At 44.0% G+C, this 58,414-nt stretch overlaps 2 protein-coding genes across 2 annotated transcripts; both read left to right on the forward strand.

The window, feature by feature from the left end:
• The first annotated feature begins 466 nt into the window (after nucleotides 1-466).
• On the forward strand, nucleotides 467-24,136 carry gar1 (GAR1 homolog, ribonucleoprotein). Its single transcript, XM_085962209.1, has 7 exons — nucleotides 467-774; nucleotides 13,858-14,079; nucleotides 18,440-18,594; nucleotides 19,916-19,975; nucleotides 20,687-20,828; nucleotides 21,902-21,973; nucleotides 23,665-24,136. The coding sequence occupies exons 2-7, from the start codon at nucleotides 13,872-13,874 to the stop codon at nucleotides 23,679-23,681; spliced, it is 654 nt and encodes a 217-aa protein (XP_085818335.1). The 5' UTR covers nucleotides 467-774; nucleotides 13,858-13,871; the 3' UTR covers nucleotides 23,682-24,136.
• Nucleotides 24,137-28,513: 4,377 nt separating this feature from the next.
• Nucleotides 28,514-54,599, forward strand: rrh (retinal pigment epithelium-derived rhodopsin homolog). Its single transcript, XM_085962210.1, has 7 exons — nucleotides 28,514-31,352; nucleotides 31,757-31,947; nucleotides 38,006-38,105; nucleotides 39,963-40,116; nucleotides 42,984-43,152; nucleotides 51,489-51,667; nucleotides 51,755-54,599. Exons 1-7 carry the CDS (start codon nucleotides 31,211-31,213, stop codon nucleotides 51,858-51,860), a joined length of 1,041 nt encoding a protein of 346 aa, XP_085818336.1. The 5' UTR covers nucleotides 28,514-31,210; the 3' UTR covers nucleotides 51,861-54,599.
• Nucleotides 54,600-58,414: the final 3,815 nt, after the last annotated feature.

Here is a 58,414-nt window from a genome sequence, read left to right on the forward strand (position 1 = left end):
AGCTACAGACTAAATCTGTACCATTGTATATACTGTGTGCATGCCCCTTTAAGAGCGCGGGCAAACGCGATGGCGTCATGCCGCTAATCACGTGATCACCCAAACGTGTCATGACGCCATCCTCGGGACCGCCCAGGCAGTCCTCGTGGAGCCTCCGACCTGTTAAGACCTGTATTCATAGTTCTCTTGCATCAATCTGTTTAAACTCGTTAGTTTGACATTAAAAACCTTTTTGATTGATTGCCTGCGTCGAACTCAATCTCTAGATAGGAATTTGACCATTCCTACATTATAACACTTCTGTGAAACGTCTTGGGACGTTTTACTCCGTTAAAGGCGCTATATAAATACAAGTTGTTGTTGATGTAGTGCACAGATTCTGTCGCTAGACGGTGCACAACTGCCATGTTGCTCTGGGTAGTTGCAATGCGCTCCCTGTAGAGGGCGCGCCGGCTGATCGAGCTCAGATGCATTGGTGATACGGCAGGTCGGGGGGGGAGGAAGCGACCAAAAACTGTCGTAAAAGCGTGGTAAAATATATTAATGGTAAACCTGGAAGCAAAGTTGAGATGAATCGGAATTTGAAACTGAATCGGCGACTTTGAGCTGTGCAGTGTAAACTAATTTTATATAAAGTCATAGGTTTTCTTAAACGCCTCGATAAATAAATTAGGCTTTGCCTTTTACTATATTCCCCTTGCAACGGGGCTGAGCACACGTGGCCGGAGGGGAGCGCGTGCTCCGGGGGACGTTCCACTGCCGGGCCCGGGTTCGGTAAGTCAAAGGCGCCGCGCGCTGCCCAGCAACAAAAGGAGCGACATTGGGCTGGGTACAGGTGAATGCACACACCAAGCCCGCACTCAGCATAGCCCTGGGCTGTGTTCACACCGAGCCGGCACCCAGTATGGCCCTGGGCTGTGTTCACACCGAGCCCGCACTAAGCATGGCCCTGGGCTGGGCACACACCGAGCCGGCACCCAGCACTGCAGAGCGGCCCTGGGCTGTGTTCACACCGAGCCGGCACTCAGCCGTGGTGCGGCTTATTCTCAGAAGCCGAGCTCTCCCGGAGCCCAGTCGCTCCGTGTGCGAGGTTGTGCCAGAATCGCTTTCCATAATAAACTGGCTGCTTTAATTTTTTTTTTATACCTTAATTGTCCGCTAGATAAATCATTTCGTTTGTAATCACGATATTTTAAAGAACTGAGTTCTGGGCGATGCGTCTGTTCAGAAAACACCATAAATGCTTAAAGTAATGTGGTGCCTCGTATTGTTGCAGTAATTCCAGTTATTTTAGGCAGATGTGTCACAGGGAAATGAGCGAAGTAAAATAGAGTTAAAATGTGTTATTTCACGAAAGCGATAAAATGGCCTGCATTAGAGTGGATGGTATTTTTACAGACTCTGTGTTCTTACACATTGGTGAATTAATTTAAGCCAGATCTCTCTGAACTTTTTTTTGTAGTCCATTCATTATCCTTTTCTGTTTTTCACTTTGAACCTAACTATGTTATGGGCACCATTTTCCAATTGTTCTGCTATACTGAGCAGGAAGAAGTTGAATTTGTGTGCCAGAAATGCATCCAGCTGCAGCTACTAGCAGACCGCATTGCGGCGCTGGAGCTGCGGATGGATGGGCTTTGGAGCATTCACGATGCTGAGAGGGTCGTGGATAACATGTTTAGTGAGTTGGTCACACCGCAGGTAAGGGCAGCACAGGCAGAAGGGAAATGGGTGACCATCAGGCAGAGCAGTAGAGGCAGGCAGGTAGTGCAGGGGACCCCTGTGGCCATACCCCTCTCAAACAGGTATACTGATTTGGATACTGTTGAGGGGGATGACAACAGGAAGGCAGCAGCAGCCAACTTCCTGGCACCAGGGGTGCTTCTGCTGCTCAGGAAGGGAGGAAAAAGAGTGGGAGAGCAATAGTGGTAGAGGATTCCATTGTAAGGGGAACAGATAGGCGTTTCTGTGGCCGTAGACGTGACTCCAGGATGGTTTGTTGCCTCCCTGGTGCCAGGGTCAAGGATGTCACTGAACGGCTGCAGGGCATTCTGAAGGGGGAGGGTGAACAGTCAGAGGTCGTGGTTCACATTGGGACCAATGACATGGGTAGGAAGAGGGATGAGGTCTTGCAGCAAGAATTTAGGGAGCTAGGTAGCAGATTAAAGAGCAGGACCTCAAAGGTTGTAATCTCTGGATTACTCCCGGTGCCACGTGCTAGTGAGAATAGGAGGATAGAGCAGATGAATGCGTGGCTAAAGAGTTGGTGCAGGAGGGAGGGCTTTAGTTTCCTGGATCACTGGGCCTGCTTCTGGGGAAGGTGGGACTTGTACAAGTCGGACGGGTTGCACCTGAACCAGAACGGGACAAATATCCTTGCGGGGAGGTTTGCTAGCACTGTTCGGGGGGGGTTTAAACTAAAATGGCAGGGGGTTGGGAACCTGAGCAAGGAGACAGAGGAAAGGGAAACAGGGATAAAAGCAAAAGATAGGAAGGAGAAAAACAAAAGTGGCAGTCAGAGAAATCAACGGTTTAAATCAAACGTGGCCACAGTAAATAATAATTCTAATAGGTCTAAGAGCGTTAACAAAAACAAGCCTGAAGGCTTTGTGTCTTAATGCGAGGAGCATTTGTAATAAGGTGGACGAATTGGCTGCGCAAATAGAGGTAAACGAATATGATTTGGTTGGGATTACGGAAACGTGGCTCAAGGATGGCCAAGACTGGGAACTCAACATCCAGGGGTATTCAATATTCAGGAAAGATAGGCAAAAAGGAAAGGGAGGTGGGGTAGCATTACTGGTTAAAGAAGGGATTAATACAATTGTAATGAAGGATATTAGCTCTGATGATGTGGAATCTGTATGGGTAGAATTGAGAAATACCAAGGGGAAAAAAACATTAGTGGGAGTGGTATATAGACCTCCCAACAGTAAGGTGGAGGTTGGGAATGGCATTAAAAGGGAAATTAAAGAAGCGTGCAATAAGGGCACAGCAGTCATCATGGGTGACTTTAATCTACATATAGATTGGGCCAACCAAATTAGTAACAATACTGTGGAGGAGGAATTCCTGGAGTGTTTACGGGATGGTTTCCTGGACCAATATGTCGAGGAACCAACCAGAGATCAGGCCATCTTAGACTGGGTATTATGTAACGAGAAAGGATTAATTATCAATCTTGTTGTACGAGGCCCCTTGGGTCGGAGCGATCATAATATGATAGAACTCTTCATTAGGATGGAGAATGAAGTAGTTGACTCGGAGACTAGGGTCCTCAATTTAAATAAAGGAAACTATGATGGTCTGAGGAGCGAGTTGGGTAGGATTGATTGGGGAATGGCACTCAAAGGGTTGACGGTGGATAGGCAATGGCAAGCATTCAAAGACTGAATGGATGAGCTACAGAATTTGTTCATCCCAGTTTGGCATAAAAATAAAACAAAAAAGGTGACTCAACCGTGGCTAACAAGGGAAGTTAGGGATAGCATAAGATCCAAGGAGAGGACATATAAATTGGCCAGAAAAAGCAATAATCCTGAAGATTGGGAGCAGTTTAGGATTCAACAAAGGAGGACAAAGGGATTAATTAAGAAAGGGAAAATAGAATATGAGAGTAAGCTTGCAGGGAACATAAAAACTGACTGTAAAAGCTTTTATAGATATGTGATGAGAAAAAGATTAGTGAAGTCAAGCGTAGGTCCCGTGCAGTCAGAATCGGGAATTTATAATGGGAAACAAAGAAATGGCAGACCAACTAAACTCATACTTTGGTTCTGTCTTCACAAAGGAGGACACGAATAACCTGCCAGAGATGCCGGGGAACATAGGGTCTGATGAAAGGGTGGAACTGAAAGAAATCAGTATTTGTAGGGAAATGGTGTTAGGAAAATTGATGGGACTGAAGGCCGATAATCCCCAGGGCCTGATAATCTACATCCCAGGGTACTTAAGGAAGTGGCCCTAGAAATAGTAGATGCATTGCTGGTCATCTTCCAGAACTCGATAGACTCTGGAACAGTACCCATGGATTGGAGGGTAGCTAATGTTACACCGCTATTCAAAAAAGGTGGTAGAGAAAAAGTGGGGAATTATAGACCGGTAAGCCTGACATCGGTAGTGGGGAAAATGCTAGAGTCTATTATAAAAGATGTAATAGCAGAGCACTTGGAAAGCAGTGACAGGATCGGACAAAGTCAACGTGGATTTACAAAGGGTAAATCATGCTTGACTAATCTACTGGAATTTTTTGAGATGTAACTGGTAAAATAGATAAGGGAGAACCAGTGGATGTGGTGTATTTGGACTTTCAGAAGGCTTTCGATAAGGTCCCACATAAGAGATTAGTGTGCAAAATTAAGGCACATAGGATTGGGGGCAAGGTATTGACTTGGATAGAGAACTGGTTGGCGGACAGAAGGCAAAGAGTTGGAATAAACGGGTCGTTTTCCGAGTGGCAGGCAGTGACTAGTGGGGTACCGCAAGGATCGGTCCTAGGACCCCAGCTGTTCACAATATATACTAATGATCTGGACGAGGGAATTGGATGTAATATCTCCAAATTTCCAGATGACACAAAGCTGCGTGGGAGGGTAAGCTGTGAGGAGGATGTCGTGAAACTCCAGTACGATTTGGACAGGTTGGGTGATTGGGCAGAAACATGGCAAATGCACTATAATGTGGATAAATGTGAGGTTATCCACTTTGGTGGCAAAAACAGGAAGGCAGATTATTATTTGAATGGCAATAGATTGGGAGAAGGGGAAGTGCAAAGAGACCTGGGTGTTCTTGTGCACCAGTCGCTGAAGGTAAGCATGCAGGTGCAGCAGGCGGTTAAGAAGGCAAATGGTATGTTGGCCTTCGTAGCAAGAGGGTTCGAGTACAGGAACAAGAATGTCTTGCTACAGTTGTACAGGGCCTTGGTGAGACCACACCTTGAGTATTGTGTGCAGTTTTGGTCGCCTTACCTGAGGAAGGACGTTCTTGCCATGGAAGGAGTGCAGCGAAGATTCACCAGGCTGATACCTGGGATGGCAGGAATGACGTATGAGGAGAGATTGTGTTGATTGGGCTTATACTCACTGGAGTTTAGAAGATTGAGAGGGGATCTCATCGAAACCTATAAATTTCTGTCAGGCCTGGACAGACTAGATGCAGGAAGGATGTTTCTGATGGCCGGGGAGTCCAGAACCAGGGGGTCATAGTCTAAGGATAAGGGGTAAGCCATTTAGGACTGAAATGAGGAGGAATTTCTTCACCCAGAGAGTGGTGAACCTGTGGAATTCTCTGCCACAGAGGGCGGTGGAGGCCAGTTCATTAAATATATTCAAGAAGGAGTTGGATATATTTCTTAAGGCTAAAAGGATCAAGGGATATGGGGAGAAGGCAGGGACAGGTACTGAATTTGGATGATCAGCCATGATCTCATTGAATGGCGGAGCGGGCTCGAAGGGCCGAATGGCCTACTCCTGCTCCTATCTTCTATGTTTCTATGTAAAGCATCTTTAATGTATAAAATGTCCTAAGACAGTTGACGGATGAATGTTGCGAATGGACACTGATCTAGGAAGAGAGAGAATAGTGGATGAGGTAGAAATCTTAGCTGAATAGGTGGGTTTTGAGAAGATCTTTAAGGTGGATAGAGAAATGGAGAGTAAGGAAATCTATGGAGTTCCAGAAAGAATGACCAATGTGACTGAACACCATATTACTGAAGGGGTGAAGAAAGGGGCCGTGAATAGGTTAGAATCAAAGAAACTGAGCAATGGGAGGGGGAGGGTTATTGGATAGGAGGAGCTTCCAGAACAGGTGGGGCAAAACCACGGACAGGGAATACGCAGGACGTGAGGCAAGGGCGAAGTTGAAAATGTTGTGGAGGTGGAAGGAAGTGATCTTGCTGATGGATAGCATGTGGGGTTTAAAGCTTTGCTCAGGATTGAATATTATGCCAAGTTTGTGAATAGTCTGGTTCCACCTGAAGGAATTACCAGGGAAAGGGATGGCACCAGGTCGAGAGAGTGGAGTCTGGCCAGGTGGCTTATCCAGAATTGATGTCAAGTCGTCTTCTTAGGCAGTCCCTCGGAACCGAGGATGACTTGCTTCCACATTAAAAATGAGTTCGCAGGTGACTGATGAGTCCAATGCGGGACCTACATTCTCTGTTACAGGTGGGGCAGACGGTGGTTGAAGGGGCGGTTGGGTGGGGTGCTTGGGTTGACGTGCACTCCTTGCGCTGCCTGCGCTTGGCTTCCGCTTGCTCCCGGCGAAGAGACTCGGTGTTCAGTGCCTTCCCGGATGCTTATCCTCCACTTTGTACGGTCTTGGGCCAGGGATTCCCAGGTGTCGGTGGGGATGTTACACTTTTTCAAGGAGGCTTCGAGGGTGTCCTTGAAGCGTTTCCTCTGCCTACCTGGGGCTCTCTTGCCGTGCCGGAGCTCCGAGTAGAGCGCTTGTTTTGGGAGTCTCGTATCAGGCATGCGGACAACGTGACCCGTCCATCGGAGCTGATTGAGCGTGGTCAGAGCTTCGATGCTGGGGATTTTGGCCTGAGCAAGAACACTGACATTGGTGCGCCTATCCTGCCAATGGATTTGCAGGATCTTGCGGAGGCAGCGTTGGTGGTACCTCTCCAGTGCTTTGAGGTGCCTGCTGTACATGGTCCATGTCTCTGAGGCATACAGCAGGGCAGGTATCACTGCTGCCCTGTAGACCATGAGCTTAGTGCCGGGTTTGAGGTCCTGGTCTTCAAACACTCTCTTCCTCAGGCGACCGAAGGCTGCACTGGCACACTGAAGGCGGTGTTGGACTTCGTCGTTGACGCCTGCCCTTGTTGACAGTAGGCTCCCGAGGTATGGAAAGTGGTCCACATTGTCCAAGGCCTTGTCGTGGATTTTGATAATCGGGGGGCAGCACTGTGGCGGGGGCAGGTTGGTAGAGGACCTTTGTCTTATGGATGTTTAGTGTAAGGCCCATGCGCTCGTATGCTTTGGTGAAGGTGTTTACGATGGTTTGGAGTTCGACCTCCGAGTGAGCGCAGACACAAGCATCGTCTGCATACTGTAATTCGATGACAGAGGATGGGATGACCTTGGATCTGGACTGGAGGCGACGGAGGTTGAACAGTTTCCCGTTTGTTCTGTAAATTAGCTCCACTCCAGTGGGGAGCCTACTGAGGGTGAGCTGGAGCATTGCAGCAAGGAAGATTGAGAAGAGCGTTGGTGCGATGACGCAGCCTTGCTTGACCCCGGTTCGTACGTGAATTGGGTCTGTGGTGGAACCGTTGATCAGGATCACGGCTTGCATGTCGTCGTGAAGCAGGCGGAGGATAGTGACAAACTTTTGAGGGCAGCCGAATTTGAGGAGGACACTCCATAATCCCTCATGGTTGACAGTGTTGAAGGCCTTTGTGAGATCAAAGAAGGCCATGTACAGTGGTTGGTGCTGTTCCCTGCATTTCTCTTGTAATTGACATGCAGTGAAGATCATGTCCATTGTGCCCCTTAGTGGGCGGAATCCGCATTACGACTCTGGGAGGAGCTCTTCGGCCACTGGGAGAAGGCGATTGAGGAGGATTCTTGCGATGACTTTCCCTGTGGCAGATAGCAGGGAAACTCCTCTGTAATTACCGCAATCGGACTTGTCACCTTTCTTGAAGATGGTCACAATTACGGCGTCTGAGATCCCCTGGCATGCTCTCCTTCCAAATAAGAGAAATGAGTTCATGAATTCGCGCCAGTAGTGCTCCGCCATGCTTTAGTGCCTCGGCGGGGATTTCATCTGCTCCTGAGGCCTTGTTGTTCTTCAGTTGTCGGATGGCCTTTTCAACCTCATGCCGGGGTTGTGCTGAGATGGTGGCGGGTAGCATGCTGTGGGATGGAGTTGAGGACACTCGTGTCGAAGACAGAGTCGTGGTTAAGGAGACCTTCGAAGTGCTTCTTCCAGCGGGCACTGACTGCTTCCCTATCCTTGATGAGTACCTCTCCGTTCTTGGCCCGCAGTGGGGAAGGGCCTTGGGTGCATGGGCCGTAGATGGTCTTGACTGCGCTAAAGAATCCACGCACGTCGTGGTTGTCAGCTAGCTGCTGGATCTCCTGCGCTTTCTCCACCCACCATCTGTTCTTTAGGTCGTGAATTTTTTGTTGGACCTCGGCCTTCAGGCTTCTGTAGAGCTGCTTTCTTGCTCTCGAGTTCTGTTGCTGTTTCCAGATCAGAAATGCCTTGCGCTTGCGGCTTATGAGCTCCTGGATCTCTTGGTCATTCTCGTCGAACCAGTCTTGGTGTTTCCTGGTTGAGTGACCGAGTGTCTCTTCACAGGTGCTGATTATGGAGGCCTTGAGTGCAGACCAGATGCTGTGGGCACTCTGTGTCTCTGCATTACTGGGAGTCGTCAGGTTGTTTGTGAGGCGCAGGCTGAATAGGGCTTTCTTGGCGGGGTCTTTGAGTGCTCCAGCGTTAATTTTCCTGCAGCATTGTTTCTGTTGCCGCCGCTGTTTTGGGGCTACATTGATGGAGATGACAGAGCGGATTAGGTGGTGGTCTGACCAGCAGTCGCGGGTGATGTGGACGTCCTTGCGGTCCCTCACTTGGATGATGACGTAGTCCAGCAGATGCCAGTGCTTGGAACGAGGGTGCTGCCATGAAGCCTTGTACTTGTCTCTCTGACGGAACAAGGTGTTGGCTATGACAAGGCCATGTTCTAAGCATTTCGACAGGAGGAGGGTACCGTTGGAGTTGGCTTTCCCTACCCCCCCTCTGCCGATCACAGCTCCCCAGAGGTCGGTGTCCTTTCCAACTCTGGCGTTGAAGTCGCCAAGGAGGATCAGCTTGTCGCCCGTTGGGACTCGGGATGGATTGTTCGAGGCTGGAGTAGAATTCCTCTTTGGTCTTGTCTGTGGCTTCCAGTGTTGGGGCGTACGCACTGATGACCGTAGCGCACTGGTTTAGGGCTAGGGTGAGTCGAAGAGTCATGAGGTGCTCGTTTATACCACTAGGGGAGTCTTTGAGATGCCCGACCAATTAATTTTTTATGGCGAAGCCTACCCCATGGAGGCGGCGTTCTTCTTTGGGTTTGCCTTTCCAGAAGAAGGTGTAACCACCGCCTTGCTCCTTGAGCTGGCCTTCCCCTGCCCGCCGGGTCTCACTTAGGGCGGCAATGTCGAAGCGTCTGAGCTCCCAGGCAACGATAGCAGTACGGCGTTCCGGTCTGTCACTGTTGGGGTTGTCCATGAGGGTCCTGACATTCCAGGTCCCGAACTTCATTTTAAAGGGTGGAAGATGCCTGTGCGTGAATTCTTTTAACGTGGGGTGGTCGTTGCACACCAGCTACCACACGGGCTTGACAGAGCAAGGTCCTGGTCCAATGGCAAGGGGATCCAAGACGATTGGAGACCAGGCTCTGCTACAACGGCCTAGCACACACACAAACATACTCCTACTGTCCTCCTCCAAGTAAGCATTCTGTTAGCGCTGAGGGGGTTGAGAAGCAGTGGAGAGATGTAGTTGTGTATCATTAGTATACATGTGGAAGCTAACCCTGTGCTTATTGATGTCACCAAGCAGCGGTATATAGTTCAAGAGAATAGATATTTGGAGGACCTCTAAGAGTTAGCGACAGGGGAGAGGGAAGAGAAGCCATTATTAGAGGTGCAGTGTCTATGACCAGATAGGTAGGAATGGAACCATGAAAGGGTTGTCCCATAGTACTGGATGGTGGAGAATGGCAGGTGTTACAGGTGGTCCAGGAGGACGAGGAGAATAATGCACCACGGTCACAGTCATAGCTGATGTCGTTCTGGACTTTGGTAAGAGTAGTTTCAGTGCTGAATGAAAGTGAGACTAGAAGGGTTCAAAGATACTTTAGGGGGAGTTAGGCATGGAGCTGGGAGGCAACATGTTGGACAGCCTTAGAGAGGCAATGGAGGTTGAGAGATGCTAATAATTAAGGAAGGCAGATGGGTTAAGTGTATTTTGAAGGTTACAGGAACAGGCCCTGAGGAAAGAGGACCATGAACAATGTCAGGTAGCATGGGGGCTAGGAAAGGGAATTGAGTGGAGAGGGGATCAAGAAAACAGTGCTGGGTCTCATGAGGTTGGGAGATGACAAGGGGTTACGTATGATTTTGATAGGTTGGGTGATTGGGCAGATGCATGGCAAATGCAGTATAATGTGGATAAATGCGAGGTTATCCACTTTGGTGGCAAAAACAGGAAGACAGATTATTATCTGAATGGCAATAGATTGGGAAAAGGGGAAGTGCAACTAGACCTGGGTGTCCTTGTGCACCAGTCGCTGAAGGTAAGCATGCAGGTGCAGCAGGCGGTTAAGAAGGCAAATGGTATGTTGGCCTTCATAGCGAGAGGGTTTGAGTACAGGAGCAAGGATGTCTTGCTGCAGTTGTACAGGGCCTTGGTGAGACCACACCTTGAGTATTGTGTGCAGTTTTGTTCACCTTATCTGAGGAAGGGTGTTCTTGCCATGGAGAGAGTGCAGCGAAGATTCACCAGACTGATACCTGGGATGGCAGGAATGACGTATGAGGAGAGATTGGGTCGATTAGGCTTATATTCACTAGAGTTTAGAAGAATGCGAGGGGGTCTCATTGAAACTTATAAAATTCTAACAGGACTAGACAGACTAGATGCAGGAAGGATGTTCCCGATGGTGGTGGAGTCCAAAACCAAGGGTCATAGTCTAAGGATAAGGGGTAAGCCATTTAGGACTGAGGTGAGGAGAAATTTCTTCACCCAGAGAGTGGTGAACCTGTGGAATTCTCTGCCTCAACAGGGCAGTTAAGGCCACTTCATTAAATATATTCAAGAAGGAGTTGGATATATTTCTTGAGGCTAAAGGGATATGGGGAGAGAGCAGGGACCGGGTACTAAATTTGGATGATCAGCCATGATCTCATTAAATGGCGGAGCGAGCTCGAGGGGCCGAATGGCCTACTCCTGCTCCTATCTTCTATGTTTCTAACAATGGCAGACGGCAAAAGACACTAGTCTATTCAGCCTTTACCACGCAACTGTGATGCCTTGTGCATAACATTTTATATATTTCCCACCCCACATGAAAGCCATGTAATCTGGGAGAGGTGAAAAAACAAATAAGCCCATGCCAATTATAGGGGGGAAATCTGGAGAATTCCTATCCACTCCCTTAGGCAATCATAACTCGTCCAGGGGACCACTCTAGTCCTGATTTAATATTATAGAGTACCTACCTTTAGTATGAGATGATCTCTGTCCCAGCCAGGTCCAGCTCTCGCTTGAAGGAATTCAGAGAATCGGCATCCACCGCACAAGCCTGAACCTGGTCCACTATTCACTGGGAAAAGATTCACCTTCTGGCATCTAACCTAGATCTGGACTTGTACAACTTGAGATTGTGACTCCTGGTCCTCCCTAACCTACTTAGTTGAAACAAACTGTCTACACAAACACAATCTATTCCTTCATCATCATATAACTATCGATCAAATCGCCCCTAAATCTGCACTTCTCTAAAGTGTAAAATGCCAGCTCTTTGAGCCTGTCTTGGTAACTGCGATGCTTCATACTGGGAATTAATCTTGTGGCTTTCCTCTGCACCCTTTCCAAAGCCTCAAGATCGCCTACTATGTGAGCAGAACAAAACTGGACACACTGTTCTAACTGAGGCCTGACCAAGATTTTGTACAAGGACAAAATAGTATACTTTGTCTTCTCGTGAATTGACCCTTTCCACATGTATAACACAGCATTTTTCTAAATTAAATATCATTTGCCACTCGTGAGCCCCCAATTCCCCGACTGCATCTAGATCTGCCTGTCGTAGTCGAGCATTGTCTACAGTCATGACTCTCACACATATCTTAGGGAAATGATCTGCAAATTTGCAGATGATACTAACACCTGTATCTAGACCTACATCTAGATCATTAATAAAAATAATAAACAGCAACAGTCCTAACACCAATGTGGGACACCACTGGTCTCCAAGCAGATCCAAATCCATCTACAACAACTTTCTTCCTAGGGCCTTCCAGCCAGTTCTCAATCCAGCGCAGTAGATTTCCACTAATACCAATCTTATGGAGAAGCCTCTTGTGTGGTGCCTTATCAAAAGCTTTTTGGAAGTCAAGGTCGACAATGTTTACTGGGTTTCGCTCATCCACTATCTTGGGGATTTCATCAAAAAATGCAAACGCAGTGAGTTGTTAGAATCTGGAATGCACTGCCTGAATCGGTGGTGGAAGCAGGTTCAATAATAACTTTCAAAAGAAAATTGGATAAATACTATAAGGGGAAAAATTTGCAGGGCTGTGAAAAATGGGCAGGAGAAGGGGACTAATTGGATAGCTCAAAGAGCCAGCACAGGCACTATGGGCCAAATGGCCAGCACAGGCACTATGGGCCAAATGGCCAGCACAGGCACTATGGGCCAAATGGCCAGCACAGGCACTATGGGCCAAAGGGCCAGCACAGGCACTATGGGCCAAAGAGCCAGCACAGGCACTATGGGCCAAATGGCCTACTCTATGCTGTATCATTATATGGTTCTATGAAATTAGAAAGACAGGACCTCCTTTTTTGAAGCCAAGTTGGGTGTCCCTAATATTTACTTCTCTGTCTAAGTAATCATATATTGCATCCCTAATGATTCCCTCCAGCATCTTTCTTATTCCTGTCATCCTTTTTTAAAGATTGGAACTGCATTAGCCTCCTTCCAGTCTAAGGGAACTGTTCCAGCCTCCAGAGAGCCGTTAAAGATACGGGCAAGGGGCTCACACAGCACCTGTCTTGCTCTCTCAGGACCCTCGGGTGGCTATCACCTGGCTTTGCTGTCCTGTCTGTTTTAAGGTTTCTAATTCTATCTAAAATATTCTGGCTGCCCTATCTATTTTAAAGTTCCTAATTCTATCTTGATGGGGAAGAAACTGAGATGGTGGGTATCAAGATTAGCAGGGCCTGGAGACCTGGTGTAGTTTAAGGGCCAGACCAGGAGACCTGGTGTAGTTTAAGGGCCGGACCAGGAGACATGGTGTAGTTTAAGGGCCAGACCAGGAGACATAGTGTAGTTTAAGGGCCGGACCAGGAGACCTGGTGTAGTTTAAGGGCCGGACCAGGAGACATGGTGTAGTTTAAGGGCCAGACCAGGAGACCTGGTGTAGTTTAAGGGCCGGACCAGGAGACCTGGTGTAGTTTAAGGGCCGGACCAGGAGACCTGGTGTAGTTTAAGGGCCGGACCAGGAGACATGGTGTAGTTTAAGGGCCAGACCAGGAGACCTGGTGTAGTTTAAGGGCCGGACCAGGAGACATGGTGTAGTTTAAGGACAGGATGAGGCAGTGGTGGAGGCAGCTGTGTATAATTATTCAATCTTTGATATAAATCCATAAGCTCCTCACATTTGATGTTCGAGATGAGAGTAGGGAGGTTTAAGGAAGTAGTTAGTCGTGGAGTCTCATCAGTTTTCCCCACTGTATAACCCGGAACTAATTCAAGCCATGCTTCATTCCTATTGGACTAGAAACATACTAATTAGGTAGCAGTCTTAAATGTGTTCTAAAATGCATTGCCAATCTGACAACACACATCACCTTTATCCCTGTCTGTCTTGGATAATTAAAATCACCCAATATCTTTGCACTGTTAAATGTGACTCCATTTCCTGACAGTATGGGCAGACACCATTCCTTGTCAAACAATAGTTCTCCCATTTGGAGATGCAGAATTTCAGGCACCCTGGCTTGTCCCTTCGCAACCCAGTCATGGTGAATACTGAACCCTGGGATGTATGACTTCATGCTCTATTACTGTCTTTCAGTGCAGGGAACTGACCCTCATTTACCGACTGATGAAAATTAATCTTTTCCTTTCAGAATTTTCGATTGAAATGTCTTTCCGTGGGGGAGGAAGAGGAGGAGGAGGTGGCTTCAGAGGAGGAGGCGGCGGCTTCGGCAGAGGCGGAGGCGGCTATGGTGGAGGAAGAGGAGGCGGCTTCGGTGGAGGAAGAGGAGGGCGCGGTGGTGGAGGATTCCGAGGTGGTGGGCGAGGAGGCTTCAATAGAGGATATGATCAGGGGCCCCCTGATCGCGTAGTAGGTATGAAGAACAATACAATCGTCTAAAATACCCCTGTCCTAAACCAAGGGTTAATTGCAATTCAGATAAATATTTCTGCAGCTCAGTCATTAGTCCACTTGGCGTAAAGATCAGATGGTTTGAGAGATTAGTGAGACAGACTGGCTAAAAAGGTTAACAGCTATTTGGTCTTTAAGAACATAAGAACATAAGAAATAGGAGCAGGAGTAGGCCAATCGGCCCCTCGAGCCTGCTCCGCCATTCAATAAGATCATGGCTGATCTGATCCTAACGGCCAATCCACTATCACAGAACCATCTCCTGAATCTAATAGAATTAGACACACGAAATAGGAGCAGGATCAGGCTACACGGCCCCTGGGCCCGCTCCGCTACCCACAGGGCCATGACCGATCCGAACCTAGACTCCTGTCCAAATTCCTGCCCGCTCCCCATAACCCTTAATTCCCTTTACTTATAGGAAACTGTCTATTTCTGTTTTAAATTTATGTAATGATGTAGCTTCTACAGCTTTTTGGGGCAGCATATTCCATGGACCTACTACCCTCTGAGTGAAGTAGTTCCTCCTCATCTCAGTTTTGAAAGAGCAGCCCCTTATTCTAAGACTATGCCCCCTAGTTCTAGTTTCACCCATCATCGGGAACATCCTCCCCGCATCCACCCGATCCAACCCCTTCACAATCTTATATGTTTCAATAAGATCGCCTCTCATTCTTCTGAACTCCAATGAGTAGAGTCCCAATCTACTCAACCTCTCCTCATATGTCCATCCCCTCATCCCCGGGATTAACCGAGTGAACCTTCTTTGTACTGACTCGAGAGCAAGTATGTCCTTTCTTAAGTATGGACACCAAAACTGTACGCAGTATTCCAGGTGCGGCCTCACCAATACCTTGTACAACTGAAGCAATACCTCCCTATTTTTATATTCTATCCCCCTAGCAATGAAAGCCAACATTCCATTGGCCTTCTTAATCACTTGCTGCACCTGCATACTAACCTTTTGAGTTTCGTGCACCAGGACCCCCAGATCCCTTTGTACTTCAGTACTTTCCAGTTTCTTGCCATTAAGATAATAACTTGCTCTACGATTTTTCCTGCCAAAGTGCATAACCTCACACTTTTCAGTATTGTATTCCATCTGCCAAATCTCTGCCCACTTACTTAGCCTGTCTATGTCCCCTTGAAGGTTTTTTATGTCCTCCTCACACACTACTTTCCCCCCCATCTTAGTATCATCTGATATGTTACACTCGGTCCCCTCCTCCAAATCGTTAATATAGATTGTAAAGAGTTGGGGACCCAGCACTGACCCCTGCGGAACACCACTAGTTACTGATTGCCAGTCTGAGAATGAACCATTTATCCCAACTCTCTGCCTTCTGTTAGATAGCCAATCCTCTATCCATGCCAGAATATTACCCCCCAATCCCGTGATTTTTTATCTTAAGCAATAACCTTTTGTGTGGCACCTTGTCAAATGCCTTTTGGAAGTCTAAATACACTACGTCCACTGGTTCCCCTTTATCCACCCTATATGTTACTTCCTCAAAGAACTCCAGCAAATTTGTCAAACATGACTTCCCCTTCATAAAACCATGCTGACTTTGTCCTATTAAATTATGATTATCCAAATGACCTGTTACGGTCTCCTTAATAATGGACTCCAAAATTTTACCTACCACAGATGTTAGGCTAACCGGTCTATAGTTTCCAGCCTTCTGTCTACTGCCCTTTTTAAATAAGGGTGTTACATTAGCAGTTTTCCAGTCTGCCGGGACCTTTGCTGAGTCCAGAGAGTTTTGGAAAATTATTACCAATGCATCCACAATCCCTACCGCCACTTCCCTCAAGACCCTAGGATGTAAGCCATCAGGTCCAGGTGATTTATCCGCCTTGAGTCCCATTATTTTACCGAGTACCACTTCCTTAGTGATTTTGATCGTGTTTAGCTCCTTCCCCCCCTCCCCCCCCCCCCCCCCCCTTTAGCCCCCTGTTTGTCCAGTGTTGGGATATTCTTAGTGTCCTCTACTGTAAAGACTGATACAAAATATTCATTCAGTGTTTTTGCCATCTCCATATTTCCCACCATTAATTTCCCGGTCTCATCCTCTAAGGGACCAACATTTACTTTAGCCACCCTTTTTCCTTTTATATAACTATAAAAACTCTTACTATCTGTTTTTATATTTTTTGCTAATTTACTTTCATAATCTATCTTCCCTTTCTTAATCAATCTTTTTGTTATTTTTTGCTGTCTTTTAAAGTTTTCCCACTCCTCTATCCTCCCACTAGATTTGGCTACCTTATATGCCCTTGTTTTTAGTTGAATACTATCCTTAATTTCTTTACTTAGCCACGGATGGCTATCTTTTCTTTTACACCCTTTTCTTCTCGGAATATATATTTTTGGGAAGTTGTAAAATAACTCCTTAAATGTACACCACTGATCATGTATCGTCTTACTCTTTAATCTATTTTCCCAATCCACTCTACTCAATTCCGCTCTCATACCTTCATAGTCTCCTTTATTCAAGCTTAGCGTGCTTGTTTGAGATCCAACCTTCTCACCCTTTAATTGAATAAGGAATTCAACCATGTTATGGTCACTCATTCCAAGGGGATCCTTTACTAGGACATTTTTAATTAATCCTGTCTCGTTACACAGGACCAGATCTAAGGTTGCTTGCCCCCTGGTCGGTTCAGTTACATACTGCTCAAGAAACCCATCCCTAATACACTCAATGAACTCATCCTCAAGGCAGCCCTGCCCAATTTGATTTGTCCAATTAATATGATAGTTAAAATCCCCCATAATTATAGATGTTCCCTTATTACAAGCCTCAGCTATTTCCTGATTGATACTCCGTCCAACAGAGTTGCCACTGTTCGGAGGCCTATAGACTACGCCCACTAGTGTTTTTTTCCCCTTATTATTCCTTACCTCCACCCAAACTGTTTCATTATCCTGATCTTTTGACCCAATATCATTTCTCTGTATTACAGTGATTCCTTCCTTTATTAACATAGCCACCCCACCTCCCCTTCCTTCCTGCCTGTCCTTCCTGATCGTTAAATAACCTGGTATGTTTAATTCCCAGGCATTGTCACCCTGCAGCCATGTTTCTGTAATGGCCACAAGATCATACCCATATGTAGTTATTTGTGCCATTAACTCGTCTATTTTGTTACGAATGCTACGTGCATTCAGATAGAGAACTTTCAAAGATGTTTTGTGACACTTAGTTCCTGCTTTTGCCCTTTTTATTACTTTACCTTTTACTCCATACCTTCTGCCCCTTCCTGACACGCTCTGGTTTTTAATTTCCCCACTGCTACCTAAGTCTATGACCTTCTCTTGTCATTTTTATTATTTGCTCTCTGGGAACCTCCCCCCCCCACTAGTTAGTTTAAAGCCCTCTCTACAGCCCTAGTTATATGATCCGCCAGGACTCTAGTCCCAGCACTGGCCAAGTGAAGCCCGTCCCAACGGAACAGCTCCCTCCTGCCCCAGTACTGGTGCCAGTGTCCCAGGAAGCAAAACCCATTTCTCCCACACCAGTCTTTGAGCCACGCATTTAACTCTCTAATTTTATTTGTCCTAGCCAAATTCGCTCGTGGCTCAGGTAATAATCCAGAGATTATTACCCTTGTGGTTCTGCTTTTTAATTTGGCTCAAACTCCCTCAGCAGAACCTCCTTCCTTGTCCTATTACAGGAAGTTATATAATGCTTCAGACTTTATGCTGTATCTCCAGTAATAAAGCAGAGCTAAGTGTTGGAGAGCACTTATGCTCCAATTTTGTTGGAGAAGGGATTCTGGTTTCCTTTTTATTCTTGATTTCCTGCGACAAATAGTAATGACCTGTTGTAATGCAGTGTGAAATGATCAACAACACTACAAGTGCCATATTGCTAATGCAAACCTTATTTACTATAAAACATTGCCTATATATAATGAGTTTATAAACATTTTGCGTCCTGTCTTCGATCGAACTAATACTTTACTGTTCCAGACTGATGACAAATTAAATTGATTCCAAGGTTTTTTTAGTGAGCACATGAATAACTAACACTTGTCTAAAGTGTTAGATCAGGTCCAGCCTGTTTCCAATATTTATACTGCTTTAAGAATCCTTTAAAGAAGGCTCTTAAAGTAACAAACTGACTTGGGGGATCTGGATGGTGCAGTTAGTTAGCACTTCTATCACTTCTGGGACGGGTTCAAATGGAAAATTAACAAAATTGGTGGGAGGAAAACGTAATGCTGTACAGTTCCACATATATCATAGTTTCACATGAATTCTGTGTGCAGATTTAATGAGATTGTACTTGTCTAACCTTTTTGCTACCTTTGTATAGAATTGGGACATTTCATGCATCCTTGTGAAGATGAAATTGTTTGCAAGTGTACCTCAGAAGCAAATCAAGTCCCTTATTTCAATGCACCAGTTTACTTGGAAAACAAAGAACAGATAGGAAAAGTTGATGAAATATTTGGACAGCTCAGAGATTTTGTATCCTTTTGTGAGTTCGTGTTGGGATAGAACCTAAACTAGTGTGACTACAATACAGTATAAGATTCCTGAGCTGCAATTGGAGGCATTGTACCAGCCAATGTTTTCTTTGATAGCTTGTGTTTCTTTTGGTGTTGCTGGTGGTATGAACACATATTACCTGGCTGCACACAAGATTACATGTGGGCATAACTACTATTTTTCTCTGTTTTGTATGATGGCAAGAATCCTAAATGAAAACATACAATTGATCAAAAATGAGGCTGAGGAGCACTCCCACTTTGCCCTCCATTGTCAGCAGCAGGTTCTCGCAGGCTAGCTGCCTTAGCCACAGCATCGGGAAAAAGTAACCCTTACTGCACGTGACTCGCGTACTATGCTTAGAGTGAGATTACCGGTTTGTGTTGAATTATGTGGAGGATTGTGGTACGAGCCCTCTGCCATGATAAACCACATCTTGGACCCTTCCTTCTCGGCCAAACCCCACCCCAACTAATTTCACCTAAGACCTTTACAACCAGAAAAAGGAGAACCCGTAACGTTAGCTTGGGGCTGGACAGGGATCCAGGTCTGAGGGTTGAAAACTGCTACCCAGCCTTCTCTGTTCTCTTGTGTCACTGAGTGCGGTGTGGATAACTGTTCTACTCTCCAGGATCTGCAGAAGGCTGTGAATGAGGAGATTTTATAGTCATTAATACAACACCCATACATTTAAAGTGTTCCTCAAGATTAATATGAAAAGTTGAACAAAACATTGTTTTTTTTCATAAACTGAAATTTCTCAATCATAAGTAATTAAAGTTTTACTCAGGGTGTTGAAGTACGAACACCGGTTGCTGCAATTTGAATCCTTTCCTTCCTTTGTGCACTCGAGCGTGTGCTCTCTGTCACTTTAACACGCTCTCATGTATATTTTAAACGCACACATCCCCATTTCCCTTTCCTTTCTCTTTACCCTCCCTTCTGATTGACCCTCATCTCCACTGCTGCTTTTTGGGGGTGGGGGGAGGTAAGTGAATGTCATAAATCCCCACAGAACATAGAGAAAAGGTTATAAGGAGAGTTAGCCCTGGGCTGGTTCAAACCAGATTGCTTGCAGGATGTATGTCTTGGGGGAAGGCCGCAAGGGCTGTGGTGAAAATGAAACACTTGCAGTCTCATTGATCACTTCAGATGTGAGATTAAACATGTGCAGCATGTTCATTTATGTTTAAATTATAGTACTGGTGGTATGTGCTGTATGATTGGAGTAGTCTCATGTTTGGTTTTAATTGCATAAAAAAATAATGCTATCTCATTTTCCCTTAACTAAAATTAATAGTATTTTTCAGTTAAATTATCAGACAATATGAAGGCTGCTTCCTTTAAGAAATTACAGAAGGTAGGTTTTCTTGTGAAGATTAACTACTAAAACTTTTTAGCAAACTATTCTGCTTTGAAAATTATAAAAATGGGAGGGAGATATTGTATAGACCCTTAAGAAAAGGGCCTAGGTTACCAGATATTTGAAAGTTGTCTCCCATTTGGATTGGCCAACATATATAAATCACCCAACAAATTTTATTTAACCATGTATGATACAGGAAACTCTTTTTATCAGGCACCGACTGGACCGGCGTGGTGCCGGTTTATCAAAAATTCCGGATTACAGAGTTATAGTTAAAAGGTACGAGAGCTCCGTACACAGCAACAAATCCAGGCTTCCCTGTTGCTTAGCAACAGCTGCAGGAACCCCGGCCACAGACCAAGCGTCCCTGTTGCTTAGCAACAAGTGCAGAAACCCCCGATTACACAGCCAAGAATCAAGAAACGGCCACTAATATGAAGAAAAACTTAACTGAACCTACTCCTGAATTTTGCCGGTTAACCGAGATTTCCGGTTGTTTGGGTGCCGGTAAATCGAGAGTTTCCTGTATTTGGGTGTTCCTGCAAATATCACGTGAACACCATATGAAATTCCAAAATGGTTAAGTTAATGGATGTAAAAATGACCTTTTATTATGGACTCTCTCTCTTCCTTGGAGCACAGTAAAGGCAACTTCTTTATATATATATAATATCTATATCTACATATAACTTTATTTTCTTACAGTTTTATGTCGATCCAGCAAAACTGCTCCCTCTTCAGCGATTTTTGCCTCGGCCGCCTGGTGAGAAAAGCCGAGGAAGGGGAGGTCGTGGAGGAGGTAGAGGGGGACGTGGTGGACGAGACGGTGGATTTGGAGGGCGAGGCGGTAAGAACTATTGCATTAATTGAACAACAATTGTATTTGTATAGCGCCTTTAACATAGTAAAATGTCCCACGGTGCTTTGCAGGAGCATTATCGAACAAAATTTGACACCGCGCCACATAAGGAGACATTAGGGCAGCTTGGGCAAAGAGGTAGGTTTTAGGGAGCATCTTAAAGGAGGAAAGACAGGTGGAGAGGTTTAGGGAGGGAATTCCAGAGCATTGGGCGTTGGCAGCTGAAGGCACAGCTGCCAGTGGTGAAGCGATTAAAATTGGGGATAAGCACCAGGCCAGAATTGGAGGAGTGCAGTTATCTCTGAGGGTTGTAGGGCTGGAGGAGGCTACAGAGATAGGGAGGGGCGAGGCCATGGAAGGATTTGAAAACCAGGATGAGAATTTTAAAATCGAGGTGTTGCTTAACCGGGAGCCAATGTAGGTCATTGTTAGCGGGTAACTCTAATGCCTGTTACTTTTATGCTCAGTAACTTGATTCAAATTTGTTAATATAATGGCCTTTTTACCTAGTATTGCTGATGAAGAGCCATAACTCACCAAAACATTAAGTGCACTGTTTTGATGTCTAGTTCTTTGAAAATAGATTTTACTGGAACTACTTTCTGAATGTGTATGGACTTACTTGAGTACTTTAAAGGAATAAATGACCAGAAGATCTGAGACAGAATGGAGTTGTACAAATATTTATAATAAATATATATTTTAGTGGATCTCCTGTGGTGTTGATCACAGTTTGTCTCGGGATTCACCACTCTAACATGGTCCTGCAAAGCCCCAACATCGACACTCGCTCCTGCTCATAGCAGTTTGGTCAGGTGGAGCTTTGTAGGCAAAGTTGAGGTTGAGCCATGCTTGGAAGTGATGGTTGCTTGGAAAAAGCATACTGATTATTTTAGTATTTTTGTTATTTGTAGTAGAAAATGTATTAAAGTAACTTGAACCAGTGGAAACTTTAAAAGCTGAATGTTCCACAAGTACATCACATTTTTGAATCCAAGAACTGTAGATAAGATTTTTGAAAAGTAAAAAATCTAATTGTTACATTTTTGGTTCTTATCCAGGTGGCTTCCGTGGAGGCAGGGGAGGTGGTTTCAGAGGAGGCAGAGGTGGTGGAGGAGGACGTGGCTTTAGAGGTAAATGAAAAGTGCCAGCAAATGTTAAAGATTGTCTTATACTCCATTATCTTGCAAACACTTTCCTCATTTGGGTAGCCGTCCTCTTTATTCATCTTTTATTGGAGATGATTCCTAGTTTTCTGCAGCTCCGGTGTAGAGAATTGTATCTTTCTAACTTTCCGTGATTTATTCTGCACTATTGGCGCTTCGTCTGCCCGGCCCTCGTACCATCTTTTGTTTAGGCGTCAATTGGCAGTTGCCAGTCCTATTTAGATTAAGTCACCTTGATGCTGTATGGGTTATCTCCCTGATGTCAAATCCTTTCTAACTCTTGTGGTACTGGGTGTTTGATTAAGACCAAAAGCAATGCTGAAGGATTAGGTATAATCAACACTGGAACTTGGGATCCTAATAATTTTAAGCACTTAGATTATTTATGTGAACCTTCCTGCCTTCTCCCAATATATAGATGTATGCCATGGCATTCTGGCAAGTTAATTTTGAAAAGGAGGTTTTCTTTTTAAATTTTAACTTGAACAGTTGTGCTATTTTTGAGTAAAGAACCATAGAAGTTTGCAACCCATAAGGAGGCCATTTGGCCCATCGCAGCAGTGCGAGCTCATTACTTGAGTAATATGAAAGTAATGCCACTGCCCCCGGCTCTCCATCATAGCGCTGCATCTTTCTCTGTTTCAAATATTTATCCAATTTTCCCTTTAAAAGGAGCAATGGTCTCTACCTAAACCACTCCCTATGGCAATGCTCTACGTAAATAAATTTCTCCCATCTTGCTCATTGTTGGTGATCATTTTAAATTGATTATTCTTTGTCACTGATCTACCCCCCCCCCCCCCCCCAAAAAAAAAACCCCCCAGAGGAAATAAACATTGGGATTCACTCCATCAAAACCCTGCATAATTTTAGAAAATTCTACAAATCTCCACTTGCCCTTCTCTTGGCCTTCCTGTGCAAATAGCCCTAGTGTCTCAAGTCTCTCCTAATAACGAAGGTTTCCTCTTGCATCATCTAGGTGAGTCTACGCTGAGTGCTCTCTTTGTGACTCTATTGTTCTTTCTATAATGAGGCATCCAAAACTGCACAGTGCTCTAACTGTGGGCTAATCGATGTTTTGTATCAATCCATAATTACTTTTTTACTCTTGTACTCTCTGCTCTCATTTATAAAACCCCAAATTCTATAGGCCTTTTTAATGGTTTTATCTACCCATTCTTGCATTTTCAGGGAATTATGTATGTGAACCACACCCTTCAGTATTGTTCTATTGAGTATATACTCCCATTTCTTGGGTTTTTTTGCCATAATTCCTAACGAGACTCTTGAGACACTTTATCAAATGGCTTCTGAAAATCCATCTGCTGCATTACCTTTATTTATCTAGTTGGTTACTGCAAAGTAGCTCAAGTGTCAGTACCTTTACACATCGTAATGAAGTGTAGCTTTTTATTTTTGTTCATTTTCCCCCCTCCATTATTTATGCTTGTGTACAGTTCCGTGGAATCCTCTGGACCAAGTAGCCATTCTAGACTGAATTTCAGCAGGCTGTCAGCCAAGCCTAAGTCTGTCCACACATGTACTTTTTCCGGTGGGGTCACCGTTGCAGATGTGCAAAGTTTTCCATTGCACATAGCTTGCCTTGATTTGCTCGGTTACTGAGCTTGTGATTTATATCCTTTTATTCCCCCTAATAGGTGGTGGAGGATGGTGAACATGTGAATATTTGAAGATTGGGCAGCAACCTACAAGTGTACTGTTTTTAGTGCTTCTGCAAGTTCAGATGATGGTGATTATTTTCCCAGATATGACCTGCGTCAAGTTGGAAGTGTTTTTTAAAAAAAAAAAGCTTGTGGTTTATTGCTTGTATGATAGTATTTTTTGTATTATTTGCATTGTAATAAATCACATCTGTATGTATTGGTATAAATGTATTTGGGGGACCAGAATGCCACATAGAATTTGTTTATATACTGATGGAAATATTAATATTCTAATCCAACTAGTTTTGAACACATTTGTGCACAAGAATACAAAAGAAGTAGTTTGTATTGAACTAAAGAAATTGTACAATATTCTACTGATTATAAAAATACTTGGTCTACAAAAAAGCAGTTTGAAATAATGTTTCAGTACAATATTTGTTTAAAATAAATGTTTTTACATAAACTTGAGCATGTAATTTTAAAAAGAAAAGGACTTGCATTTATACAGTGCCTTTCATGACCACCGGACGTCTCAAAGCGCTTTACAGCCAATGAAGTACTTTTTGAAGTGTAGTCACTGTTGTAAATGAGCTGACTGAGACCACGTGTAAGTAGCCTAAGCAAGGAGGTAATCACTGGGACCAAATTTGTTACATTTGCAGAAAACTCGTGTGCTGTGGCCAAAAGCTGGTTTTCAAACTTTTCAATCTTGGGAAGCGAGGAGGATCCCCTATAAAATGTTGACACTCCCAGAGTCCTTAACTCTCTCAAAATTGTGCCAGCTACCCAAATGAAAAAAGTACCGAAAATGTTTGGTAACAGAAATTGCATGGTGGTATGTCAACAAATGCAGGAAATAAATGTGCTTCTCTGACTAATATCAGCAGTCGGGATTGGGTGGGTGTCTGCATCCTCTCTCATGCTGCTCCTGATATTCTGAGGATAGCGGTCACATGAGTAATGGATTAATACTGTAGAATTAGGTCGATCACAGGCTTCAATTTTCCTTTTATTATGGAGCAGATTTTTCTTTTCACCTCCTGTGTCAATGAAGTACAGGCTGTCATCTGTCTTGCATCACACAATATGAAAGTGAGAGAATGCTTTTTACAGTTGGCAGCACTTCTCTCTGGGCGAGGAATTTTTTAGGTGTCTGATGGCTTCCTTGGGTCTGGAATGTTTAATTTAGGCAGAAATCTGACGAGCAGACCTTTGAAAACCTATGGTCAAAATTGTTAACCACACATTTTAAAATTCTGGCAGCTAATGGATCCCCAATTAAAATTAGAATGAGCAATGAGTTTACCTTTTAATACTGCTCCTGTTGTGTTTTTAAGCCTTTTCTAACTTTTTTATCCTAGATTAGTTTGACTCTTAATTCCTCACTCTCCTGGCTGAGTCCCAACTCCCCATTACTTCTCTACATCCTTGGCTTAAAATCTAGATAAGCTTTTGGTAACCGGCCTGGAAGAAAACCTAACAAACGCAGTCTGGTAATTGCTTGAGGCTGCTAGACTTGTGTGTCTTTAAGATCTCCCTCCAGTCTTCAAAACAGTAGAGCATCATTTTCAGATCTCATTTAAGTTAAAAATATTACTTGAATTTATTAAATAAAAGATGAACAAGCATATAAGTAACAGTCATAACGGTGTTCGGACCATTGCTCTTTATTTTTATTAATGATCTGGACATGGGTGTTGGGGGCACGATCTGCAAACTTGCAGATGATACTAAGTTCTGTGCGAGTGTTAGGACTGTAGACAATGCTCGTCTGCTTCAGGCGGATCTTAATGTGTTGGGAGATTGGGCTCATGACTGGCAAATGATGTATAACTTGGATAAGTGCAGTGTTGTGCATGTGGGCAGGGCAAAGGCTCAACATTCACACACCCTTCAGGAAAAAGCTTTAAAGAAGGTGGAGATAGAAAGAGATTTGGGCATTCTACTGCAGACATCACTAAAGGTACATGAGGAATGTCGGGAAGCGATGTCTAGAGCAAATGGGGTGTTTGGGTGTATCCATAGGACAATTGAGGACAAGATGAGGCATATTATTGTCTTGTACAAGACCTTGGGCCTAACTTGGAATGCTGTGTCCAGTTTTGGTCTCCTCACATGGTGGGTGATATTGACGCTTTGGAAAGGGTGCAGAGGAGACTAGACTGATTCACAGTTTAAAGCATCTTGGTTACCAAGATAGGCTAAAAGAGTTGGAACTCTATATTTTAGAGAAGTATAGACTTGTTGCGGGGGGGGGGATCTGATTGAGATTTATAGAAACAGAAGATAGGAGCAGGAATAGGTCATTCGGCCCCTCGAGCCTGCTCCGCCATTTAATGAGATCATGGCTGATCATCCAAATTCAGTACCCTGTCCCTGCTTTCTCCCCATATCCCTTGATCCCTTTAGCCTTAAGAAATATATCTAACTCTTTCTTGAATATATTTAATGAATTGGCCTCCACTGCCTTTTGTGGTCGAGAATTTCACAGGTTCACCACTCTCTGGGTGAAGAAATTCCTCCTCATCTCTGTCCTAAATGGCTTACCCCTTATCTTTAGACTGTGACCCCTGGTTCTGGACTCCCCTGCCATCGGGAACATCCTTCATCTAGTCTCTAACAGGACTACAGAATTTTATAAGTTTCAATGAGATCCCCTCTCATTCTTCTAAACTCCAGTGAATACAAGCCCAATCGACCTAATCTCTCCTCATATGTCATTCCTGCCATCCCGGGTATCAGTCTGGTGAATCTTCGTTGCACTCCCTCCATAGCAAGAACATCCTTCCTCAGATAAGGCGACCAAAACTGCACACAATACTCAAGGTGTGGTTTCACCAAGGCCCTGTACAACTGCAGCAAGACATCCTTGTTCCTGTACTCAAATCCTCTTGCTGTGAAGGCCAACATACCATTTGCCGCCTTAACTGCCTGCTGCACCTGCATGCTTACCTTCAGCGACTGGTGTACAAGGGCACCCAGGTCTCGTTGCACTTCCCCTTCTCCTAATCTATTGCCGTTCAGATAATAATCTGCCTTCCTGTTTTTGCCACCTCGCATTTATCCACATTATACTGCATCTGACCAATCACCCAACCTGTCCAAATCATACTGGAGTTTCTCGGCATCCTCCTCACAGCACACATGCCCACCCAGCTTTGTGTCATCTGCAAACTTGGAGATATTACATCTAGTTCCCTGGTCTAGATCATTAATATATATTGTGAATAGCTGGGGTCCTAGCACCGATCCCTGCGGTATCCCACTAGTCACTGCCTGCCACTCGGGGGAAAAAGACCCGTTTATTCCAACTCTTTGCTTCCTGTCTGCCAACCAGTTCTCTATCCAAGTCAGCACCTTACCCCCAATCCCATGTGCTTTAAGATAATGAAGGGAATAGATTGTGTTCCAGTTGACAGTTTGTTCCAATTAAATAGGTTAGACAGGACCAGGGGTCATAAATTTAAATTGTATAAGGCCAAATCTAGGTTAGATGTCCGGAGGAGGTTCTTTTCCCAGAGAATAGTGGACCTCTGGAACAGGTTGCCATCTCGTGCGCTGAATTTCTTCAAGCGAGAGCTGGACCTATTTTTCTGGCTGGGGCGGAGATCACCTCTTACAGAAGGTAGGTACAGTAGGGAGTTCAGGGCCAGAGTGATCTCCTGAACTAGTTTTGATCGCCTAGATGGGTCAGAGACGAATTTCCCAGATTTTTTTTTCCCCCAGTTGGCCTGAGTTTTTCATGTTTTTTCGCCCCTCCCAGGAGATCACCTGGTTTCGGCTGGGGTGGAGCGTGTATATTGTGATACACAAGGTCTCGCAATTGTGAGGGACAGGCTGGATGGACCAGAGGGTCTTTACCTGTCCATCATTGTTCATGTGTATCATTACATGTTGACAGTAGACACCTATCTTGTTCATGTGTATCATTACATGTTGACAGTAGACACCTATCTAACTCCATGAATGGACAAAATAATGAAAAGATTCTAATATTTAAGGACTAAGTTAATCCTTGTAAATTTTGAAAAAAGTGTTTATTTTCTTAACTACTGTGGGAGCCTAATCTACAATGTTTCTTGGGATTTCATGTCGACTCTCCCTCCCTTTCAGGCGTTTTAAACTGATCAGTTCTTTTGAAACTGACTCTTTTATTTGAACAAAACAACTTTTTTTTATGTCCCAGAAAATTGTTAACAAGTTTTTCTGGATTTTGAATATCTCGCCATTCAAACATAAAAAATGAACTGTCCATCATCTGCAGGGTGAACCAATCACACAGCACTGTTTTATGATTGAATTATTTCTGCCTGAAACTGCTGAAAATTCAAACATTTTATCAGAATAACTTTGGTAATGGGATCTTATTTTTGTCACAGTTTCTAATGGTTATAAATAATTTAAACACTGGCACAGATGAAAAGCATTTAACTGAGCTGCACTTTTGAAATGGAAAATACAGTGCTATTATCCTTTGACACTGGAACTAGAAAGATTAGAGAGAATGGGAGGAGTAAAGTCTGCCAAATTTAGATTTTGTCCTCTTTCTAGGATAACTTGCTCCCAAAATTCATCAGGTTACTAAAGAATTTTTCATATTTTCAGAAATTAGCCAAGAGCAATTATTTTCTAGCTAACCTGCATCTCTTGAGATGCTTCTTCCTCCATGTCTAAGATTCTCCTCCTGTTGTCCACACTTACTTTTCCTTCCAGCATTGCCACGTGCTGTCACATCAAGGCTGGGACTGGGTTTGTAGGCTGAAGATTGTGTTCATGCTTGATTATGGAGTTCCAACCTCCTGTTGCATTCCCGACTTCCTTGCTGTAAGATGTAGGAATGGTTGAAGGGAGAATTCAGGAGGCAATAAGTGGGCGGGAAAATGGAGACACTCAGACATTGGGAGGAACTCCTGTATGCAATTATAAGGAATTCTCTCCACTATTTATACAAAAGCATTAATCTGTTTCAAATATGTTACTAGAAGGGGATGATCAAAGGCAGGAAACCAGAACCAAAGGGATATTACCAATTCTAAGCAAGCAATCTTAAAAAGAATGAATCAAATGGAAAAATACTTTTGAGGTATGTCATGAGTTTGGAGGCATGAGAGGGACAGTGGACGCATATGGAAATTGAAGCATGGTGGAGACTAGCAGAAAGGGCTGGTGTGGGAAAGAAGGGTTTCTTTTCGTGGGACACTGGCTCCAGTACTAGGACAGAAAGTAGCTCCACCTGAACTGGAATGGGACCAGTGTCCTAGCGGAAAGGGTAAATAGGGAGGTGGCAAAGGCTTTAAACTAGTAAGACGGGGTGGGATCTACAAGAAATGAAACCTGCCTAAATCTAAACAAAACAGGATAGGACAGACTAAACTAAGGGAGGACATAAATGGCTAGGGAATAAATAGAGTTATAGAACAGGAGTATAAAAAGATGGTTACAAATAAAGTGAGAGGAACTGCTATTAAAAATGAGGTAAGCTGTCTGTATAGCAATGCACGCAGTGTCCATAATAAAACGGGAACTGGAGGCAATAATACATTGTGAGGAACCAGATATAGTAGGGATTACTGAGGCATGGTTTTAGAAAACTCAGAACTGGGAATTAAAGATTGCAGGGTATAACATATTTAGAAAAGATAGAGAGGGAAAAGGAAAGGTGGAGAAGCTGTACTTATTAGAGATAACATAATGGCAGTAGAAAAAAGTGACGCAGCTATCAGCAAGACAGAAATAAAATCCATGTGGATATAGATCAAAGATAATAAAGGATCAATCACAATAATATGGGTAGTCTACAGACCACCAAATAGTGGAAGGGAGGTGGAGAAAGAAATATGCAAACAAATTAGGGAAATGAGTAGAAAAAATCAAATACCTCTAAATTAATTGACCAGAAGAGGTAGGTAAAGGGGATAAGGGAATGGAGTTCCTACAATGCGCAGGCCTCCTTTCTAACCCAGTATGTAAGAAGCCCAGCAAAGGAAGATTACATTATTTTTCCTACCACTGATGTTAAGTTGATTGGTCTATAGTTCCCTAGACATGTTCTCCCTCCCCACCTCTCCTTAAATATAGGTATAATAACATTAGCTATCCTCCAGACCTCTGGCACTACACCTTTTTCTAAAGAATTATTAAATAAGTGTAATAGTGCCTCTGCCATCTCTTCTCTAGATTTAAAAAAATGCACACTTGCAATCTGTCTTAGAGTACTAATAAATCCTGAAATAGGGTTTATTTCTAGAGGGATAGAATTGAAAAGTTGTGAAGTTATGCTAAACTTATATCAAACCTTGGTTAGACCACACTTGGGGTACTGTGTACAATTCTAGTTGCTATATTATAAAAGGATATAGAGGCACTGGAGAGGGTGCTAAAAAGATTTACAAGGATGATACCAGAAATGCAGGAAAGGGTGGGTCTCATTTCTCTTGAAAAGATATGGCTGAGGGGTGACCTAATAGAGATCTTTAAAATTATGAAAGGTTTTGATAGAGTGGATACAGTGAGAGTGTTTCCACTTGTGGGGAAGAGTAAAACTAGAGGCCATCAATATAAGATAGTCATAAGAAATCAAATAGGGAATTCAGAAGAAACTTCTTTACCCAGAGAGTGGCGAGAATGTGGAACTCACTACCACAGGGAGTGGTTGAAGAGAATAGTATAGATGCATTTAAGGGGGAGCTAGATAAGCATATGAGGGAGAAGGGAATAGAGGGCTATGCTGATAGAGTTAGATAAGGAAGGATGGGAGGAGGCTCGAGTGGAACATAAACGCTGGCATGGACTGGTTGGGCCGAATGGCCTGTTTCTGTGCTGTATATTCTATGTAATTCTATGTAAAGGCTGGGAGTGCTTTTGGTGAATGGACGAATAAAAGTGATGGAAATATGGAGGAAACCTAGTACAGCCTGAATCAAGCAGGGTCAGGTGTTCTTTTCTAGTTGGTAGTAACGTTCACACAAATTAACTTCCACAAAGAGCTCCACAATGTACTTCATAGTAATTTTGTTCAAGGGGAGAAGGTAGATTCAACTTGCAGGATGAGCTCGTGTCACCTCGAACATGGATATGAACACAGCAGTGTGGAAGGATTACTATGATGATGTGATTAGAAAGAATTTTCAGAGTGCTGGTAATGTACTTTGCTGTAACCCCTCTGCTTTTCAATTCTTTATACAACACTTGAGTGAACCTTTGCTGGTTCAGTATGAAGATACCTGAAATATGCTCATACTCAGGATGGATGCTGGAAGTACAATATATTTATTGTAAGCAGAAAAAAGCAGCATGTGACTTAAATCTTGTTCAAGTAATTCTCTGCATAGTAAAGTGGTGCTCATTGTTCAAGTAACAAGGGGCTTGAGTTCCAGGTTTTAAATCCCTTTCACTGGTTGATCCAATTAACCTTGTGGCAGCCACAGTGACGGAGAGCCTTTGTGGTCTGGTGACGGGCCTTTGTGTCCAATTTTACCATTGAATCGATAAAAACAGAATCTTTCTCAGGTTTTATTGGAATCCTAAGAGTTTTCTAATGACAGTAATGGAAGGTGCTTTGGAAAACCTCTCCGGGAATACTACCTTCAATTCCTCCGCTGACTCCACTGAAATGGAACCCAAATCTGTCTTCTCTCAGACGGAGCATAAAATTGTTGCAGCTTATTTGATAACTGCAGGTACTTGATTGTTTTTGTTTAAAAGTAGTTATGAACAGTGAACAAAATGTTGATTGAAATGATTGAAATATGTTGGTCCTTAAGATGCAAATAAGAGTATTCAATGAAAATTTTACTTTGGGCCAATAATGAAATGTAATTATTCTACATAGAAATGGACTGTGCTGTGGAACAAGAACTATTGCACATATTTATGAAATATATACTTAACTAGCTTATAATAGTGACAATAAGTTGAAGTTTGTGTCAGAAAATCAACTTTGTTTTTCATTTTCCCCATTTATAATATGCAAAGGCATGATGTCATTGTTAACAAGCTACAACTGTGCAAATTTTAAATGTGATGTTTATTTTGATTACAGTGGAAACATTAATGAGAAACTTGTCATTGTGTTTCATTGCAGGAGTATTAAGTCTATTCAGCAACATAATAGTTTTAATTATGTTTGTTAAGTTCAAGGAGTTCCGCACAGCAACCAACGCAATTATCGTGAACCTGGCTTTCACTGACATTGGGGTGAGTGCCATTGGCTACCCAATGTCAGCCGCTTCAGACCTGCATGGTAGCTGGAAGTTTGGCCATTCAGGCTGTCAGGTCAGTTTGCTGACAGAAAATCTATTGTTTATATAAGGGAGAAAAAACATTCTTGCAGTATTTGTAAAATTTATTCATTTCTCTTCATTATTATAATTTCCTCATTGAAGAATTGTTTTGGCAACTCATATCTCCTTTTTTCCCTCTCCCTCTCTTCCTCCCCTCTCCTCTCCACTCCGATTCAGTGTGATAATTATTTTACTGTAGAGAACCAGAAAAATAAATTTAAATACTATCACCTGAAGTAACCTAATCCAAAATAATGCATTCCAATTAATTGAAACAAAAGTACATCTACTCCAATCTACAACTGAAGGACATGTAGAATTTTCTTTCTTAAAAGAGTATAAAAAATACGCCTTTGCTTTTCTCATGGTGGTGTGGAAGGACAGAGAATAATAACTTTCATACCAATTAAAATGCATGCATGAACACAAGCTGTTCTCTTCAGAATACTTGTGAAAATACTTGTATCCTTCTGAAAATGCTATATAGTAAGACATTTTTTTTTAAATAGGAGTATTTAACACTAAGTAATCTTGTTTGAGTTATGTTGATTAACAATGAATTCCAGACTCCCTCACTCAATTCATCTGTGTTGCAGGGCCTTTATACTTCCTCAGGGTACTACTGATAAATGTTCTATTTACATACTGAGCAGCTTTCAATAAACACAGCGAAGAGAATACCACAGTAATTTGGGCTACCTAACATGGCTTTAGTAGTACCAAGTCATGCCTCACTAACTTGACATGTGTTTTTTGAGGCAGTAACTACAACAGTTAGAATCATAGAATAGAACAGCACAGAAGGAGGACATCCAGTCTGCATCGGCTCTTTCGAAGAGCAATCCAGTTAGTCCCACTCCCTGGTTCTTTCCTCACATCCTTGCAATTTTTTCTCCTTCGAGTATTTATCAATTCCCTTTTGAAAGCTACTATTGAACCTGTTTCCACCACCCTATCAAGCAGTGCATTCCAAATCCTAACCACTTGTTGTGTAAAAAAGTTTTTCCTCATGTCACCTCTGGTTCTTTTGCCAATCACCTTAAATCTGTGCCCCCCCGTTATCAACTCTTCAGCCATTGGAAACAGCTTCTCTTTATTTACTCTAGCTAAACCCTTCATGATTTTAAACACCTCTATAAAATCTCCCCTTAGCCTTCTCTGCTCCAAGGAGAACAACCCTAGCTTCTCTAGTCCATCCACGTAACTGTAATCCCTCATCCCTGGAACCATTCTAGTAAATCTCTTTGTACCCTCCCCAAAGCCTTCATGTCCTTCCTAAAGTGTGGAGCCCAGAATTGGACACAATACTCCAGCTGGGGATGAACTAGTGTTTTATACAGGTTTAGCATAACTTGCTGCCTTTTGTACTCTCTGCCTCTATTTTTAAAGCCCAGGATCCCATATGCTTTATTAACTGCTTTGTTAACCTGTCCTGCACCTTCAAAGATTTGTCCCCAAACGCCCCCAGGTCGCTCTCTTCTTGCACCCCCTTTAAAATTGTACCATTTAGCTGGTATTGTCTTTTCTCATTCTTCCGGCCAAAATGTATCACCTCACACTTTGCTGTGTTGAATTTAATTTGCTATGTGTCCGCCCATTCCACCAGTGTCTTATATAGATTTAGCATAACTTCCTGGCTTTGTATCCTGTCTATGTCTTCTTGAAGTCTATTATTGTATTCCTCATTGTTAGTACACTTCCAAGTTTTGTGTCATCTGCAAATTTCAAAATTGTGCCCTGTACCCCCAAGTCAAAATCATTAATGCATATCAACTACAGCAATTGTCCTAGTACTGGACCCTGGGGACACCACTGTATACCTCCCTCCAGTCCAAAAAACAGCCATTCAGCACAACTCTCTGTTTTCGATCCATGAGCCAATTTTGAATTCATGTTGCTACTGCCCCTTTTATCCCATGGGCTTCAATTTTGCTAACAAGCCTAATATGTGGTACTTTATCAAACGCCTTTTGAAAGTCCATGTGAACAACATCAACCACATTGCCCTCATCCACCCTCTCTGTTACCTCATCAAAAAACTCAATCAAGTTAGTCAAACAACAAATCTGTGCTGGCTCTCCTTTATTAGTTCATACTTATCCAAATGGCTGTTAATTTTCTCCCAGATTATTGTTTCTAAAAGCTTCCCCACTACCACGTTAAATTGACTGGCCTGTAATTGCCAGGTTTATCCTTCTCTCCTTTTTTGAACAAGGGTGTAACATTTGCAAACCTCCAGTCCTCTGGCACCACCACCTATAGAATTTGCCTTTGGATTTCCCTTTATGTTAGCCACCAATCTATTCTCGTACTGTCTCTTTGCTCTTCTTATTTCCTTTTTCACTTCTCAGTACTTTTTACATTCAACCTGATTCTCCCTTGTATTATCAAGCTGACATCTGTCATATGCCCCCTTGCTCTGCTTCATCCTACTCTCCAACTCCTTCGTCATCCAGCGATCTCTGGCTTTGGTTGCCCTCTCTCTCCCCCTTATGGAAATGTACCTAGATTATACTGTCTACTTGAATCTTCAAAAAGACTTTTAATTAAGCTGCACAGATGATTATTAGAAAAAAAGGGCATCAAGGTATTATTGGAGAAATAACAAAATTGATTGGGAATTGGTAAACATTTCACAAACATAAGAGTTTGAATTGGGGCTGAGCAATGAGTGACGTTTCTCAAGGCTCTGTGTTGGGTCATTTAATGTTGTTTGTTTTTATTCATGCTGTTAAATTTACAGATGATACAAAAATATCTAAAGTGGTTGGCAGTAAGGAGGAGGTTGCTAGCTTATTTGATAGAATGGACTTATAAATGGCAGATTACATTTAATGTGGAGAAGTGCTATGTTATATGAATGGGGTCAGGCACTCAATGCAAGTCTATTCCATGCATCGTTGGCAATTTAAAGTAACTAAGTAGGGGTAATAATTGGTCAGTTGCTAAAGTTTCACATGCAAATATAAGGCAGTTGTAGGGAAATCAAATGGAATATTGGGAAATATTGCTAGGCCAATAAAGTACAAGTCTAGGAACACTATACTTTAGTTATGGAAAGCTTTGGTACGTCCACACTTGGTGCATTGTGTCCAGTTTTGGTCCCCAGAGAGGGTGCAGGATGAGGCAAGAAAGATGCTGCTGAAACCTAGCTCTCTTAGTTACAAGAATTAGACTTAGAGAATTAGGGTTATTCATTTTGAGAAACATTGGCTCAGAGAGACTAGATATAGTAGATTTGGAGGAGATATCCAAAATGGATTGTGATAGTAGGACTAGAAGGCATGCCTATAAAATAGGCAAACAGTCACGCTAAATGCGAAGGTGTACCATCAACCCCAAGTTCCCCTCCAAGTCTTGCACCATCCTGACACAAATCACCATTGCTTCATTGTCACTGAATCAATATCCTGAAATTCCCAATCTAACACCATTGTGCGAACATGGTCATTATAAGGACTGCAGCGGTTCAAGGAGAAGGTCCATCACCATATTCTCAGGACAACTAGGGATGGGCAATAAATGTAGCCTTGCCAGTGTTGTCCACATCCCAAGATCAAGGGAGGAACCTTCAACTTCTGTGGGGCGTAAAGTGGACGATATTGGATGAGGTGCCCTTTATGCACCCGCTCAATTTTCCTTTCCGTTGATTTGAAAATCGGGTGGGTGTATAATGGGTGGCTAATCCAATATCTCCCGTTTTATGCTTCTGCCGAAGTTGAAAGTTTCGGCGCAAATAAAAAAGAAGTCAGTGCTTTCTTTTTAAACATTAGTTGCTGTCATTTATTTAACCTTTGCTTGGGATACTAAAACGATAAAAGATTTATGTCATCATATATTGTAAGTTTATTGAAAACATAATTATTTTTCCACTGATATTCTTCCACACAAATACCATAATAGTTTTAATATATAAAAAAAGAAAGACTTGCTTTTATATAGCACCTTTCACGACCACCGGACATCCCAAAGTGCTTTACAGCCAATTAAGTACTTTTTGAAGTGTAGTCACGGTTGTAATGTAGGAAATACGGAAGCTAATTTGTGCACAGCAAGCTCCCACAAACTGCAATGACCAGATAATCTGTTTTTTAGTGATGTTGATTGAGGGATAAATATTGGCCAGGAGACTGGGGATAACTTCCTGCTCTTCTTCAAAATAGTGCCATGGGATCTTCTACGTCTACCTGAGAGAGCAGACAGGGCCTCGGTTTAATGTCTCATCCGAAAGACGGCACCTCCAACAGTGCAGCACTCCCTCAGTATGGCACTGAAGTGTCAGCCCAGATTTTTGTGCTCAAGTCTCTGGAGTGGGACTTGAACCCACAACCTTCTGAATCAGAGGCGAGGGTGCTACCAACTGAGCCATAGCTGACGCTTTAACATATAGCATAAGGGAATCTTGAAATGAACAACATTGAATTGTAGAAAGACTTGCATTGGTATCATATCTCTCATCACAAAACATTTCATATACAATGGATTATTTGAAAACATTGGGAGATCTCCATCCTTTTTGATCTTTAACTGCCACCTGAACTAGCAGAACAGCCACACGGAAGCCTTTTTAGCATGTCTTCTGAAGGAGCTCACCCCCAACATAGAAACATAGAAGATAGGAGCAGGAGTAGGCCATTCGGCCCCTCGAGCCTGCTCCGCCATTCAATGTGATCATGGCTGATCATCCAAATTCAGTACCCTGTCCCTGCTTTCTCCCCATATCCCTTGATCCCTTTAGCCTTAAGAAATATATCCAACTCCTTCTTGAATATATTTAATGAATTGGCCTCTACTGCCTTCTGTGGTAGAGAATTCCACAGGTTCACCACTCTCTGGGTGAAGAAATTCCTCCTCATCTCTGTCCTAAATGGCTTACCCCTTATCCTTAGACTGTGACCCCTGGTTCTGGACTCCCCGACCATCGGGAACATCCTTCCTGCATCTAGTCTGTCTAGTCTTGTTAGAATTTTATAAGTTTCAATGAGATCCCCTCTCATTCTTCTAAACTCCAGCAAGTACAAGCCCAATCGACCTAATCTCTCCTCATACGTCATTCCTGCCATCCCAGGTATCACCCTGGTGAATCTTCGCTGCACTCCTTCCATGGCAAGAACATCCTTCCTCAGATAAGGCGACCAAAACTGCACACAATACTTAAGGTGTGGTCTCACCAAGGCCCTGTACAACTGCAGCAAGACATCGTTGTTCCTGTACTCAAACCCTCTCGCTACGAAGGCCAACATACCATTTGCTTTCTTAACCGCCTGCTGCACCTGCATGCTTACCTTCAGCGACTGGTGCACAAGGACGCCCAGGTCTCGTTGCACTTCCCCTTCTCCCAATCTACTGCCATTCAGATAATAATCTGCCTTCTTGTTTTTGACACCAAAGTGGATAACCTCGCATTTATCCACATTATATTGCATCTGCCATGCGTCTGCCCAATCACCCAACCTGTCCAAATCATACTGGAGTTTCTCAGCATCCTCCTCACAGCACACACGCCCACCCAGCTTTGTGTCGTCTGCAAACTTGGAGATATTCTAGTTCCCTCACCCAGATCATTAATATATATTGTGAATAGCTGGGGTCCAAGGACCGATCCCTGCGGTACCCCACTAGTCACTGCCTGCCACTCGGAAAAAGAGTCGTTTATTCCAACTCTTTGCTTTCTGTCTGCCAACCAGTTTTCTATCCAAGTCAATACCTTGCCCCCAATCCCATGTGCCTTAACTTTACATGCTAATCTCTTATGCGGGACCTTATCGAAAGCCTTTTGAAAGTCCAAATACACCACATCCACTGGTTCGCCCTTATCTATTTTACCAGTTACATCCTCAAAAAATTCCAGTAGATTAGTCAAGCACGATTTACCTTTTGTAAATCCATGTTGACTTTGTCTGATCCGGTCACTGTTTTCCAAGTGCTCTGCTATTACATCTTTTATAATAGACTCTAGCATTTTCCCCACTACCGATCGCCAAACAAGTGTTTCCATTAGATTGCATGCATTTCCTTTGTCTGTTTTAACCATGTCTGCTTTCTTTCAGGCTTATGCAGCTCTAAATATCTTTTTTGGGATGGCGAGCATTGGGTTACTTACTGTAGTCGCTATTGACCGGTACCTGATGATTAGTAAGCCTGAAATAGGTAAAGCTATAGTCATAGCTTAGTTATGGAATAGTCAAGATATTTATATTGCTGTGAATTCCTTAGCTTTTTCATTCTGTGTCTTATCCTTAACAAAATCTGCTATTGAAACAGAAAGACAAACATAGCCAATATATATATATAATATTTCAAAATGAGTATGGTTCAGTGATAACATAGAGGTTTAATACAGACCAGAGATGGAATCTTGGAATTTTGTTTGCTTCTCTCCTCATTTGTACCAATTTTCTAGATTCTCTCTCTATTCAGGTACCTCTGGGTCAAACATCATTCCTTGCGCTATACTGTGGTCCCAGGCCTATGTCAGTACAGCCTCTGGGATTTTGTGAGAATGGTCCAAATTGAACGGCCATGTCATTTCTCTTTCTCTTCCTGTGGAAATGTGCCTGATTTCCTTTTGCTAAGGCACAGCTGAGATGAGAAACTCAGTATATGGGGAAATCCTAGACACAAATACATATGTTGCCATTTCCCCAGCACAATGCAGTTGAGCACAAATGGACTATTATAGGACATCATCACCTTTCTTTTAATTTGTGTGGATTTCAACTCATTGTATCGTCAAAGTAGTAAGAACATACCTATGGTAAAAACAGTCTTATTCTACATCACAACAAAATAAAATAAATCATGAAGTAACCTCTCCAATACTTTTCCTTAGTGCAGTTTCTTAATTTTGCATACTATGTTCACATAATCTGTAATGGGTGTGCAGTCTTCTAGTGTCACAGCAGCAGTTTCTTGAATCTGTGACATAATGGCCCAGATATTCCGATCCCTACGGGTGGGTACGCGCTGTGTACCCACCCGTAGGGACATCGGAAATGCCGGTTTCAGGCTGAAAACCGGCATTTCCGATCTGTCAAGAATGGTCTTGACAGATCCTCCGGCTGCACTGGAGAAGGGCTTCTGCGGGCGGATAGTTCCGCTTTTTGGAGACTCTCCGCCCGCAGAAAACCCTTACAATTCTTACACCTGAGTTGAAAAAGATGAGTTGAAAAATGTTTTAAAAAAAATGTTTTCACTGATTTATCATTTAAAAACACTTTTAAAAAAGGTAAGTTTATTTTTAGCCCTGTAAAAAACTTTAATTATTTTTTCCAAAAAATGTAATTTTTGTTTAAAATACTTAATTTATTGTAATTTCAAGTCATTTTAAAAATGTGATTTAAAAAAAAATGTATTTAAAGTTTTACTATGTTTTTTCATTGATCTCCATTCATATATTTGACAGGTCTTCCTGTCAAATGTATGAAGGGAGATTCCCGTCTTTGATTGGCTCCCCATGGCCCACGTGATCCCAGGGACGCTGCGAACTACATGCGCCCCTGGGATACCTGGGCCCTGCGCACTTCAAGTTTGGTGAGGCCCAGGAGCGGAAGTGTGTTCGTCCCGGGAGCCCTCAGGTAAGAGCGCAGATTTTTCCAGATTGCAGGCCTCCGCCCGCTGTCTTCCGAAGACAGTCTTGATAAACAGTTGTGTAATATAGTAGCAGACATCGCTGGTCCTTTGCCTCTCCTGAGTACAAATGTAACCAAACCACTATGGGTGAAGATTTCCTCTGTGTGATTAGGTGTAGTAAAATCACAAACTTGTTCTTTATAAACAAGTTGACAATTTTTGCTATACCTAACACGGAGAAAATGTTCGGCATATTTGTATTATACAAAATAACAATTGAATTCAAGTGACTTGCATGTTGTAGCACAGTCTTGCAGTTCAGATAACACTCAATTTATGTCATCTTCCAACATGTATTGTTTTGTAAATATGTTGAGTTGTCTGTAGCTGTGTAATCAACTGAAGTGGTCCACTTATCAATAAATGTTTTAACAGGAAGGAAGATGACCAGTGCCACCTACACGGCTCTGATCACAGTTGCCTGGGTGAATGGCCTGTTCTGGGCTCTGATGCCAGTAATGGGTTGGGCGAGCTATGCTCCAGATCCAACAGGAGCTACATGTACCATTAATTGGAGGAACAACGACTCGTAAGTTTTCTTTTGTTTTCTTCTCTTCATATTTGTTTTAATTAAAACATTGATCTTATAAATCAGCATTAATTTCACATTAACCCTTGCACTTTTTCCCAAAAATAAATCCTCTATTTCAGACATTGAAAATCAAATAAACACAAATACAATGTTTAATGGGAAATATTACCATGGCGGAATGCTTTCAATTAAAAATTCTATCTACAGTTAGGAGTAAAACCATTTCTTTCCCCTTCCCCCATTTTCTTCCCTTCTCACCTAAAGGTGCTGACACATGCTGAGGTATGGCTCTGCTGATTATGCTCCAGTACCTCACCCAAGTCGTCATTCTTCATTTCTGAGCCTTGACAGTGAGGGTTAAAGGACTTTGATTGTTGAAGCGTCACAATCAAGCCTGATTCTATCCCAGTCAACATTCACGCATGCTATTTATAGCAGTGGCCACTCAAATCGTGGCCAGGAGCAACGACACCTTGTTTACCCCCCATCTGGGAAATGAAGCACTTTCTCACTTGTAACATCCAATATCAAACTCAGAAGTGGAGCCCCTCTTCCCTGCTTCACTCCAACAATTTGCCTGCACCCCAACTTTGGAATGAGCATCCTTGCTGCATCGATGTGGATTGTTCCATTTCCCACAGTAGTCATCATTCTGACTTGAGAGACTGGAAGTTCAGTGGGAAATTTGAGATATTTTCATGCTGTTGACTCATATCACTTAAATTAAATTAAATTGCCAAAATGTATTTCATGTAAGCCTTTTTAAGGACCACAAAGAGTGGATACTTTCCATCATCTGTTTGAAATGAAATCTATGTTCAAGAGATGAAAGGAGAAAATTCTAGCTCATTCTTATATGTTTAAGGCTAGTTCATTCTTGTATGTTTAGGATTCGAAAAGCCACATATATGCTAACCACCATATTCTCAACTTGCAAATACAGAAGGCTAGAAATTACTGTTAGCGATATTAGTGTACAGGTACTTAACTTATTTGCAACTTCCTCTGTCCACTATTCACAATGAAATGAGTTAAGGCAACTATTAAATTAGCAGACAGAGAAATTTCATATGAATGCATTGAGGATTTGTCTTCTGATATCACCAACAGACCTTTCTAGCCTATTATTGCTTCCAATTAGGTCACTGCATGAATTCCATCCTAGGGATGGGATACCTTTATATCAGAACTAGTTAAGATTAGAAAATTCATGATATTTGCCAACTCCAGGCTCGATTTATGCTTACAAGACATTGGCCCGGATTTTGCGGTCAGCGGTGAAGGAACGGTGCTCACCGTTCACGATACTCACAGCTGCTCACACACCTTTTGTGGGCTTTTGAGTGGCAACTTGCTGTCATCAGGCGTCTGATCCAGCGCGGCGCCGTTTACAGGGGATCTGTGGCGTGTGGGAGCAGGGCTTTTCAACCAATCAGATTGAAGAATCCTCACTGAGACACTCAGAGTCTAACCAGGAATTATAAAATAGTTTCAAATCATGAACAGAAAGTGAAATAAAGAGAGGGAACAAAAAATGGAATTAAGAGAGAGAGAGATAAAAGACAGAAAGAAAAAGTTTTTAAAAATTATTTTAATTTAAATATTTTTTAAAATCTCCAACACTAATTACATTCTGAAGGAATGAGACTCCACACTGCTAAAATTAAATTTTTAGTGTCAGGGAGGTATTTCGGCAGTAATTATGACTTATCACTCCATTTTCTGCCGTGTTTAGTGGGTATCTAGTGGGCAAGTACCGCAACTTCACGCCCTTACATGGATTTCAATGCAGAGTCTGTCATCGAGGTACTGTTACAGTGCACCCTATGGAGGAGCAGGCTAACTCGGACAGCAACTTCCAGATTGTCACGTCTAATTGCGCAGGTGCATACTCCGGAAATTGCTGTCCGATTTACTCCATAATAACGGTGAGCACTGTTAGCCTCACCGTTAATCTCAATGCAAAATACGGGCCATGTACAGGAAACTCTCATTTAAACAGCACCTAAATATCCGGAATTCTCTATTAACTGGCAAAATTCTCACTCCGAAAACACTTCAATAACCGGCAATGTTGCTGAGTCCAAGTCCGAGTCTCCTGTGGTGGCCGAGTTAGTCAGTGGGGGTAGTTCTCCAAACTGCCACTACTCGGCTTCTTGGGGCTGTCGGAAGTCGGAACACCTCAATACCCCTGTAACAGGAGTCTGACTCTCCCGCGCTGCCGGTAGTCTCTTCTGACCCGCCATTTTACAGGGGTACTGTGTGTCTCCCACACTGCTGGTAGTCATTGCATTGCATTACCCTCAACTGGCAGTACTGTACTTAATCAAGCATCTTCCACTGATAATCAATTGCCTTTATACTGCTCTGGGGTACGTTGCCATTTTCATAGCTTGTTTAGTACGCAAACGGATAATGGATAAATTGGAACAATATGGCCTCCACTGCCTTTGCCTATCATTCCTTCTCATGTGGAACGTTTATCACTATTTTAGCCACAGTGTAGCATTCTTTTTTTCCTGTTTTCCTGTTCTTTATCTTCTTCCACAGCTCTTCAGTCAGTTGGTACACCACAGGCATGATAGGTAGGGAGAGTAAGAGTACATGGAAGGGCAGAAGCGCTAATGTTTTTTTTACAGTCCATGTATTTTTGATGGTGATTCCCTGCTTCTGCTTTCTCCTCACATCTCTGAGTTAATCTATTTCAGATCTTGGGGTTGAGGTGCATCCAGACCAATCTGTAGATATGGAGTTTGCATTATTTAGTTTAAAAAAATGAGGCATTACTGTCTATTCAGAGGATAGTTACAATATCAACCGAACACTGAGAATTGGTCTGATTCATTGCCTGGCTTTGTTCCCAGGCTGTTTGTTTCCTATACCATGACAGTAATTGCAGTTAATTTTATGGTGCCACTGTCGATCATGTTCTTCTGCTATTACAACGTGTCAAAGACAATGAAAAGATTTACACACCACGATGGCCTAGAAAATATAACCTTGGATTGGTCAGATCAACTGGATGTAACAAAGGTAAGAAAGTTACTCTTTCACAATTCAATTACAATATCTTAAATAAAAAATCACATAGAATGGTGAAATCTAATGGAGATTTAGGTCTGTGTTCAGAATCGTTCTGCCGCCAAAACTGCTGTCATCATCCCCTTCTTAAAAATCCTACCATCAACTCTCGTTCCTTTCTCCTAACACCTTGTTTGGCTTCCATCCATCCACAGCACAAAACCCTGACCATAGTCACCAACCACATCCTGTGACTGCAAACATGGCAGCTGTCCCTTCTTGTCCTTTCTGAGTTTATAATATATCAACCACTCCATTCTCCTTCACTGTCTTTCCTCTGTAATCCACACCTCTGGCACTACCCTCTCATAGTTCAAGTCTTTGCTGTCTCAGCACAGTCAATACATCACCAAAGGCTTCTCTTCCTAATCCCGCATTGTTACCTCTAGTGTGCCCCAAGGATCTATCCTTGGCCCCCTCCTATTTCTCATCTACATGCTGCCCCTTGGCGACATCATCCGAAAACACAGCATCAGTTTCCACATGTACGCTGATGACATCCAGCTCTACCTCACCACCACGTCTCTCGACCCCTCCACGGTCTCTAAGTTATCAGACTGCTTGTCTGACGTCCAATTCTGGATGAGCAGAAATTTTCTCCAATTAAATATTGGGAAGACCAAAGCTATAGCTTTCGGTCCCCGCCACAAACTCCGTTCCCTAGGCATTGACTCCAACCCTCTCCCTAACATCTGTCTGAGGCTGAACTGTTCGCAACCTTGGTGTCATATTTGACCCTGAAATGAGCTTCCGACCACGTATCCACAGCAAAACTAAGACCGCCTATTTCCACCTCCGTAATATCGCCCTTCTCTGCCCTTCCCTCAGCTCATCTGCTGCTGAAACCCTCATCCATGCCTTTGCTACCTCTAGACTTGACTATTCCATCACACTCCTGGCTGGCCTCCCACATTCTACCCTACGTAAACTTGAGGTCATCCAAAACTCAGCTGCCCGTGTCCTAACTCGCACCAAGTCCCGTTCGCCCATCACCCCTGCGCCCACTGACCTACATTGGCTCCCGGTTAAGCAACGCCTCAATTTCAAAATTCTCATCCTTGTTTTCAAATCCCTCCATGGCCTCACCCCTCCCTATCTCTGTAATCTCCTCCAGCCCCACAACCCCACAAGATATCTGCGCTCCTCTAATTCGGCCCTCTTGAGCATCTCTGATTTTAATCGCTCAACCATTGGTGGCCGTGTCTTCTGTTGCCTAGGCACTAAGCTCTGGAATTCCCTGCCTAAACCGCTCTGCCTCTCTACCTCTCTTTCCTCCTTTAAGATGCTCCTTAAAACCTACCTCTTTGACCAAACTTTTGGTCACCTGCCCTAATTTCTCCTTATGTGGCTCAATGTCAAATTTTTTGTCTTATAATACACCTGTGCCTTGGGACATTTTACTATGTTAAAGGTGCTATATAAATACAAATTGCTGTTGTTGTTGTTGTTCTATGCAGTCAAAACATGGTGTGCCCCAAACCTGTATTTGGACTTCCAAAAGGCATTTGACAAGGTTCCACACAAAAGATTACTGATCAAGATAAAAAATCACGGGATTGGGGGTAATATACTGGCATGGGTGGAAGATTGGCTATCTAACAGAAAACAAAGAGTTGGGATAAATGGTTCGTTCTCGGGCTGGCAATCAGTAACTAGTGGTGTTCCACAGGGGTCAGTGCTGGGACCCCAACTCTTTACAATCTATTTTAACGATTTGGAGGAAGGGACCGAGTGCAACATATCCAAGTTTGCCGACGATACAAAGATGGGAGGGAAAGCAGTGAGTGAGGAGGACATAAAAAACCTGCAAAAGGACATAGACAGGCTAAGTGAGTGGGCAGAGATTTGGCAGATGGAATATAATATTGGAAAGTGTGAGGTTATGCACTTTGGCAGAAAAAATCAAAGAGTGTAGGAACTGGGGTTCCTAGCCGAAGAATTGAGATCGACTCAGAAAATCAAAAACAATAAAATTTAATGAACAAACGAAGCTGTACAGGAAACTGTAGGATACAATGCAAATAGGTCTGGTCTGCTTGACAGCCTCTCTGGAAACTACTAGAAGGCTCCGAGCTCAACTGCTAGCAGGTTCCGAGCTCAACTGCTAGAAGGTTCCGAGCTCTGACGTCATCACGTTCTTCCCGCCGTTGAGAGATCACGAGACAGACGGCATGACGTCATCACGCGGAGTACAGGAAAGAAGCCCTAGTACAGTTAACAGATACATTAAAGGTGCAGCCCCCAGCTGTACTACATTGCTGTAAAAGGAATTATATACAATTGTCCGTAATCCTCTGGTGGTTCCGCCACATGCGCCCCTCCCAGAAATGCTTTTAACAGAGAAGGTAAGGTGAGAAGGGGGCCTGACGAGTCTGTCCGACCGACTGCGATACCCCGGCAGCTGGAACAGAGCGCTAGAAGACGAACTGGCCGTTGGCTGTGGTTGAGATGACGCCGCAGGCGGAGGAGAAGAAGAGGCCGGCTGTGGTCGACCCGGTGAGGCGGGCACTGGCGACTCGGCGGATGACTGTGGCTGTACTGGACCGGCAGTCGATGGTGGATGACCACGACGAGGCGGCTGAGCGGTGACGACTGGTTCGCTCAGATCCAGATGCGTCAGTTTCAACCAGTCGATGGAGATGTGGTCAGGCTTACTGCCGACGTCGACTGTGAAGGACTTGTCACCTGATGAAATGACGTGGAACGGACCTGTGTAAGGCGGTTTGAGCGGGTTTTTGCGAGCATCCTGCCGAATGAACACGTATTCTGCGCTCTTAAGATCCACCGGGACATGGGAGCGCTGCAGGTCATGATGCGACGTAGGCACTGGGATGAAATTCCTAGCCGCTTCCTGGTGGCTGACGAGCTGCTGAGCTGGGGACCAGGGCTCCGTGTGAGGAGGAAGAAAATTGCCAGGCACTCAGTGGTTGGCCGTAAACCAGCTCTGCTGAAGAAGAATGCAGGTCATCCTTAGGCGCCGTGCGAAGACCTAGCAGTACCCAAGGGAGCCTGTCCACCCAACTAGGCCCATGGAGACTAGCACACAGTGCGGCTTTAAGGGACCTGTGGAATCTTTCACACAGACTGTTCGCCTGTGGATGGTAGGCGGTGGTACGATGAAGCTTGGTGCCCAAACCTTGAGCTACGGCGTTCCAAAGCTCAGAGGTAAATTGAGGCCCCTGATCAGAGGAGATGTCAGCCGGTAGCCCGAACCGAGCTACCCACGATGAGATGAAGGCTCTGGAGACATCTGCTGCTGTGGTGGCAACCAAAGGAATTGCCTCTGGCCACCTGGTGGTGCGGTCTACTACGGTGAGGAGGTGAATGTACCCGCGAGAGGAAGGGAGAGGGCCAACCAGGTCCACGTGCACATGGTCGAATTGACGCTCCGGAACCGGAAAAGTGGCGACTGGGGCCTTAACATGGCGTTGTATCTTGGACTTCTGGCAACTCACGCAGGTATTGGTCCAGTCACGAACGTCGAGATACATGCCCTTCCAGACGAATTTCTTTGCCATGAGTCGTTGTGACGCTCTCATGCCAGGGTGTGACAACCCATGGATAGTGTCGAAAATTCTCCTGCGCCATTCGACTGGAATGATTGGACATGGGACACCCATCGAGATGTCACACAGGAGTGTGGTCCCTGTGGCCTGGAAACTGACATCAGCCACTTGTAAGCTGTAAGGTGCGGTCCGGTATGCCTGCACTTCAGGGTCTGCCTTCTGTTCTTTTGCCAAACCAACATAGTCGACTCCCAGGTGTACTGCGTGGAGCTGGGCGCGGGAGAGACAATCCGCCACCAGGTTGTCTTTGCCCGAGACATGTTGTATGTCGGTTGTAAATTCAGATATGTACGTAAGATGACGTTGTTGCCGTGCCGACCATGGTTCCGCTGTCTTGGCCATCGCAAAAGTAAGTGGCTTGTGGTCTACAAAAGCCGTGAATGGGCGTCCTTCCAGTAGGAAGTGAAAATGGCGGATGGCCAGAAACAATGCCAACAACTCCCTGTCAAAAGTACTATACTTGCATTTGTTCTTCCACAATTGGCGGCTGAAGAAAGCCAGTGGTTGCCATGTGCCGTCGACCCACTGCTCCTGTACTGCCCCGATGACATAATCAGATGCGTCGGTGGTAAGGGCAATGGTTGCGCCCAGAAGGGGATGTGCCAACATGGTCGCAGCAGCCAAAGCGTTCTTAGTGTCGTGGAAAGCCTGGTCCATCTGGGGTGTCCAATCGATCGGGTCTTTGCCCGATTTACCTCTGAGGGCCTCGTACAAAGGTTGCATCAACAATGCCGCCTTGGGGACGAACCGATGATAAAAATTGACCATTCCCAGAAATTCCTGGAGGGCCCTGACGGTCTGAGGAAGAGGGAACGAGGTGACTGCTTCCACTTTCGTGGCCAGCGGGACGGTGCCTTCTGAGGTGATTCTGTGTCCCAGGAAATCAATGCTGTGCAACCCAAACTGGCACTTGGCCAGGTTGATAATAAGGCCATGTTGGCTGAGACGAGAAAAAAGGGTACGCAAGTGCGTAATGTGTTCTTTCATGCTGTTACTGGCAATAAGGATGTCGTCTAGGTAGACGAAGATGAACGGCAGATCGCGCAACACGGAATCCATGAGACGTTGGAAGGCTTGTGCTGCATTCTTCAGCCCAAACGGCATACGAAGGAACTCAAAGAGCCCGAAAGGTGTGATGACGGCAGTTTTGGGGACGTCCTGAGGATGCACGGGTACTTGATGATAGCCTCGGATGAGGTCTACTTTGGAAAAGATGGAATTCCCTGCCAGATGGGCCGAAAAATCCTGAATGTGAGGAATTGGGTACCGATCCAGTGTGGTAGCCTCATTCAGGTGCTGTAGTCGCCGCATGGTCGCCATCTGCTGCCCGGCTTAGGAACAATGGCCTAGAAATTCGGTTGTGGGTCTGCCAGGGCTTTAGCGCCCGAAATTTTGCGCCGGCGTTAATGCCGCTGCGCCCGACGAAAATTCGGTTGCCCCGGGCCCAGACGGCGGCGGGCGCTAATGGAGGGTTTTTGCGCCTCACTATGGGCGTTCAGTGCAGTTTTGAGGCGCTAATCCCCCGCTGCGGCACCCGAGGCGGTGCGGCAGGCTGGGGTACTGCAGGCCTCCTCCTTCTGTTAAGGAGGAGCTGCCTGCAGCCGACCGCTGGCCGGTCGATTCGCCTGACAAATGAGCCTGGCACCTCGGGGAAGAGCCGGGCTCGCGGGCCACACACATCAGTGCCGCGGGGGGGTGGTGGAGGAGTCCGGGGAGGGAGGTGCGGGCAGGCGGCCGCCGGGAAAGCGGCCGGCCGCCGCTCCACCTTTATGCGCCGGCACAAAGGTGTGTAGCATCCCTTTCAACAATCGTTGGTTGCGGCTGCCACGGGCGAGGCGGCCGCAACTGAATTTGGGCTTGGGGCCGGGTTACCACGGCAACCGGGACGCTGCGCACACCGATGACGTCATCGGTGCCGGCGCAGCGCTACCGGCTAACGCCGATGGTAGGGCCCAACGCAATTTCGTTACCAGCTATAATTCCGGCGCAAGACCCTCTAACGCCTCTAATTGGGCGCTAACCCCACCGAATTTCTAGGCCAATGTGTAATGGCGAGGACCAAGGACTATTCTAACGTCGAATAATATCCAGGCATTCCATTGTATGGAACTCCGCCTTGGCGGCTGCGAGTTTACCGGGTTCCAGCCTTCGAGCTCTCGCATAAATGGGGGATCCTGTCGTGGTAATGTGGTACGCCACACCGTGCCTCGCGACTGAAGAAGAAAATGTGGGCCTGGTGAGCTCAGGGAACTCACTGAGAAGACGAGAGAACTCATTTGGAGATGGGACCGCACAGGCAACTGACCAAGACATTGCGGTGCTTCGGTGGCAGGGGACCGAGTGAAAAGTGGAGGCACTGATTAGCCGGCAGTGTCGGACGTTGACGAGAAACCCGTTTGCGCAGAAGAAATCTGCCCCCAGGATGGCCTGTGAGACTTTCGCCATGATGAACTCCCAAACAAAACGTTGGCCGCCAAAACTCAACTGGACCCTACGCTTTCCGAACCTTGACCGCCGGATTGAAGATCTAGCTTCGATGCTGGTAGGATACTGCACTGGGAGCCAGTACCACAGAGAAAACGTCACCCTAACAGGGAGTCTGTAATGTATAGGAGTTTCCCTGCGGACCTGACGGCCATTGCAACTCTGGCGCGTCCCTTAGGCCTTATTGATCTTCTCAGAAACCGCTGGTTTGAGGTTGAGAAACTGCAGGGCAGATGGCAATTTCTGGCCTTCGTGCCGAAACGAGCGTGGTATGCACACCAGCCTGCAGGAGGAGGAGTCGGATTCGCTCTTGTGGGGGATGGGCGCCTCATGGCTGCACAAGATTGTTGTGAGACGGTGAATATTTTATCCGCTTCCGCGGCGAGTTCAGCACAATCCGTGATCGCGGAATTGGCCAAGGCCGTCTGTACTGGCTCTGGTAGTTGACAGAGAAACAGCTCATGGAACAGGAAACATTGCGATTCCGAGCCCAAAAGCGTGAGCATTTGGCTCATGAGCTCTGAGGGTTTTGAGTCCCCGAGGCCGGGCATGGAGATAAGTCTGTGAGCGCGCTCCAACTTGGACAGACCGAAAATCTGCAGTAAATGTGCTTTTAAAGCTTCGTACTTGCCATCGTTCGGTGGACTCTCGAGGAGGCTGAAGACCCGCGAGGCCGTGGCGCTGTCGAAGGCGGAGACCACGTAATAATAATGGGTCGAATCCGCTGCTACTCCCCGGATTGCAAATTGGGCTTCCACCTGGAAAAACCACGTGGCCGGTTGTTGCTCCCAAAATTGCGGCAGTTTGAGGGTGACGGCGTTCATGTCCATGATGTAACTTCAACGAAAATTGTTCGAAGAAATCGGGGTCACCAATATAGGAACTGAGGTTCCTAGCCGAAGAATTGAGATCGACTCAGAAAATCAAAAACAATAAAATTTAATGAACAAAAACGAAGCTGTACAGGAAACTGTAGGATACAATGCAAATAGGTCTGGTCTGCTTGAAAGGCTCTCTGGAAACTACTAGAAGGTTCCGAGCTCAACTGCTAGCAGGTTCTGAGCTCAACTGCTAGCAGGTTCCGAGCTCAACTGCTAGATGGTTCCGAGCTCTGATGTCATCAAGTTCTTCCCGCCGTTGAGAGATCACGTGACGGACGGCATGACGTCATCACGTGGAGTACAGGAAAGAAGCCCTAGTACAGTTAACAGATACATTAAAGGTGCAGCCCCCAGCTGTACTACATTGCTGTAAAAGTAATTATATACAATTGTCCGTAATCCTCTGGTAGTTCCACCACAAGAGCATATTATTATCTAAATGGAGAGAAACTGCAAAGTGCTACAGTACAAAGGGATCTGGGGGTCCTGGTGCATGAAACACAAAAAGTTAGTATGCAGGTACAGCAGGTGATCAGGAAGGCCAATGGAATCTTGGCTTTTATTGCATGGGGGATGGAGTATAAAAACAGGGAAGTCTTGCTGCAGTTATACAGGGTACTGGTGAGGCCACACCTGGAATACTGCATGCAGTTTTGGTTTCCATATTTAAGACAAGATATACTTGCTCTCGAGGCGGTTCAGAGAAGGTTCACTCGGTTGATTCCGGAGATGAGGGGGTTGACGTATGAGGAAAGGTTGAGTAGGTTGGGCCTCTACTCATTGGAGTTCAGAAGAATGAGAGGCGATCTTATCGAAACATATAAGATTGTGAGGGGGCTTGATCGGGTGGATGCGGTGAGGATGTTTCCACTGAAGGGTGAGACTAGAACTAGGGGGCATAATCTTAGAATAAGGGGCTGCCCTTTCAAAGCTGAGATGAGGAGAAACTTCTTCACTCAGAGGGTAGTAAATCTATGGAATTTGCTACCCCAGAGAGCTGTGGAAGCTGCAACATTAAATAAGTTTAAAACGGAGATAGACAGTTTCCTAGCAGATAAGGGAATTAGGGGTTACGGGGAGAGGGCAGGGAAGTGGACGTGAGTCTAGATTCGGATCAGCCATGATCCTATTGAATGGCGGAGCAGGCCCGAGGGGCAGTATGGCCTACTCCTGCTCCTACTTCTTATGTTCTTATGTTCTCCATTATGCCTCACTTTCTACTCCTTATCTAGAGAGTTCATGGCCCGGGTCTCCCCCAACCCCGAAACTATATTTGATGGTGAGTCACAGTGGACAAAAGAGAAATAATAATGAATATAAATGAAACAAGTATAACAGTTTTTACCTTTACTCACAGATGTCTGTTGTGATGATTGTGATGTTCCTTGTCGCTTGGTCTCCGTACTCTATTGTGTGCTTATGGTCGTCTTTTGGGAACCCAAAACTCATTCCACCTGCAATGGCAATTATAGCTCCACTTTTTGCCAAGTCTTCCACGTTCTATAATCCCTGCATTTATGTCATTGCAAATAAGAAGTAAGTGTCTACTTCCTTTCAGAAAGAGGCATTTTTTGCAAATTGCTTATCCAGAATATATTCATGTACGTTTCTCCTGCTTTTCAGGTTCCGGAGAGCCATCATTGCAATGATACGCTGTCAGACTCAACAGGATTTAACCATCATCCACACTCTGCCAATGACCATTTCTCAGGCCCCTTTAACAGAATAAAAACCTTTACACTGAAATCTTCTGTACTGTGGCCCATAGTATTCTGTTCCACCACCCCTACTTGTCACCTATTACCCCTTTATTTTATCTTCCTACTGAAAAAATCTTGCCTAAATATCTTTTCATCTTTGATACTCTTAACTTTAAACTGTGTTCTGAAATCCTGCACCTGACAGAAGAACTTTCCTGGATCTAATTTCTCCATACCCCGGAAAATTTTAAGGACCTTTATCGAGTGCCCCTACTCCATTCTTCTCTTTACAAGAGAGTAAAGTTCCATGATGGAAAATATTGCCGCGTACTACACTCCTCTCACAATAATCAGCCTCATAGACCCCTCTGGATTATTTCCAAAGACTTTGTATCCTTTCTGTAATACAGTGACCAAAACTGAAAGGGACAATTTTAAACCCCTGACTGCCCAAAAGAAACTGGTTGAGCAGGCAGTTAAAATTGCCTGTGGGACTTATCCCTCCCGCTGACCCCCGCCCAGCCCAGCCCACCCCCAGGTTCCGATTTTAACCTGATCTTCTGAGCAGGTGAGAGGAAAACCTGCCAGAAACTGGCAGGGTCTTTCTTTAAATATATAGATCAGACATGTGTAGACAGGGTTCCAATGAAGTTATTGGGGCCCGACTGCTAGTTTAACCATGCTGGGCCAACCTAGTAGAAAGAGGAGCCGGGACCAGAAGAGGCCCAGAAAGGTGTTTTTACTTTGACTTTTGTTGCGGGACGAAGAGAAGCAGGAGCACTTCTCCGTTCCCCACAAGGTGAGTTCAGCCTTCCCTTGCCCCAAGTCCCCGCCCCCCACAACCCCCGACCACATGGCCCTCCCAAACCCACTCCCAGCCACTTGGGCAGCCTAATGTTTTTCTGTCTATTTTATGAATAAATCTATTATGTGGTGCAGTGCCAAATGCTTTTTGAAATTGAGGTAGATAATATCCACTACCTCACCATCATTCACCAAATTTGTAACCTCCTCAAAATAAATCCAATAAATTGGTTAAGCCCAACCTGCTACTTCTAAAACCATGCTGTTATCTCTAGTTAACCCCTGTCCTTTATACGATTGCTCATCATAGTTTGAAACAATTTGCCCATGATCGAGGTAAGGCTTACAGGTCTGTAATTTGACTGTTCATTCTTAACCCTCTTTTTTAAAGTAAGAATCAGATTTGCTACACTCCAATCCTCTGTAATAAAAACCGAGTCCAGTGAGCTCCGGAAAGTACCAATGAAAGAACTCTCAATCCCTTGAGCCAGAACCATGGAGCAAACGTTAACAGAGCCAAGGGCGTATCTACCTTGAGTTACAGCAACTTTCTTTCGTCTAGCAATTCCTAAGGTCCATCTAATTCACCTTCTAACACCCTGGCAGTACCATGGTATAACAATAATAAGAGATGTTGACTAATCATTGCAATCAATCTCTATCAGTTTACAACAGACCCAGACATCAGCAGTCAATTTCAAATCAGGCTCCAAATTGCACTGTAGGAGCCTGTTTTAAATATGTTAATAAGTGTCCCACCTCACTATCAGCGTAAAAATGGCGCCGTGCGCGGCAGGTTGGGGTTGCGTTCCGCGCATTTCACTTTTTAACCCCCCTCCCGACGCTTTCCTGCCTGTCATGGGAGGGTTAATATCAAGGCCACGGTATCTAATTAACACTTGGCCAGTGATCTACTTGTAGCTGATTGACAGTTAATTGACAACTAACTTGTTGTTTTCTAAAATAAAATTCTAGTTTGATAAAATCAAAATTTCTGTGCTACTTACCCACTACTTACCACTGAATTCCCACCCTCACCAAATTCCCATTTTAAAGTCCTCACTCTGCTGTGCTTATGCATTCTCTTACACCCTCAAAGTTAGCTCATCTAAAATTTAGCATCTTAATAGGTTTCCTTTAAGTTCAGTCATCATCTCTACTCTGAAAGTAATGACATTATGATCCCAGATGTAATGTCAATTTGTATAGTCAGCATTGCATTATCTCCATTTTAAGTGAACATTTTATAACATCTAGTTCTTCATTGCTTAGTCTTACTAAAATATTTGTTTATACATTGAGTATTATGCATTTAGAAGACTGTCATTATAAAAAAAAATGAGTAAAATTAAATTCTGACATCTTCACACTATCTGAAGTCTTGAAAGTTGAGTGAGGTGTTAAGTGATCTAACTGTTACTTATTTTGTGAAGAACTGTACTTCAGCAAATCTAAGGTAATATCAACTGTAATCATTAAAGGCAATCATAGACAAATTGCCAAAGGCACCATGATGTTTATCAATGGAAGTACATCAAGTTGGCCCAAGGAAAAATGTAATCTAATGCTGTGTTCATATGAACTTGAGTGACAATGCCCATTTACATTGAGAGCTTTAAACACGGCACATTATAGCCATCCTGTGCTGTTTATTATTGTTGTACGTTTAAATGTGGAGTCTATAACCCCTTCCAACAGCCATTCATATCAAGGTCAATGTATGGATTGCAGACTTTCTGCAGACTCAAACATGTGCATACCTTTGTCACAGAAACTTCTGTACCTCTCCATTGATTTACTCTCATCTACCCGATAAAGGGAGCGAGAGAACAAAGAGGTATTGCTGGGAACTTCCTGTTTTGTGTACAGCTCTACTAATTCATAGAATCATAAAATCATAGAAGTTTACGACACAGAGAGAGACCATTCGGCCCATCATGTCTGTGCCAGCTGAAAAAGAGCTATCCAGCCTAACCCCACTTTCCAGCTCTTGGTCATAGCCGTGTAGGTTACGGCACTTCAAGTGCATATCCAAGTACTTTTTAAATGTGATGAGGGTTTCTACCACCCTTTCAGGTAGTGAGTTCCAGACCCCCACCACCCTCTGGGTGAAAAAAATTCTGCTTAACTTCCCTCTACTCCTTCTATCAATTACTTTAATTTAACCAGTTGAGCCATTGGGGAACCCCTCAGATAATCTTTAGTGATTCTATAGCAGTAGTGAGGTACCTTGTGTGCTGCCACTGTAATTTCGGAAATTGCTGCAACGTGATCGGGATTTTTCCGATGCGCAATGGTGGCAGAGGAGATACCTTGCTGCCTATACAGACTTCAAAAATTTAGCCCATAATGCAATCTTATTGAAGATACTAAACTTTTATAAATTTTAATTTGTCCCAAATACAATATTTCACAAATAAAGTATTTTATGCTTGAAGTGGCACAAGATGAAATAAAGTGTGCCTGGGAGATCTGCAGACACCAAAGTTAGACTTTGCACAACCGCCGTTATGCCAGCAAGCGTATTGGCAGGCCCTCATGTACCGACCGACCTACCATGACTGAGAACAAGTGCTTCCACAAGCTTTGGATCAGTTGAAGGAGCACATACATGGAATTCAATCCGGAGAAGTGTGAGGTAATGCATTTGGGGAGGGCTAACAAAGAAAGGGAATACGCAATCAATGGTAGGATACTGAGAAGTGCAGAGGATCAGAGGGACCTTGGAGTGCATGTCCACAGATCCTGAAAGTAGCAGGACAGGTAGATAAGGTGGTTAAGAAGGCATACGGGATACGTTCCTTTATTAGCTGAGGCATAGAATATAAGAGCAGGGAGGTTATGCTTGAACTGTATAAAACACTAGTTAGGCCGCAGCTAGAATACTGTGTACAGTTCTGGTCACCACTTTACAGGAAGGATGTGATTGCACTAGAGAAGGTGCAGAGGAGATTTACAAGGATGTTGCCTGGGCTGGGGAATTTTGGCTATGAGGAAAGATTGGATAGGTTGGGGTTGTTTTCTTTGGAACAGAGGAGGCTGAGGGGAGACCTTATTGAGGTGTATAAAATTATGAGGGGCCTAGATAGAGTGGATAGGAAGGACCTATTTCCCCTAACAGAGAGATCAATAACCAGGGCGCATAGATTTAAAGTAATTGGTAGAAGGATTAGAGAGGATTTGAGGAGAATTTTTTTCTCCCAGAGGGTGGTGGGTGTCTGGAACTCACTACCTGAAAGGGTGGTAGAGGCAGAAACACTCATCACATTTAAAAAGTACTTGGATATGCACTTGAAGTGCCGTAACCTACAAGTATACGGACCAAGTGCTGGAAAGTGGGATTAGGGTGGATAGCTCTTTGTCGGCCGGCATGGACAAGATGGGTCGAATGGCCTCCTTCTGTGCTGTAAATTTCTATGATTCTATTATACACAATGACAGACATGACTCCCTACCTTGTGGTTCTTTCTGTATGTCAGTAAGTGTTCATACATCAAGCACCTAGGTTGTGGTTTAATGATTATTTGTGTAAATCCCCTTTAAGATGTTGGTGCCCCAAGAGTTTCCGTTATAAATTGTAGCTTAGGAGTGAAATTAGGAAGCACTTTTTCACACAAAGAATAGTGAAAATTTATAATTTGGTCTTCGACCTCATCCCTTTTTCTTATTTCAGGCTATTTTCAATTATTATTATTTTTTCTGCCTGAGCCATCTCCCCTCCCATCCCTTCCCCTCCCCAGTTAACTGGTTTAAAGTCCGTTCTACAGCCCTGTTTATCTTTTCAGCTAGGACCTTGATCCCAACCCAGTTCAGGTGCTGCCTGTCCCAGCGGTACAGCTCCTTCCTGTCCCATTACTGATGCCAATGCCCCATGAAATGAAACCCCTCTTTCCCATACCAGTCTTTCAGCCATGCATTCACTTTCCTGATCTGTTTGTCCCTATACCAATTAGCATGTGGCTCGAGTAATAACCCTGAGATTACTACCCTCGAGGTCCTGCTTTTTAATTTAGCTCCAGCTCTTGATACTTTCTTAACAGGACCTCCTCCCAGTTTTTCTATTTCAGGAGTCAGGTTGGCCGAATAGGAGTCAGGTTGGCTGAGTGGTGTAAGGCTCTCCATTCAGGTCGTAGACTGCCCTGGAAGCGTGGGTTCGAAACCCACTTCTTGCATTTACTGGCATGGGCTTGACAGGCTGAATGGCCTCCTTCTGTGTTGTAATGATCCTATGATGTCGTTGGTCCCAACATGCACCATGACAACTGGTTCTTCACCCTTCCTTTCCAGGCTCCTTTCAGCTACTTCGAGATATTCCTTTCCCTGGCATCCAGTAGGCAACACACCTTTCTGGACTCTCGAGCAATTGGAGTTATGAAGCACAATTTTAAGCAAATGTGCAAAACCTAATATTTATCATGTTAACATTCACCATTTGTATGGATTGACAAGCTGGATTGCATAATATTAGTATTAAGTCCCTCATGACACCAAAGATCAATAGTCTTCAAATGTCTGTGTTGCACTAATACAACTAATACACACATAAATAGAGGAAATTAATGGATCATTTTGAAATATAGTATGCAGGGTTATCCTGTCAAGTGGAATACATCAGGGAGAGAATATAGAGCTTCAAATGTATTTGTGTGAATTATTTAATAGTTTATTGTTGACTTTATAGTGACATATCCAAGAATAGTTTTATTATAATAGAAGTGATGGAGCAAGTGAACAGTCATGCAGTAAGGAAGGTAAATGAAAGAGAGGGAAGTAATTTTGGAACCTCAGTTCATTCTGCATGAAAACCAAGGTACCAAAGGCAGAAATTTTGCACAGGAGAATGAAGTTTGTATTTGATCATTTTCGACAAAGAAAAAAAATTATTTAACTATATAATAAAATTGGAAATATTTACGTTTATATTTATAATATTTAAATTGCATCTTACCGATTAGTTAAGTAGCTTATGTCTCTCAATGTAAGAAAGGAAGTACAGTACCAGGTTGAATTCACATGTCCTGTTTCAAATAAAATTCATGTTTCACCAGCAGGGGGCAGAACGGTGACGTAAACTGAAGTTAGGATGAAGATTTTATTAAACTGTGCCATTAGTTTCACAGATTTTCCAGTGTGGTTGCTTATGACTTAAAGTGAGAGATTCCAGGGGTCAATTTTCCTGAGCACCTGCTTATAAGGGAGCTAGCCCAATTTTCTGTCCATTTATATTAATAGACAGAAAATAAGGTGGGCTCCCTTATGGACATGCGATCAGCCCCATCTGATTTTAATGGCCGAGAATTTGCTGGCAAAATAATGGTGAGTTAAAGGCGCACGCCGTTATTAGCGTGCAAAAAACAATCCAGCATTTTGTGACGAGGAACAGATACGCTGTGAGTTGTGAATCGCCACAAATTGCTGGATGATTTGTGTCGCACCTCCATTAGCCTCGCAAAAACCAGAGCTCACCAACAACCTCCCCGTGGGTGTCAAGAAATTGCTGTATTTGTACTGTAAAAACAAACTAAACTCACCGCAGGAAGTTAGGGCTGGTTTTTAATGGTGTTAGGCCCCTGTTAATGGAGTCATTTATGTTTCCAATGACCTTCCACTTTGAAATAAGTTGCAATTAAATAATAATTGTGCTGCATATGCCACATAAAGCATGTAACCAGGATGGAAGTTAACCAATTTATTTAACTGATTAAATTGATTTGTTGTGGATTCTGGCTGTGAGTAAAGTCAATGCTAAATTAATTTCAGCTTACTAGGATTTAGAATG

This window comes from Somniosus microcephalus, chromosome 2 (genome assembly GCF_052327205.1).
Source record: "Somniosus microcephalus isolate GS21.2 chromosome 2, FLI_Smic_1.0, whole genome shotgun sequence".
Taxonomy (NCBI): domain Eukaryota; kingdom Metazoa; phylum Chordata; class Chondrichthyes; order Squaliformes; family Somniosidae; genus Somniosus; species Somniosus microcephalus.

Coding starts and splice junctions, on each gene's coding strand:
- gar1 (XM_085962209.1), top strand. CDS start 13,872: ATGTCTTTCCGTGGGGGAGGAAGAGGAGGAGGAGGTGGCTTCAGAGGA. Junction 14,080..18,439: donor GCCCCCTGATCGCGTAGTAG/GTATGAAGAACA, acceptor ACCTTTGTATAG/AATTGGGACATTTCATGCAT. Junction 19,976..20,686: donor CCTTTAAGAAATTACAGAAG/GTAGGTTTTCTT, acceptor ATTTTCTTACAG/TTTTATGTCGATCCAGCAAA.
- rrh (XM_085962210.1), top strand. CDS start 31,211: ATGACAGTAATGGAAGGTGCTTTGGAAAACCTCTCCGGGAATACTACC. Junction 40,117..42,983: donor AATTGGAGGAACAACGACTC/GTAAGTTTTCTT, acceptor CTTTGTTCCCAG/GCTGTTTGTTTCCTATACCA. Junction 51,668..51,754: donor TATGTCATTGCAAATAAGAA/GTAAGTGTCTAC, acceptor CCTGCTTTTCAG/GTTCCGGAGAGCCATCATTG.